Source organism: Oncorhynchus keta, unplaced genomic scaffold (genome assembly GCF_023373465.1).
Source record: "Oncorhynchus keta strain PuntledgeMale-10-30-2019 unplaced genomic scaffold, Oket_V2 Un_contig_7802_pilon_pilon, whole genome shotgun sequence".
NCBI classification, from domain to species: domain Eukaryota; kingdom Metazoa; phylum Chordata; class Actinopteri; order Salmoniformes; family Salmonidae; genus Oncorhynchus; species Oncorhynchus keta.
Window position 1 is genome coordinate 89808 of NW_026289685.1, and position 72089 is coordinate 161896.

At 50.8% G+C, this 72089-nt stretch overlaps 4 long non-coding RNA genes and 2 pseudogenes across 5 annotated transcripts; 1 reads left to right on the forward strand and 5 right to left on the reverse strand.

Annotated features, from left to right (window-relative positions):
- LOC118382550 (slit homolog 2 protein-like) overlaps window positions 1-13833 on the forward strand; it is a 103632-nt pseudogene extending 89799 nt beyond the window's left edge.
- A 2334-nt stretch (window positions 13834-16167) lies between these two features.
- Window positions 16168-19335, reverse strand: LOC127926558 (uncharacterized). The gene is made up of 11 exons (XR_008124453.1): window positions 18885-19335; window positions 18617-18847; window positions 18344-18503; window positions 18190-18306; window positions 18036-18112; window positions 17882-17918; window positions 17454-17844; window positions 17020-17213; window positions 16755-16942; window positions 16370-16677; window positions 16168-16252 (listed from the first exon to the last, which is right to left on the reverse strand). It is a non-coding gene; the product is annotated as an uncharacterized LOC127926558 (long non-coding RNA).
- Window positions 19336-24040: 4705 nt separating this feature from the next.
- Window positions 24041-54656, reverse strand: LOC127926559 (histone PARylation factor 1-like; annotated as a pseudogene).
- On the reverse strand, window positions 28279-28716 carry LOC127926560 (uncharacterized). The gene is made up of 3 exons (XR_008124454.1): window positions 28571-28716; window positions 28436-28528; window positions 28279-28380 (listed from the first exon to the last, which is right to left on the reverse strand). It is a non-coding gene; the product is annotated as an uncharacterized LOC127926560 (long non-coding RNA).
- On the reverse strand, window positions 41903-43883 carry LOC127926561 (uncharacterized). 2 transcript variants are annotated; one of them, XR_008124455.1, is made up of 3 exons: window positions 43687-43883; window positions 42635-43252; window positions 41903-41967 (listed from the first exon to the last, which is right to left on the reverse strand). It is a non-coding gene; the product is annotated as an uncharacterized LOC127926561 (long non-coding RNA). The 2 variants fall into 2 exon arrangements; XR_008124456.1 differs by lacking the exon at window positions 41903-41967 and adding an exon at window positions 42320-42402.
- Window positions 44002-46791, reverse strand: LOC127926562 (uncharacterized). The gene is made up of 3 exons (XR_008124457.1): window positions 46564-46791; window positions 45724-45845; window positions 44002-44444 (listed from the first exon to the last, which is right to left on the reverse strand). It is a non-coding gene; the product is annotated as an uncharacterized LOC127926562 (long non-coding RNA).
- Window positions 54657-72089: the final 17433 nt, after the last annotated feature.

A 72089-nucleotide genomic window follows, 5' to 3' on the forward strand; every position in this document is an offset into this window, starting at 1 on the left:
AGGACCTGGGGGTCAGGCTGGAGCAGGGACAGGTACAGGACCTGGGGTCGGGCTGGAGCAGGGACAGGTACAGGACCTGGGGGTCGGACTGGAGCAGGGACAGGTACGGGACCTGGGGTTCGGGCTGGAGCAGGGACAGGACCTGGGGTCGGACTGGAGCAGGGACAGGTACAGGACCTGGGGTCAGACTGGAGCAGGGACCCAGGGGTCAGACTGGAGCAGGGACAGGACCTGGGGGTCAGACTGGAGCAGGGACAGGTACAGGACCTGGGGTCAGACTGGAGCAGGGACAGGTAAAGGACCTGGGGGTCGGGCTGGAGCAGGGACAGGTACAGGACCTGGGGGTCGGGCTGGAGCAGGGACAGGACCTGGGGGTCGGACTGGAGCAGGGACAGGTACAGGACCTGGGGGTCAGACTGGAGCAGGGACAGGTACAGGACCTGGGGGTCGGGCTGGAGCAGGGACAGGTACAGGACCTGGGGGTCGGGCTGGAGCAGGGACAGGTACAGGACCTGGGGGTCGGGCTGGAGCAGGGACAGGTAAAGGACCTGGGGGTCGGGCTGAAGCAGGGACAGGTACAGGACCAGGGGGTCAGACTGGAGCAGGGACAGGTACAGAACCTGGGGGTCAGACTGGAGCAGGTACAGGACCTGGGGGTCAGAGCTGGAGCAGGGACAGGTACAGGACCTGGGGGTCAGACTGGAGCAGGTACAGGACCTGGGGGTCAGGCTGGAGCAGGGACAGGTACAGGACCTGGGGGTCGGGCTGGAGCAGGGACAGGTACAGGACCTGGGGGTCGGACTGGAGCAGGGACAGGTACAGGACCTGGGGGTCGGACTGGAGCAGGGACAGGTAAAGGACCTGGGGGTCGGGCTGGAGCAGGGACAGGACAGGACCAGGGGTCAGACTGGAGCAGGGACAGGTACAGGACCTGGGGGTCAGACTGGAGCAGGTACAGGACCTGGGGGTCAGGCTGGAGCAGGGACAGGACAGGACCTGGGGTCGGGCTGGAGCAGGGACAGGTACAGGACCTGGGGTCGGACTGGAGCAGGGACAGGTACAGGACCTGGGGGTCGGACTGGAGCAGGGACAGAACCTGGGGGTCAGGCTGGAGCAGGGACAGGTACAGGACCTGGGGTCGGACTGGAGCAGGGACAGGTGCAGGACCTGGGGGTCAGACTGGAGCAGGGACAGGTACAGGACCTGGGGGTCGGGCTGGAGCAGGGACAGGTACAGGACCTAGGGGTCGGACTGGAGCAGGGACAGGACCTGGGGTCAGACTGGAGCAGGTACAGGACCTGGGGTCAGGCTGGAGCAGGGACAGGACCTGGGGTCAGACTGGAGCAGGGACAGGACCTGGGGTCAGACTGGAGCAGGGACAGGTACAGGACCTGGGGTCAGACTGGAGCAGGGACAGGTACAGGACCTGGGGGTCGGACTGGAGCAGGGACAGGTACAGGACCTGGGGGTCGGACTGGAGCAGGGACAGGTACAGGACCTGGGGGTCAGACTGGAGCAGGGACAGGTACAGGACCTGGGGGTCAGACTGGAGCAGGGACAGGACCTGGGGGTCAGACTGGAGCAGGGACAGGACCTGGGGGTCAGACTGGAGCAGGGACAGGACCTGGGGTCAGACTGGAGCAGGGACAGGACCTGGGGGTCAGACTGGAGCAGGTACAGGACCTGGGGTCGGACTGGAGCAGGGACAGGTACAGGACCTGGGGTCGGGCTGGAGCAGGGACAGGTACAGGACCTGGGGGGTCGGACTGGAGCAGGGACAGGTACAGGACCCGGGGTCGGACTGGAGCAGGGACAGGTACTGGACCTGGGGGTCGGACTGGAGCAGGGACAGGTACAGGACCTGGGGGTCGGGCTGGAGCAGGGACAGGACCTGGGGGTCAGACTGGAGCAGGGACAGGTACAGGACCTGGGGGTCGGACTGGGCAGGGACAGGACCTGGGGGTCGGGCTGGAGCAGGGACAGGTACAGGACCTGGGGGTCGGGCTGGAGCAGGGACAGGTACAGGACCTGGGGGTCGGGCTGGAGCAGGGACAGGACCTGGGGTCAGGCTGGAGCAGGGACAGGTACAGGACCTGGGGGTCAGACAGGAGCAGGGACAGGTACAGGACCTGGGGGTCAGACTGGAGCAGGGACAGGTACAGGACCTGGGGGTCAGACAGGAGCAGGGACAGGTACAGGACCTGGGGGTCAGACTGGAGCAGGGACAGGTACGGGACCTGGGGTTCGGGCTGGAGCAGGGACAGGACCTGGGGTCGGACTGGAGCAGGGACAGGTACAGGACCTGGGGTCAGACTGGAGCAGGGACCTGGGGTCAGACTGGAGCAGGGACAGGACCTGGGGGTCAGACTGGAGCAGGGACAGGTACAGGACCTGGGGGTCAGACTGGAGCAGGGACAGGTAAAGGACCTGGGGGTCGGGCTGGAGCAGGGACAGGTACAGGACCTGGGGGTCGGGCTAGAGCAGGGACAGGACCTGGGGGTCGGACTGGAGCAGGGACAGGTACAGGACCTGGGGGTCAGACTGGAGCAGGGACAGGTACAGGACCTGGGGGTCGGGCTGGAGCAGGGACAGGTACAGGACCTGGGGGTCGGGCTGGAGCAGGGACAGGTACAGGACCTGGGGGTCGGGCTGGAGCAGGGACAGGTAAAGGACCTGGGGGTCGGGCTGAAGCAGGGACAGGTACAGGACCAGGGGGTCAGACTGGAGCAGGGACAGGTACAGAACCTGGGGGTCAGACTGGAGCAGGTACAGGACCTGGGGGTCAAGCTGGAGCAGGGAGAGGTACAGGACCTGGGGGTCAGACTGGAGCAGGTACAGGACCTGGGGGTCAGGCTGGAGCAGGGACAGGTACAGGACCTGGGGGTCGGGCTGGAGCAGGGACAGGTACAGGACCTGGGGGTCGGACTGGAGCAGGGACAGGTACAGGACCTGGGGGTCGGACTGGAGCAGGGACAGGTAAGGACCTGGGGTCGGGCTGAAGCAGGGACAGGTACAGGACCAGGGGTCAGACTGGAGCAGGGACAGGTACAGGACCTGGGGGTCAGACTGGAGCAGGTACAGGACCTGGGGGTCAAGCTGGAGCAGGGACAGGTACAGGACCTGGGGGTCAGACTGGAGCAGGTACAGGACCTGGGGGTCAGGCTGGAGCAGGGACAGGTACAGGACCTGGGGGTCGGGCTGGAGCAGGGACAGGTACAGGACCTGGGGGTCGGACTGGAGCAGGGACAGGTACTGGACCTGGGGGTCGGACTGGAGCAGGGACAGGTACAGGACCTGGGGGTCGGGCTGGAGCAGGGACAGGACCTGGGGTCAGACTGGAGCAGGGACAGGTACAGGACCTGGGGTCAGACTGGAGCAGGTACAGGACCTGGGGGTCGGGCTGGAGCAGGGACAGGTACAGGACCTGGGGTCGGGCTGGAGCAGGGACAGGTACAGGACCTGGGGGTCGGGCTGGAGCAGAGACAGGACCTGGGGGTCAGGCTGGAGCAGGGACAGGTACAGGACCTGGGGGTCAGACAGGAGCAGGGACAGGTACAGGACCTGGGGTCAGACTGGAGCAGGGACAGGTACAGGACCTGGGGTCAGACAGGAGCAGGGACAGGTACAGGACCTGGGGGTCAGACTGGAGCAGGGACAGGTACGGGACCTGGGGTTCGGGCTGGAGCAGGGACAGGACCTGGGGGTCGGACTGGAGCAGGGACAGGTACAGGACCTGGGGGTCAGACTGGAGCAGGGACCTGGGGGTCAGACTGGAGCAGGGACAGGACCTGGGGGTCAGACTGGAGCAGGGACAGGTACAGGACCTGGGGGTCAGACTGGAGCAGGGACAGGTACAGGACCTGGGGGTCAGACTGGAGCAGGTACAGGTACTGGACCTGGGGGTCGGACTGGAGCAGGGACAGGTACAGGACCTGGGGGTCGGGCTGGAGCAGGGACAGGTACAGGACCTGGGGGTCGGGCTGGAGCAGGGACAGGACCTGGGGGTCAGACTGGAGCAGGGACAGGTACAGGACCTGGGGGTCAGACTGGAGCAGGTACAGGACCTGGGGTCGGGCTGGAGCAGGGACAGGTACAGGACCTGGGGTCGGGCTGGAGCAGGGACAGGTACAGGACCTGGGGGTCGGGCTGGAGCAGAGACAGGACCTGGGGGTCAGGCTGGAGCAGGGACAGGTACAGGACCTGGGGTCAGACAGGAGCAGGGACAGGTACAGGACCTGGGGGTCAGACTGGAGCAGGGACAGGTACAGGACCTGGGGGTCAGACAGGAGCAGGGACAGGTACAGGACCTGGGGGTCAGACTGGAGCAGGGACAGGGACGGGACCTGGGGTTCGGGCTGGAGCAGGGACAGGACCTGGGGGTCGGACTGGAGCAGGGACAGGTACAGGACCTGGGGGTCAGACTGGAGCAGGGACCTGGGGTCAGACTGGAGCAGGGACAGGACCTGGGGGTCAGACTGGAGCAGGGACAGGTACAGGACCTGGGGGTCAGACTGGAGCAGGGACAGGTAAAGGACCTGGGGGTCGGGCTGGAGCAGGGACAGGTACAGGACCTGGGGGTCGGGCTGGAGCAGGGACAGGACCTGGGGGTCGGACTGGAGCAGGGACAGGTACAGGACCTGGGGGTCAGACTGGAGCAGGGACAGGTACAGGACCTGGGGGTCGGGCTGGAGCAGGGACAGGTACAGGACCTGGGGGTCGGGCTGGAGCAGGGACAGGTACAGGACCTGGGGGTCGGGCTGGAGCAGGGACAGGTAAAGGACCTGGGGGTCGGGCTGAAGCAGGGACAGGTACAGGACCAGGGGGTCAGACTGGAGCAGGGACAGGTACAGGGGGTCAGACTGGAGCAGGGACAGGACCTGGGGGTCAAGCTGGAGCAGGGACAGGTACAGGACCTGGGGGAGCAGGTACAGGACCTGGGGGTCAGGCTGGAGCAGGGACAGGTACAGGACCTGGGGGTCGGGCTGGAGCAGGGACAGGTACAGGACCTGGGGGTCGGACTGGAGCAGGGACAGGTACAGGACCTGGGGTCGGACTGGAGCAGGGACAGGTAAGGACCTGGGGGTCGGGCTGAAGCAGGGACAGGTACAGGACCTGGGGTCAGACTGGAGCAGGGACAGGTACAGGACCTGGGGGTCAGACTGGAGCAGGGACAGGACCTGGGGGTCAAGCTGGAGCAGGGACAGGTACAGGACCTGGGGTCAGACTGGAGCAGGTACAGGACCTGGGGTCAGGCTGGAGCAGGGACAGGTACAGGACCTGGGGGTCGGGCTGGAGCAGGGACAGGTACAGGACCTGGGGGTCGGACTGGAGCAGGGACAGGTACAGGACCTGGGGGTCGGACTGGAGCAGGGACAGAACCTGGGGGTCAGGCTGGAGCAGGGACAGGTACAGGACCTGGGGGTCGGACTGGAGCAGGGACAGGTGCAGGACCTGGGGGTCAGACTGGAGCAGGGACAGGTACAGGACCTGGGGGTCGGGCTGGAGCAGGGACAGGTACAGGACCTGGGGGTCGGACTGGAGCAGGGACAGGACCTGGGGGTCAGACTGGAGCAGGTACAGGACCTGGGGGTCAGGCTGGAGCAGGGACAGGACCTGGGGGTCAGACTGGAGCAGGGACAGGACCTGGGGGTCAGACTGGAGCAGGGACAGGTACAGGACCTGGGGGTCAGACTGGAGCAGGGACAGGACCTGGGGGTCAGGCTGGAGCAGGGACAGGTACAGGACCTGGGGGTCGGACTGGAGCAGGGACAGGACCTGGGGGTCAGACTGGAGCAGGAACAGGTACAGGACCTGGGGGTCAGGCTGGAGCAGGGACAGGTACAGGACCTGGGGGTCAGACTGGAGCAGGGACAGGTACAGGACCTGGGGGTCAGGCTGGAGCAGGGACAGGTACAGGACCTGGGGGTCAGACTGGAGCAGGGACAGGTACAGGACCTGGGGGTCGGACTGGAGCAGGGACAGGTACAGGACCTGGGGGTCGGACTGGAGCAGGGACAGGACCTGGGGGTCAGACTGGAGCAGGGACAGGTGCAGGACCTGGGGGTCGGCTGGAGCAGGGACAGGACCTGGGGGTCAGACTGGAGCAGGGACAGGACCTGGAGGTCAGACTAGAGCAGGGACAGGTGCAGGACCTGGGGGTCGGCTGGAGCAGGGACAGGTACAGGACCTGGGGGTCAGACAGGAGCAGGGACAGGTACAGGTCCTGGGGGTCAGACTGGAGCAGGGACAGGTACAGGACCTGGGGGTCAGACAGGAGCAGGGACAGGTACAGGACCTGGGGGTCAGACTGGAGCAGGGACAGGTACGGGACCTGGGGTTCGGGCTGGAGCAGGGACAGGACCTGGGGGTCGGACTGGAGCAGGGACAGGTACAGGACCTGGGGGTCAGACTGGAGCAGGGACAGGACCTGGGGGTCAGACTGGAGCAGGGACAGGACCTGGGGGTCAGACTGGAGCAGGGACAGGTACAGGACCTGGGGGTCAGACTGGAGCAGGGACAGGTACAGGACCTGGTGGTCGGGCTGGAGCAGGGACAGGTACAGGACCTGGGGGTCGGGCTGGAGCAGGGACAGGACCTGGGGGTCGGACTGGAGCAGGGACAGGTACAGGACCTGGGGGTCAGACTGGAGCAGGGACAGGTACAGGACCTGGGGGTCGGGCTGGAGCAGGGACAGGTACAGGACCTGGGGGTCGGGCTGGAGCAGGGACAGGTACAGGACCTGGGGGTCGGGCTGGAGCAGGGACAGGTAAAGGACCTGGGGGTCGGGCTGAAGCAGGGACAGGTACAGGACCTGTGGGTCGGGCTGGAGCAGGGACAGGTAAAGGACCTGGGGGTCGGGCTGAAGCAGGGACAGGTACAGGACCAGGGGGTCAGACTGGAGCAGGGACAGGTACAGGACCTGGGCAGGTACAGGACCTGGGGCTGGAGCAGGGACAGGTACAGGACCTGGGGGTCAGACTGGAGCAGGTACAGGACCTGGGGGTCAGGCTGGAGCAGGGACAGGTACAGGACCTGGGGGTCGGGCTGGAGCAGGGACAGGTACAGGACCTGGGGGTCGGACTGGAGCAGGGACAGGTACAGGACCTGGGGGTCGGACTGGAGCAGGGACAGGACCTGGGGGTCAGGCTGGAGCAGGGACAGGTACAGGACCTGGGGGTCGGACTGGAGCAGGGACAGGTACAGGACCTGGGGGTCAGACTGGAGCAGGGACAGGTACAGGACCTGGGGGTCGGGCTGGAGCAGGGACAGGTACAGGACCTAGGGGTCGGACTGGAGCAGGGACAGGACCTGGGGGTCAGACTGGAGCAGGTACAGGACCTGGGGGTCAGGCTGGAGCAGGGACAGGACCTGGGGGTCAGACTGGAGCAGGGACAGGACCTGGGGGTCAGGCTGGAGCAGGGACAGGTACAGGACCTGGGGGTCGGACTGGAGCAGGGACCTGGGGGTCAGACTGGAGCAGGAACAGGTACAGGACCTGGGGGTCAGGCTGGAGCAGGGACAGGACAGGACCTGGGGGTCAGACTGGCAGGGACAGGTACAGGACCTGGGGGTCAGACTGAGCAGGGACAGGGACAGGACCTGGGGGTCAGACTGGAGCAGGGACAGGACCTGGGGGTCAGACTGGAGCAGGGACAGGTACAGGACCTGGGGGTCGGACTGGAGCAGGGACAGGACCTGGGGTCAGACTGGAGCAGGGAGGTGCAGGACCTGGGGGTCAGGCTGGAGCAGGGACAGGACCTGGGGGTCAGACTGGAGCAGGGGCAGGACCTGGGGGTCAGACTGGAGCAGGGACAGGTGCAGGACCTGGGGTCGGGCTGGAGCAGGGACAGGACCTGGGGGTCAGACTGGAGCAGGGACAGGACCTGGGGTCAGACTGGAGCAGGGACAGGACCTGGGGGTCAGACAGATCCAGGGACTGCAGGACCTGGGGGTCAGCTGGAGCAGGACAGGACCTGGGGGTCAGACTGGAGCAGGGACAGGACCTGGGGGTCAGACTGGAGCAGAGACAGGACCTGGGGTCAGACTGGAGCAGGGACACAGGACCTGGGGGTTGGCTGGAGCAGGGACAGGACCTGGGGGTCAGACTGGAGCAGGGACAGGACCTGGGGGTCAGACTGGAGCAGGGACAGGACCTGGGGTCAGACTGGAGCAGGGACAGGTGCAGGACCTGGGGTCGGCTGGAGCAGGGACAGGACCTGGGGGGACTGGAGCAGGGACAGGACCTGGGGGTCAGACTGGAGCAGGGACAGGACCTGGGGGTCGGCTGGAGCAGGGACAGGACCTGGGGGTCAGACTGGAGCAGGGACAGGACCTGGGGGTCAGACTGGAGCAGGGACAGGACCTGGGGGTCAGACTGGAGCAGGGACAGGTGCAGGACCTGGGGGGCTGGAGCAGGGACAGGACCTGGGGGTCAGACTGGAGCAGGGACAGGACCTGGGGGTCAGACTGGAGCAGGGACAGGACCTGGGGGTCAGACTGGAGCAGGGACAGGTGCAGGACCTGGGGTCGGCTGGAGCAGGGACAGGACCTGGGGTCAGACTGGAGCAGGGACAGGACCTGGGGTCAGACTGGAGCAGGACAGGACCTGGGGGTCAGACTGGAGCAGGGACAGGTGCAGGACCTGGGGGTCGGCTGGAGCAGGGACAGGACCTGGGGGTCAGACTGGAGCAGGGACAGGACCTGGGGGTCAGACTGGAGCAGGGACAGGACCTGGGGGTCAGACTGGAGCAGGGACAGGTGCAGGACCTGGGGGTCGGCTGGAGCAGGGACAGGACCTGGGGGTCAGACTGGAGCAGGGACAGGACCTGGGGGTCAGACTGGAGCAGGGACAGGACCTGGGGGTCAGACTGGAGCAGGGACAGGTGCAGGACCTGGGGGTCGGCTGGAGCAGGGACAGGACCTGGGGGTCAAACTGGAGCAGGGACAGGTACAGGACCTGGGGGTCAGACTGGAGCAGGGACAGGACCTGGGGGTCAGACTGGAGCAGGGACAGGACCTGGGGGTCAGACTGGAGCAGGACCCGGGGGTCAGACTGGAGCAGGGACCCGGGGGTCAGACTGGAGCAGGACCCGGGGGTCAGACTGGAGCAGGGACCTGGGGGTCAGACTGGAGCAGGGACCCGGGGGTCAGACTGGAGCAGGACCTGGGGGTCAGACTGGAGCAGGACCTGGGGGTCAGACTGGAGCAGGACCTGGGGGTCAGACTGGAGCAGGACCTGGGGGTCAGACTGGAGCAGGACCTGGGGGTCAGACTGGAGCAGGACCTGGGGGTCAGACTGGAGCAGGACCTGGGGGTCAGACTGGAGCAGGGACAGGTACAGGACCTGTGGGTCGGGCTGGAGCAGGGACAGGTACAGGACCTGTGGGTCGGGCTGGAGCAGGGACAGGTACAGGACCTGGGGGTCAGACTGGAGCAGGGACAGGTACAGGACCTGTGGGTCGGACTGGAGCAGGGACAGGTACAGGACCTGGGGGTCAGACTGAAGCAGGGACCTGGGGGTCAGACTGGAGCAGGGACAGGTACAGGACCTGGGGGTCGGACTGGAGCAGGGACCTGGGGGTCAGACTGGAGCAGGGACCTGGGGGTCAGACTGGAGCAGGGACAGGTACAGGACCTGGGGGTCAGTTGTATTGGGTCAGCTGTGTTGAAACACTCAGACACGCTGTTCCACCTCTAAACTGAACCCTGTTGTGTTTTCCAGACTGGGGTTGAAGCTGGATGCCAGCCATGCCAGGCAGGGGTGTGTGGCCAGGGTGAGTGCCACCCAACCGGTCAGAGAGGCTTCTCCTGTACCTGCCACCCTGGGTGGACCGGAGACCGTTGTCAGGACCAGGTCAACAACCCCTGTGATGGGAACAAGTCAGTGGACTGGGGATGGGGTGAGGGGTGAGGGTGAGGTGGAGGATGAAGAATGGAGAGGGATGGGGGAGGATGGAGAGGATGGGGGTGAGGGGTGAGGTGGAGGATGAAGAATGGAGAGGGATGGGGGGAGGATGGAGAGGGATGGGGATGAGGGGTGAGGTGGAGGATGAAGAATGGAGGGGGGGGGTAGGATGGAGAGGGATGGGGGTGAGGGTGAGGGGTGAGGTGGAGGATGAAGAATGGAGAGGGATGGGGGTAGGATGGAGAGGGATGGGGGTGAGGGGTGAGGGGTGAGGGGAGGATGAAGAATGGAGAGGGATGGGGGAGGATGGAGAGGGATGGGGGTGAGGGGTGAGGTGGAGGATGAAGAATGGAGAGGGATGGGGGGGATGGAGAGGGATGGGGATGGGGGTGAGGGGTGAGGGAGGATGAAGAATGGAGAGGGATGGGGGAGGATGGAGAGGGATGGGGGTGAGGGGTGAGGGGAGGATGAAGAATGGAGAGGGATGGGGGGAGGATGGAGAGGGATGGGGGTGAGGGGATGAGGAGAGGATGAAGGATGAAGAATGGAGGATGGGGGGAGGATGAAGAGGGAGGGGATGGGGGTGAGGGGTGAGGGGAGGATGAAGAATGGAGAGGGATGGGGGAGGATGGAGAGGGATGGGGGTGAGGGGTGAGGGGAGGATGAAGAATGGAGAGGGATGACCATTTAAATTGTATTTCTCCCCCCTCCCCTCTCTCTCTCCTCCTCTCCCTCCTCCCCCATCTCTCTCTCTCTCTCTCCTCCTCTCCCCCCCTCTCTCCTCCCCCTTCTGTCTCTCTCCTCCTCTCCCTCCCCCTCCCTCTCTCTCTCTCTCTCCCCGTCCTCTCCCTCTCCCTCTCTCTCCTCTCTCTTTGTCCTCTCCCTCCCCCTCCTCCTCCCCCTCCTCTCCTCTCTCTCCCTCCCCTTCTCTCTCTCCCTCCCCTCTCCTCTCTCTCCCTCCCCTTCTCTCTCTCCCTCCCCTCCCTCCTCCTCTCTCCCTCCCCCATCTCTCCTCCTCTCCTCCCCCATCTCTCTCTCTCTCCGTCCTCTCCCTCCCCCCTCCTCTCTCCCCCTCTCTCCCTCCTCTCTCTCTCCCCCTCCCTCTCTCCCTCCACCCCTCTCTCTCTCTCTCTCCGTCCTCTCCCTCCCCTCCTCCTCTCTCTCTCTCTCTCTCTCTCCGTCCTCTCCCTCCCCCCTCTCTCTCTCCCTCCCCCTCCTCTCTCTCCCTCCCCATCTCTCTCTCTCTCTGTCCTCTCCCCCCCCCATCTCTCTCTCTCTCCGTCCTCTCCCTCCCCCATCTCTCTCTCTCTCTGTCCTCTCCCTCCCCCCATCTCTCTCTCTCTCCGTCCTCTCCCTCCCCCTCCTCTCCCTCCCCCATCTCTCCCTCCTCTCTCTCTCTCCCTCCCCCTCCTCTCTCCCTCCACCCCATCTCTCTCTCTCTCCGTCCTCTCCCTCCCCCTCCCTCTCTCTCTCTCTCTCTCCTCCTCTCCCTCCCCCTCCTCTCTCTCCCTCCCCTCCTCTCTCTCCCTCCCCCATCTCTCTCTCTCTCTGTCCTCTCCCTCCCCATCTCTCTCTCTCCGTCCTCTCCCTCCCCATCCTCATCTCTCTCTCTGTCCTCTCCCTCCCCCATCTCTCTCTCTCTCCGTCCTCTCCCCTCCCTCCTCTCCCTCCCCCCCATCTCTCCCTCCTCTCCTCTCTCTCCCTCCCCTCCTCTCTCCCTCCCCTCCTCTCTCTCTCTCTCTCCTCCCTCTCTCCTCTCCCCCTCCCCCCTCTCTCTCTCCGTCCTCTCCCTCCCCTCCCTCTCCCTCTCCCCCCCCATCTCTCCCTCCTACTCCTCTCTCTCCCTCCCCCTCCCCCTCTCTGCCTCCCCCATCTCTCTCTCCTCCTCCTCTCCCTCCCCCTCCTCTCTCTCTCTCTCTCTCCCTCTCTCTCCCCTCCTCTCTCTCCCTCCCCCAGGTGTCTCCATGTCCTCTCCATGTCTCTCTCTCCCTCCCCATCTCCTACTCTCTCTCTGTCTCCGTCCTCTCCCTCCACCTCCTCTTCCTCTCTCTGCTGTCCTCTCCCTCCAGACCTCTCTCTCTGTCCTCCCCTCCCTGTCAGCTCTCCCCCATCTCTCTCTCAGGGTCCTCTCCCTCTCCCTGTCAATGTAACCCTCCTTCCTGCAGGTGTATCCATGGTTCATGTCTTCCTATCAATTCCTACTCCTACTCCTGTCAGAGCTGAGGGAGGGAGGGAGTGCTGTGTGGGAGGCAGACCAGGAAGTGCTGGACCCCTGTCAGCTGACCAGGTGTAAACAGGGAAATGTAGGCTGTCTGGCCTGGGCAGGGCCTACTGTCAATGTAACCCAGGGGAGAGGGGACGGGAGGGACAGAGGGGAGGGAGGGGGAGGCAGGGAGAGAGGGGGAGGGGAGGCAGGGGAGGAGAGGGGGAGGGAGGGAGGGGGGGGGAGGAGGGAGGGAGGGAGGGAGGGAGGAGGGAGGGGGGGGGAGGGAGGCAGGGAGAGGGGGGGGGAGGGGGAGGGGGAGGCAGGGAGAGGGGGAGGGGGGGGAGGGAGGGGAGGGAGGCAGGGAGAGAGGGGGAGGGTCTCCACATCGGTCTCACTGTCTGTCTGTTCATTTGTCTGTCTGCTCTAACTCTCTGCTGTCTGTCTGTTCGTGTTTTAACCCTGTCTGTCTGCTCTAACTTTATGCTGTCTGTCTGCTCTAACTCTCTGCTGTCTGTCTGTTAGTGTTTTAACTGTCTGTCTGCTCTAACTTTATGCTGTCTGTCTGCCCCAGCCTCCTCTGATCCACCGCCCCCCGGCAGAGGGGTCACCCAGGTGAGATTCTCAGGGTCAGAGGTCAGAGGTCAGCCCTCTCTGCCCCGCCACCCCCTCTCCTTAACCCATCCTCCTCCACAGCCAATCACATTGGAGACCTTCCGTTCCACATGAGCTTGTTTCAACCTCAGCCACCCCTCTGCTCTCTCCTTTCACACTCTTCCTTCCTTGTTCCTTCGTTATCTCCCTCCCTCCTTCCTTCCTTCCTTCCTTCCTTCCTCCATCACTCCACACCTCTCATCCCTCTCTCTCTCTCCCTCCCTCCCTCCTCCCTCCATCCTCCCATCCTCTCATCCCCTCTCTCTCTCTCTCTCCTCTCTCTCTCCTCCATCCATCCGTCCATCCATCCCACTGTCTCTCTCTCTCTCTCTCTCTCTTAGCCCTCCTCTCTCTCTCTCTCTCTCTCTCTCTAGCCCTTCTCTCTCTCTCTCTCAGCCCTTCCTCTCTCTCTCTCTCTCTCTCTCTCTCTTTCTCCTCCTCTCTCTCTCTCTCTTCCTCTCTCCTTCCTCTCTCTCTCTCTCTCTCTCCTCTCTCTCTCTCTCTCTCTCTCTCTCTCTCTCTCTCTTCTCTCTCCCTGTCTCTCTCTCTCTCTCTCTCTCTCTCCCTCTAAACCCTTCTTCTCTCTCTTCCCCTGTAGAGGTGGTCTGTCGAGGGGAACGGCTCCGAGCTGTCTACCAGCTCCAGAGGGGCTATTCGGCGTGTGAAACCCAGGAGAAGGTCTCCCGTCTAGAGTGCCGTGGCTCCTGTCTGGAGGGGGCTGAAGGGGGGGGCGGGAGCGACTGCTGCTCCCCTTTACGTTCCAAACGCAGGAAATACACCTTCCACTGCACCGACGGCTCCTCCTTCGTACAGGAAGTGGAGAAGGTGGTGAAGTGCGGTTGTACAAAGTGTCCTCCCTCGTAAAACGTCACCTCCTTTACCCTGGGATGAAAGGTTCCGCTTCCTGTTCCTGCTCCTGTCTCTCTCTGGAAGGAAACCCATCCCTCTCTCCTCCTCTGACCTCATCCCTCTCTCCTGCTCTGACCTCATCCCCTTCTTCTCTTCCAACCTCATCCCCCTCTCCTCCTCCGACCTCATCCCCCTCTCCTCCTCCGACCTCATCCCCCCCTCCTCCTCCCCCTCCTCCTCCTCATCCCCCTCTCCTCCTCCGACCTCATCCCCCTCAACCTCCTCCTCCGACCTCATCCCCACCCTCCTCCTCCGACCTCATCCCCCTCTCCTCCTCCAACCATCATCCTCCTCACCTCCCCTCTCCTCCTCCGACCTCATCCCCCAACCTCGACCCATCCCCCCTCTCTTCTCCTCCGACCTCTCTCCCCTCCCCTTCTCCTTATCCAACCTCATCCCCTTTCTCCTCCTCCTCATGACCTCATCTCCCCTCTCCCCCTCTCCTCCCTCCTCCTGACCTCATCCCCCTCTCCTCCTCCCACCTCATCCCATTTTCAACCTCCCACCTCATCCCCCTCTCCTCCTCTGACCTCATCCCCCTCCCCTCCTCCTCCGACCTCATCCCCCTCTCCTCCTCCAACCTCCTCCCCTCCTCCTCTCCCCTCCTCCGACCTCATCCCCCTCTCCTCCTCTGACCTCATCCCCCTCACCTCCTTCAACCTCATCCCCTCTCCTCCTCCGACCTTATCCACCTCTCCTTTTCTGACCTCATCCCCTCTCATCCTCTGACCTCATCCCCCTCTCCTCCTCCGACCTTATCCCCCTTCCCCCTCTCCTCCTCTGACCTCATCCCCCTCCTCCTCCGACCTCATCCCCCTCTCTCTCAACCTCTGACCCTCTCCTCCGACCTCATCCCCCCTCCTCCAACCTCTCCTCTGACCTCATCCCCCTCTCCTCCTTCTGACCTCATCCCCCTCTCCTCCTCCGACCTTATCCCCCTTCCCTCCTCTGACCTCATCCCCCTCTCTCCTCCTCTTTTCTGACCTCATCCCCCCCTCTCCTCCTCCGACCTCCTCCAACCTCATCCCCCTGACCTCTTCTCCTCCTCTGACCTCATCCCCCTCTCCTCCTCTGACCTATCCCCCTCTCCTCCTCTGACCTCATCCCCTCTCCTCCTCCGACCTTATCCCCCTCCCCTCTCCCCTCCGACCTTATCCCTTATCCCCCTCCCCCTCTCCTCCTCCGACCTTATCCCCCTCCCCTCTCCTCCTCCGACCTCATCCCCCTCTCTTCTCCTCCTCCGACCTCATCCCTCTTCTTTTTGTAAACCCCCCCCCAAAAGTCAAGACGAAACAAAGAAAAACTCCAACCAGCGCTGGACTGTGGGCTCACTGCCTCAGAGGAGATGTTGAATTATATTGTAAAAATACAACAACAAAAAGGGACTTATTTTTATTATCAAGCGGAGAAAAAAAGACTTAAAAACTCAACAAGACTTCTGTTCCTTCTTTTCCGTTTTGGCACGATGACTCATGATGACGAGCGGTGTTTCCCACTGACGGACGACCACTTCCTGTTGTGTACTTCCTGTTTTCCCATGTTTCGTATGAGTCCCTCTATTAACCGTAGTACGACACACTCACCACTAGGTGGAGGTGTTCTGGTCTCAGGTCAGGGGGGAGACGGAGGGAACCCTTTCATCCACACAGCACACACACACACACACACACACACACGTAGATGGTATAGTTTAGTTAAGGTAGTAATTAGGTTAAACCCCTCAGTGCCTCCTCTCCTGTGACAACCTCCACCCAAAACACAGACACACAGACACACACACACACACACACACGTAGATGGTATAGTTTAGTTAAGGTAGTAATTAGGTTAAACCCCTCAGTGCCTCCTCTCCTCTCCTGTGACAACCTGTCTGACCCAAAACACACACACACACACACACACACACACACACACACACGTAGATGGTATAGTTTAGTTAAGGTAGTAATTAGGTTAAACCCCTCAGTGCCTCCTCTCCTGTGACAACCTGTCTGACCCATGTACCTGTCTGACCCTTTTAATATATATTAATTTATATTTCACTCTCTTATTTTTGTCTTAAAAGGCAGTGAATGATTGACGAGATTGACTAACAACATATCGTGTCCTAATTTTTGTTTTGTTTTGGGGGGTTGGAGAAGTCTTTGATGTTGTTTTGACCACTGGGTAAAACTATCGTGTTTTAATTAATTGTTTTGTTTGGCCAGAAGACTTAGTTACAATCTTCAAAACAAATGTGACATTGTGATTGAGGACATTGTTGTGTATTTCTGTGGCCATGTTTTCTCAGACTTTGTATTGTGCCATGATGATGATGATGATGATGAAGAGTAATAAGAAGTGTATAGTTCCTTTATCTGACGTTCATTAGATAGTAGATTACATCATCACCTGATCCTAGACATGTTGATGGTGTAGATTACATCACCACCTGATCCTAGACATGTTGATAGTGTAGATTACATCACCACCTGATCCTAGACATGTTGATGGTGTAGATTACATCACCTGATCCTAGACATGTTGATAGTGTAGATTACAACACCTGATCCTAGACATGTTGATGGTGTAGATTACACCACCTGATCCTAGACATGTTGACAGTGTAGATTACAACACCACCTGATCCTAGACATGTTGATGGTGTAGATTACATCACCACCTGATCCTAGACATGTTGATAGTGTAGATTACACCACCTGATCCTAGACATGTTGATGGTGTAGATTACAACACCACCTGATCCTAGACATGTTGATAGTGTAGATTACATCACCACCTGATCCTAGACATGTTGATAGTGTAGATTACATCACCTGATCCTAGACATGTTGATGGTGTAGATTACACCACCTGATCCTAGACATGTTGATAGTGTAGATTACAACACCACCTGATCCTAGACATGTTGATGGTGTAGATTACATCACCTGATCCTAGACATGTTGATAGTGTAGATTACAACACCTGATCCTAGACATGTTGATAGTGTAGATTACATCACCACCTGATCCTAGACATGTTGATGGTGTAGATTACAACACCTGATCCTAGACATGTTGATGGTGTAGATTACATCACCACCTGATCCTAGACATGTTGATAGTGTAGATTACATCACCTGATCCTAGACATGTTGATGGTGTAGATTACACCACCTGATCCTAGACATGTTGATAGTGTAGATTACAACACCACCTGATCCTAGACATGTTGATGGTGTAGATTACATCACCTGATCCTAGACATGTTGATAGTGTAGATTACAACACCTGATCCTAGACATGTTGATAGTGTAGATTACATCACCACCTGATCCTAGACATGTTGATGGTGTAGATTACAACACCTGATCCTAGACATGTTGATGGTGTAGATTACACCACCTGATCCTAGACATGTTGATGGTGTAGATTACAACACCACCTGATCCTAGACATGTTGATGGTGTAGATTACATCACCACCTGATCCTAGACATGTTGATAGTGTAGATTACTACACCACCTGATCCTAGACATGTTGATAGTGTAGATTACAACACCTGATCCTAGACATGTTGATAGTGTAGATTACTACACCACCTGATCCTAGACATGTTGATAGTGTAGATTACAACACCACCTGATCCTAGACATGTTGATGGTGTAGATTACATCACCACCTGATCCTAGACATGTTGATAGTGTAGATTACACCACCACCTGATCCTAGACATGTTGATAGTGTAGATTACACCACCACCTGATCCTAGACATGTTGATAGTGTAGATTACATCACCACCTGATCCTAGACATGTTGATAGTGTAGATTACATCACCACCTGATCCTAGACATGTTGATAGTGTAGATTACAACACCACCTGATCCTAGACATGTTGATAGTGTAGATTACACCACCTGATCCTAGACATGTTGATAGTGTAGATTACACCACCTGATCCTAGACATGTTGATAGTGTAGATTACACCACCACCTGATCCTAGACATGTTGATAGTGTAGATTACACCACCACCTGATCCTAGACATGTTGATAGTGTAGATTACATCACCACCTGATCCTAGACATGTTGATAGTGTAGATTACACCACCACCTGATCCTAGACATGTTGATAGTGTAGATTACATCACCACCTGATCCTAGACATGTTGATAGTGTAGATTACACCACCTGATCCTAGACATGTTGATGGTTTAGATTACATCACCTGATCCTAGACATGTTGATGGTGTAGATTACACCACCTGATCCTAGACATGTTGATGGTTTAGATTACAACACCTGATCCTAGACATGTTGATAGTGTAGATTACATCACCACCTGATCCTAGACATGTTGATAGTGTAGATTACACCACCACCTGATCCTAGACATGTTGATGGTGTAGATTACATCACCACCTGATCCTAGACATGTTGATAGTGTAGATTACATCACCTGATCCTAGACATGTTGATAGTGTAGATTACACCACCACCTGATCCTAGACATGTTGATGGTTTAGATTACATCACCACCTGATCCTAGACATGTTGATAGTGTAGATTACACCACCTGATCCTAGACATGTTGATGGTTTAGATTACACCACCTGATCCTAGACATGTTGATGGTTTAGATTACACCACCACCTGATCCTAGACATGTTGATAGTGTAGATTACACCACCTGATCCTAGACATGTTGATGGTTTAGATTACACCACCACCTGATCCTAGACATGTTGATGGTTTAGATTACATCACCACCTGATCCTAGACATGTTGATAGTGTAGATTACATCACCACCTGATCCTAGACATGTTGATAGTGTAGATTACATCACCACCTGATCCTAGACATGTTGATAGTTAGATTACACCACCTGATCCTAGACATGTTGATGGTGTAGATTACATCACCACCTGATCCTAGACATGTTGATGATGTAGATTACACCACCTGATCCTAGACATGTTGATAGTGTAGATTACACCACCTGATCCTAGACATGTTGATAGTGTAGATTACATCACCACCTGATCCTAGACATGTTGATAGTGTAGATTACATCACCACCTGATCCTAGACATGTTGATAGTGTAGATTACACCACCTGATCCTAGACATGTTGATGGTTTAGATTACACCACCTGATCCTAGACATGTTGATAGTGTAGATTACATCACCACCTGATCCTAGACATGTTGATGGTGTAGATTACAACACCTGATCCTAGACATGTTGATAGTGTAGATTACACCACCACCTGATCCTAGACATGTTGATAGTGTAGATTACATCACCACCTGATCCTAGACATGTTGATGGTGTAGATTACAACACCTGATCCTAGACATGTTGATAGTGTAGATTACACCACCTGATCCTAGAACCGTTTATAACTTTTTAACCAATTTCTGCTTAAAAATAAAACTGTGACTTTTTCTAAATGAAACTACTTTGTTAGCCACCCGATGTTACTATGACGATGTTTAACGTGTTGCTGCTAAGGTTTTGTACCGTAGACTTGGATCCTGATCTGGATGGATCGTAGTACTTCCTGTCCCTCAGTAGGGACTTCCTCCTTGTGTAGCAGATAAATATGTCCCCCCTCTTCCTCTGTGCGTTGTGCTTTATCCCCCCTCCCCCGAGACTGTTTATTAAACAACAATATTTACCTCCAGACTCAGCATGTTACTTTCTTTACCAAATGTTTACCTGGACTACACTAGACTACACGAGACTATTGGGACTCAACCCTAGACTACACTAGAAACTATTGGGACTCAACCTTAGACTACACTAGAGACTATTGGGACTCACTCCTAGACTACACTAGACTATTGGGACTCAACCCTAGACTACACTAGACTATTGAGACTCACCCCTAGACTCCACTAGAAACTATTGAGACTCACCCCTAGACTACACTAGAAACTATTGGGACTCAACCCTAGACTACACTAGAAACTATTGGGACTCAACCCTAGACTACACTAGAGACTATTGGGACTCAACCCTAGACTACACTAGAGACTATTGGGACTCACCCCTAGACTACACTAGAGACTACTGCGACTCAACCCTAGACTACACTAGAAACTATTGGGACTCAACCCTAGACTACACTAGAAACTATTGGGACTCAATCCTAGACTACACTAGAGACTATTGGGACTCAACCCTAGACTACACTAGACTATTGGGACTTACCCCTAGACTACACTAGAAACTATTGGGACTCACCCCTAGACTACACTAGAGACTATTGGGACTCAACCCTAGACTACACTAGACTATTGGGACTCAACCCTAGACTACAAGACTATTGGGACTCACCCCTAGACTACACTAGAAACTATTGGGACTAACCCCTAGACTATACTAGACTATTGAGACTCACCTCTAGACTACACTAGAGACTATTGAGACTCAACCCTGGACTACACAAGAGACTAATGAGACTCACCTCTAGACTACACAAGAGACTAATGAGACTCACACCTAGACTACACTAGAGACTAATGAGACTCACCTCTAGACTACACTAGAAACTATTGGGACTCACACCTAGACTACACTAGAAACTATTGGGACTCACCCCTAGACTATACTAGACTATTGAGACTCACCCTTAGACTACACTAGAGACTATTGAGACTCACCCCTAGACTAGACTATTGAGACTCACCCCTAGACTACACTAGACTAATGAGACTCACCCCTAGACTACACTAGACTATTGAGACTCACCCCTAGACTACACTAGACTATTGAGACTCACCCCTAGACTACACTAGACTATTGAGACTCACCCCTAGACTACACTAGACTATTGAGACTCACCCCTAGACTACACTAGACTAATGAGACTCACCCCTAGACTACACTAGACTAATAGACTACACTAGACTAGACTACACTAGACTAATGAGACTCACCCCTAGACTACACTAGACTAATGAGACTCACCCCTAGACTACACTAGACTAATGAGACTCACCCCTAGACTACACTAGACTATTGAGACTCACCCTAGACTACACTAGACTAATGAGACTCACCCCTAGACTACACTAGACTATTGAGACTCACCCCTAGACTACACTAGACTAATGAGACTCACCCCTAGACTACACTAGACTATTGAGACTCACCCCTAGACTACACTAGACTAATGAGACTCACCCTAGACTACACTAGACTATTGAGACTCACCCCTAGACTACACTAGACTATTGAGACTCTAGACTATTGAGACTCACCCCTAGACTACACTAGACTATTGAGACTCACCCCTAGACTACACTAGACTAATGAGACTCACCCCTAGACTACACTAGACTGAGACTCAGACCCTAGACTCTCACCCCTAGACTAGACTATTGAGACTCACCCCACTAGACTATTGAGACTCACCCCTAGACTACACTAGACTAATGAGACTCACCCCTAGACTACACTAGACTATTGAGACTCACCCCTAGACTACACTAGACTATTGAGACTCACCCCTAGACTACACTAGACTATTGAGACTCTAGACCACTAGACTATTGAGACTCACACTAGACTACACTAGACTAATGAGACTCACCCCTAGACTACACTAGACTATTGAGACTCACCCCTAGACTGAGACACTAGACTACATAGACTATTGGACTCACCCCTAGACTAGACCACTAGACTATTGAGACTCACCCCTAGACTACACTAGACTATTGAGACTCACCCCTAGACTACACTAGACTAATGAGACTCACCCTAGACTACACTAGACTATTGAGACTCACCCCTAGACTACACTAGACTAATGAGACTAGACTATTGAGACTCACCCCAGACTACACTAGACTATTGAGACTCACCCCTAGACTACACTAGACTATTGAGACTCACCCCTAGACTACACTAGACTATTGAGACTCACCCCTAGACTACACTAGACTATTGAGACTCACCCCTAGACTACACTAGACTATTGAGACTCACTAATGAGACCCTAGACTACACTAGACTATTGAGACTCACCACTAGACTACACTGAGACTATTGAGACTCACCCCTAGACTACACTAGACTATTGAGACTCACCCCTAGACTACACTAGACTAATGAGACTCACCCCTAGACTACACTAGACTATTGAGACTCACCCCTAGACTACACTAGACTAATGAGACTCACCCCTAGACTACACTAGACTAATGAGACTCACCCCTAGACTACACTAGACTAATGAGACTCACCCCTAGACTACACTAGACTAATGAGACTCACCCCTAGACTACACTAGACTATTGAGACTCACCCCTAGACTACACTAGACTGAGACTCACCCCTAGACTACACTAGACTATTGAGACTCACCCCTAGACTACACTAGACTATTGAGACTCACCCCTAGACTACACTAGACTATTGAGACTCACCCCTAGACTACACTAGACATGAGACTCACCCCTAGACTACACAGACTATTGAGACTCACCCTAGACTAGACTAGACTATTGAGACTCACCCCTAGACTACACTAGACTAATGAGACTCACCCCTAGACTACACTAGACTGAGACTCACCCCTAGACTACACTAGACTATTGAGACTCACCCCTAGACACTAGACTAGAGACTCACAGACTACACTAGACTATTGAGACTCACCCCTAGACTACACTAGACTATTGAGACTCACCCTAGACTACACTAGACTAGACTACACTAGACTTGAGACTCACCCCTAGACTACACTAGACTATTGGGACTCACCCCTAGACTCCACTAGACTATTGAGACTCACCCCTAGACTAGACTATTGAGACTCACCCCTAGACTACACTAGACTAATGAGACTCAACCCTAGACTACACTAGACTATTGAGACTCACCCCTAGACTACACTAGACTATTGAGACTCACCCCTAGACTACACTAGACTATTGAGACTCACCCCTAGACTACACTAGACTATTGGGACTCACCCCTAGACCACACTAGACTATTGGGACTCAACCCTAGACAGACAGGACCTAGTAACAGACAGACAGACAGGACCTAGTAACAGACAGACAGGACAGACAGGACCTAGTAACAGACAGACAGACAGGACCTAATAACAAACAGACAGACAGACAGGACCTAGTAACAGACAGACAGGACCTAATAACAGACAGACAGACAGGACCTAATAACAAACAGACAGACAGACAGGACCTAGTAACAAACAGACAGACAGACAGGACCTAGTAACAGACAGACAGGACCTAGTAACAGACAGACAGGACCTAGTAACAGACAGACAGGACCTAGTAACAGACAGACAGACAGGACCTAATAACAGACAGACAGACAGGACCTAGTAACAGACAGACAGACAGGACCTAATTACAGACAGACAGGACCTAGTAACAGACAGACAGGACCTAGTAACAGACAGACAGGGCCTAGTAACAGACAGACAGGACCTAGTAACAGACAGACAGACAACAGGACCTAATTACAGACAGACAGGACTAGTAGTAACAGACAGACAGGACCTAGTAACAGACAGACAGGAGCTAGTAACAGACAGACAGACAGGACCTAATTACAGACAGACAGACAGGACAGACAGGACCTAATAACAGACAGACAGACAGACAGACAGGACAGACAGGACCTAATAACAGACAGACAGGACCTAATTACAGACAGACAGGACAGACAGGACCTAATTACAGACAGACAGGACAGACAGGACCTAATAACAGACAGACAGACAGGACAGGACCTAATTACAGACAGTACCTAGTAACAGAGTCAGTACCTAGTAACAGACAGACATAGTCAGTACCTAGTAACAGACAGACATAGTCAGTACCTAGTAACAGACAGACATAGTCAGTACCTAGTAACAGACAGACATAGTCAGTACCTAGTAACAGACAGACATAGTCAGTACCTAGTAACAGACAGACATAGTCAGTACCTAGTAACAGACAGACATAGTCAGTACCTAGTAACAGACAGACATAGTCAGTACCTAGTAACAGACAGACATAGTCAGTACCTAGTAACAGACAGACATAGTCAGTACCTAGTAACAGACAGACATAGTCAGTACCTAGTAACAGACAGACATAGTCAGTACCTAGTAACAGACAGACATAGTCAGTACCTAGTAACAGACAGACATAGTCAGTACCTAGTAACAGACAGACATAGTCAGTACCTAGTAACAGACAGACATAGTCAGTACCTAGTAACAGACAGACATAGTCAGTACCTAGTAACAGACAGACATAGTCAGTACCTAGTAACAGACAGACATAGTCAGTACCTAGTAACAGACAGACAGTACCTAGTAACAGACAGACAGCAGGACGTGGTAAAAGACAATCTCTTAGAAATATAATCCTTTATTCAACATATGCACACAGAGAGAGACGCCACTGGTACCATTCAAACGACAGCAGCACAAGACTCATAAACACACAGTGGTCAGAGCTGACAACAATCCATCCCTCTTCCTCTCTCTCTCTCGTCTTCCTCTCCCGTGGTATTCTTCAGGCTGAGGTGAGTTGGTCCAGGTTGTCGTGGGAACGGCTGGAGAGGTGAGCCTCCAGGATCTCTCCAAACAGGCCCTCTTCAGCAGGCTGTAGGCCATGGGCAGCAGTTGTCTGATCACCTTATAGAAGTACTGGGCGACATAGGAAACTGAGTCAGACACACAGTGGAAGACAGGAAACTGAGTCAGAGACACACATGGAAGAAGACTACACTGAGATCTACACCACAGTGGAATGTGCTGTGTGTGTGTGTGTGTGTGTGTGTGTGTGTGTACCTGTGACCCGTAACAGAAGAGGTCTATGCCCAGCTCCAGCCCGTGTGTTGTGTGTGTGTGTGTGTGTGTGTGTGTGTGTACCTGTGACCCGTAACAGAAGAGGTCTATGCCCAGCTCCAGCCCCGTGTGTTGAGGTGTGTGTGTGTGTGTGTGTGTGTGTGTGTGTGTGTGTGTGTGTGTGTGTGTGTGTGTGTGTGTGTGTGTACCTGTGACCCGTAACAGAAGAGGTCTATGCCCAGCTCCAGCCCCGTGTGTTGAGTGTGTGTGTGTGTGTGTGTGTACCTGTGTAACAGAAGAGGTCTATGCCCAGCTCCAGCCCCGTGTGTTGAGTGTGTGTGTGTGTGTGTGTGTGTACCTGTGACCCGTAACAGAAGAGGTCTATGCCCAGCTCCAGCCCGTGTGTGAGGTGTGTGTGTGTGTGTGTGTGTGTGTGTGTGTACCTGTGACCCGTAACAGAAGAGGTCTATGCCCAGCTCCAGCCCCGTGTGTTGAGGTGTGTGTGTGTGTGTACCTGTGACCCGTAACAGAAGAGGTCTATGCCCAGCTCCAGCCCCGTGTGTTGAGGTGTGTGTGTGTACCTGTGATCCGTAACAGAAGAGGTCTATGCCCAGCTCCAGCCCCGTGTGTTGAGGTGTGTGTGTGTGTGTGTGTGTGTGTGTGTGTGTGTAACAGAAGAGGTGTGTGCCCAGCTCCAGTGTGTGTGTGTGTGTGTGTGTGTGTGTGTACCTGTGACCCGTAACAGAAGAGGTCTATGCCCAGCTCCAGCCCCGTGTGTTGAGTGTGTGTGTGTGTGTGTGTGTAACAGAAGAGGTCTATGTCAGCCCCGTGTGTTGTGTGTGTGTGTGTGTGTGTGTGTGTGTGTGTGTACCTGTGACCCGTAACAGAAGAGGTCTATGCCCAGCTCCAGCCCCATGCCGTAGTCACACTCGTCGTTAGCGAACTGGACAAAGGTGATCATCTCCTGCAGCGGACCGAAAGCCTTCATCCTGTCTTCATCACCCCTGGCCTCCGCTATAGCCTTACACAGCTTCTTCATACTCGCACACACACACACACACACACACACACACACACACACACACACACACACATGTAAATCGGGGGAGGGGAGGTTGGGGGGGAGATTTCATAGTGTGAATAACATCTATTTGAGTATTCTACAGTATTCTAGTGGTTCTTGAGTATTCTACACTGGTATGGAGTGGTATGGAGTATCTGAGTGGTTCTAGAGTATTCTACAGTGGTATGGAGTATTCTAGTGGTTCTAGAGTGTTCTACAGTGGTATGGAGTATCTGAGTGGTTCTAGAGTGTTCTACAGTGTTATGGAGTATTCTGAGTGGTTCTAGAGTATTCTACAGTGGTATGGAGTGGTTCTAGAGTGTTCTACAGTGGTATCTGAGTGGTTCTAGAGTATTCTACAGTGGTATGGAGTATCTGAGTGGTTCTAGAGTGTTCTGCAGTGGTATGGAGTATCTGAGTGGTTCTAGAGTGTTCTACAGTGGTATTGAGTATCTGAGTGGTTCTAGAGTGTTCTACAGTGGTATGGAGGAACTGAGTGGTTCTAGAGTGTTCTACAGTGGTATGGAGGAACTGAGTGGTTCTGGAGTGTTCTACAGTGGTATGGAGTATCTGAGTGGTTCTAGAGTGTTCTACAGTGGTATGGAGTATCTGAGTGGTTCTAGAGTGTTCTGCAGTGGTATGGAGTATCTGAGTGGTTCTAGAGTGTTCTACAGTGGTATTGAGTATCTGAGTGGTTCTAGAGTGTTCTACAGTGGTATGGAGGAACTGAGTGGTTCTAGAGTGTTCTACAGTGGTATGGAGTATCTGAGTGGTTCTAGAGTATTCTACAGTGGTATGGAGTATCTGAGTGGTTCTAGAGTGTTCTGCAGTGGTATGGAGTATCTGAGTGGTTCTAGAGTGTTCTACAGTGGTATGGAGGAACTGAGTGGTTCTAGAGTGTTCTACAGTGGTATAGAGTATCTGAGTGGTTCTAGAGTGTTCTACAGTGGTATGGAGTATCTGAGTGGTTCTAGAGTATTCTACAGTGGTATGGAGTATCTGAGTGGTACTAGAGTATTCTACAGTGGTATGGAGTATCTGAGTGGTTCTAGAGTATTCTACAGTGGTATGGAGTATCTGAGTGGTACTAGAGTATTCTACAGTGGTATGGAGTATCTGAGTGGTTCTAGAGTATTCTACAGTGTTCTGGAGTATTCTAGTGGTTCTAGAGTATTCTACAGTGTTCTGGAGTATTCTAGTGGTTCTAGAGTGTTCTACAGTGTTCTGGAGTATTCTAGTGGTTCTAGAGTATTCTACAGTGTTCTGGAGTATTCTAGTGGTTCTAGAGTATTCTACAGTGGTATGGAGTATTCTAGTGGTTCTAGAGTATTCTACAGTGTTCTGGAGTATTCTAGTGGTTCTAGAGTATTCTACAGTGTTCTGGAGTATTCTAGTGGTTCTAGAGTATTCTACAGTGTTCTGGAGTATTCTAGTGGTTCTAGAGTGTTCTACAGTGTTCTGGAGTATTCTAGTGGTTCTAGAGTGTTCTACAGTGTTCTGGAGTATTCTAGTGGTTCTAGAGTATTCTACAGTGTTCTGGAGTATTCTAGTGGTTCTAGAGTGTTCTACTTGTAGCCTTTGCATTGGGTTTATTTTATAAACTAATTATGTTCTGGCCCACTGAGATACCAAAAATATTGGCCCGAGACCAAACCTAGTTGCCACTGTTCTAGAGTGTTGCAGAGTCTTACCGTCTGTCTCCGGCAGCTCCCGGTAACCAACATCATTCTGATCAACAGGAACCACCAGGCCGGCTCCATGGAACGTCTTGGTGACAACCTGGACATGGACAGGGGGCGGTTAGACTGTCACCTTCTAGTACGGTCTCAGTACGGGGTGTTACCTTCTAGTACCGTCTCAGCACGGGGTGTTACAGTCTCAGTACGGGGTGTTACCTTCTAGTACCGTCTCAGTACGGGGTGTTACCTTCTAGTACCGTCTCAGTACGGGTGTTACCTTCTAGTACCGTCTCAGTACAGTACGGGGTGTTACCTTTTAGTACCGTCTCAGTACGGGGTGTTACCGTCTCAGTACGGGGTGTTACCTTCTAGTACCGTCTCAGTACGGGGTGTTACCTTCTAGTACCGTCTCAGTACGGGGTGTTACCTTCTAGTACCGTCTCAGTACGTCTCAGGGTGTTACCTTCTAGTACCGTCTCAGTACGGGGTGTTACCGTCTCAGTACGGGGTGTTACCTTCTAGTACCGTCTCAGTACGGGGTGTTACCTTCTAGTACCGTCTCAGTACGGGGTGTTACCTTCAGTACGGGGTACAGTCTCAGTACGGGGTGAGTACGGGGTGTTTCTAGTACCGTCTCAGTACGGGGTGTTACCTTCTAGTACCGTCTCAGTACGGGGTGTTACCTTCTAGTACCGTCTCAGTACGGGGTGTTACCTTCTAGTACCGTCTCAGTACGGGGTGTTACCGTCTCAGTACCGTGTGTTACCTTCTAGTACCGTCTCAGTACGGGGTGTTACCTTCTAGTACCGTCTCAGTACGGGGTGTTACCTTCTAGTACCGTGTGTTCTCAGTACGGGGTCTACCTTCTAGTACCGTCTCAGTACGGGGTGTTACCTTCTAGTACAGTCTCAGTACGGGGTGTTACCTTCTAGTACCGGGGTGTTACCTTCTAGTACCGTCTCAGTACGGGGTGTTACCTTCTAGTACCGTCTCAGTACGGGGTGTTACCTTCTAGTACCGTCTCAGTACGGGGTGTACCTTCTAGTACCGTCTCAGGTCTCAGTACGGGGTGTTACCTTCTAGTACCGTCTCAGTACGGGGTGTTACCTTCTAGTACCGTCTCAGTACGGGGTGTTACCGTCTCAGTACGGGTGTCACCTTCTAGTACCGTCTCTACGGGGGTGTTACCTTCTAGTACCGTACGGGGTGTTACCTTCTAGTACCGTCTCAGTACGGGGTGTTACCTTCTAGTACCGTCTCAGTACGGGGTGTTACCTTCTAGTACCGTCTCAGTACGGGGTGTTACCTTCTAGTACCGTCTCAGTACGGGGTCAGTACGGGGTGTTACCTTCTAGTACCGTCTCAGTACGGGGTGATACCTTCTAGTACCGTCTCAGTACGGGGTGTTACCTTCTCAGTACGGGGTGTTACCTTCTAGTACCGTCTCAGTACGGGGTGTTACCTTCTAGTACCGTCTCAGTACGGGGCGTTACCTTCTAGTACCGCCTCAGTACGGGGTGTTACCGTCTCAGTACGGGGTGTTACCTTCTTGTCTCTCTGCTTCATGCCTTTGGTCTTCTGCTCCAGGGAAAAGCCCAGAGACTCCGCCCTCTCTCTTAACTCCTCCTCCAGGTTATCCAGAGCCTTGCCCCCTTCCTTACGCCCGCCCCCTCTCCTTCCTCTTCCTCCCCAGAAATAGACTGAAGGAGAGAGAAGAGAGGAGGGAGAGATAGAGAAGGAGGGAGAGTTCGGGCAGAGATGGGGAGAGACGGGATGGGAGAGAGGGGGACGGGACAGTGAGGGAGGAGAGAGCAGGGGGGAGGGAGGACAGTGAGGGGGGGAGGGAGAGAGCAGGGGGGTGAGGGAGGGAGAGCAGGGGGGGTGAGGGAGGAGAGCAGGGGGTGAGGGGGGTGAGGGGGGAGGGAGGAGAGAGCAGGGGGTGAGGGAGGAGAGAGCAGGGGGGGTGAGGGAGGAGAGAGGCAGGGGGGTGAGGGAGGAGAGAGCAGGGGGTGAGGGGGAGAGAGCAGGGGGCAGTCAGGGGGGGTGAGGAGAGAGACCACACCATCCCTGTGACACACACCATCCCATGACCACACCATCTCTACCACATCCCATGACCACACCATCTCTGTACCACCATCCCATGACCACACCATCCTCTGACCCACCATCCCATGACCACACCATCCCATGACCACACCATCTCTGTCCCATCCCATGACCATCTCACCATCCCTGACCCCATCCCATGACCACACCATCTCTGTCCCATCCCATGACCACACCATCTCTGACCACATCATCCCATGACCACACCATCTCTACCACATCCCATGACCACACCATCTCTGTCCCATCCCATGACCACACCATCCCATCTCTGTCCCACCACACCATCTCTGTCCCATCCCATGACCACACCATCTCTGTCCCATCCCATGACCACATCTCTGCCCATCTCTGTCCCATCCCATGACCACACCATCTCTACCACATCCCATGACCACACCATCCCATGACCACACCATCTCTGTCCCATCCCATGACCATCTCTGACCACCCCATGACCACCATCTCTGTCCCATCCCATGACCACACCATCCATGACCACACCATCTCTGTCCCATCCCATGACCACACCATCTCTGTCACATCCCATGACCACACCATCCCATGACCACACCATCTCTGTCCCATCCCATGACCACACCATCTCTGTCCCATCCCATGACCACACCATCTCTGTCCCATCCCATGACCACACCATCCCTGTCCCATCCACCATCTCTGTCCATCCCATGACCACACCATCTCTGTCACCATCCCATGACCACACCATCTCTACCACATCCCATGACCACACCATCTCATGTCACCATCCCATGATGACACACCATCTCTGTCCCATCCCATGACCACACCATCTCTGTCCCATCCCATGACCACACCATCTCACACCATCCCACCACATCCTGTGACATCCCATGACCACACCATCTCTGTCCCATCCCATGACCACACCATCCCATGACCACACCATCTCTGTCACATCCCATGACCACACCATCTCTGTCCCATCCCATGACCACACCATCCCATGACCCACCATCCCATGACCACACCATCTCTGACCACACCATCCCATGACCACACCATCCCATGACCACACCATCTCTACCACATCCCATGACCACACCATCTCTACCACATCCCATGACCACACCATCCCATGACCACACCATCTCTGTCCCATCCCACCACACCACTCTACCCATCCCATGACCACACCATCTCTACCACATCCCATGACCACACCATCACCCATCCCATGACCACACCATCTCTGTCCCATCCATGACCATGACCATCACCATCCCATGACCACACCACATCCCATGACCACACCATCTCTGTCCCATCCCATGACCACACCATTACCATGACCACACCATTACCATGACCACACCATCCCATGACCACACCATCTCTGTCCCATCCCATGACCACACCATCTCTGTCCCATCCCATGACCACACCATCCCATGACCACACCATCTCTGACCACACCATCCCATGACCATCTCACCACATCCCATGACCACACCATCTCTGTCCCATCCCATGACCACACCACCACATCCCATGACCACACCATCCCATGACCACACCATCTCTGCCCATCCCATGACCACACCATCTCTGTCACATCCCATGACCACACCATCATCCCATGACCACACCATCTCTGTCACATCCCATGACCACACCATCCCATGACCACACCATCCCATGACCACCATCCACCACATCCCATGACCACACCATCTCTACCACATCCCATCCCATGACCACACCATCTCTGTCACATCCCATGACCCACCCCTGTCCCTCCCATGATGACCTCACCATCCCATGACCACACCATCCCATGACCACACCATCCCATGACCACACCATCTCTGTCCCATCCCATGACCACACCATCTCTGTCCCATCCCATGACCACACCATCTCTGTCACATCCCATGACCACACCATCTCACCACATCCCATGACCACACCATCTCTACCCATCCCATGACCACACCATCTCTGTCCCATCCCATGACCACACCATCTCTGTCCCATCCCATGACCACACCATCCCATGACCACACCATCTCTGTCCCATCCCATGACCACACCATCCCATGACCATGACCATCTCTGTCCCATGACCACACCATCTCACCATCCCATGACCACACCATCTCTGTCTCCATCCCATGACCACACCATCCCATGACCACACCATCTCTGACCCACCATCTCTCATCCCATGACCACACCATCTCACCCATCCCATGACCACACCATCTCTGTCATCCCATGTCCCATCCCATGACCACACCATCCCATGACCACACCATCTCTGTCACATCCCATGACCACACCATCCCATGACCACACCATCTCTGTCACATCCCATGACCACACCATCTCTACCACATCCCATGACCACACCATCTCTGTCCCATCCCATGACCACACCATCTCTACCACATCCCATGACCACACCATCTCTCACATCCCATGACCACACCATCTCTGTCCCATCCCATGACCACACCATCTCTGTCACATCCCATGACCACACCATCTCTGTCACATCCCATGACCACACCATCTCTGTCACATCCCATGACCACACCATCCCATGTCACCATCCCATGACCACACCATCCCATGACCACACCATCTCTGTCCCATCCCATGACCACACCATCTCTGTCCCATCCCATGACCACACCATCTCTGACCACACCATCCCATGACCACACCATCTCTGTCACATCCCATGACCACACCATCTCTGTCCCATCCCATGACCACACCATCTCTGTCCCATCCCATGACCACACCATCTCTGTCCCATCCCATGACCACACCATCTCTGACCACACCATCCCATGACCATCCCATGACCACACCTCTCTACCCATCCCATGACCACACCATCTCTGTCCCATCCCATGACCACACCATCTCTGTCCCATCCCATGACCACACCATCTCTGTCCCATCCCATGACCACACCATCCCATGACCACACCATCCCATGACCACACCATCTCTGTCCCATCCCATGACCACACCATCCCATGACCACACCATCCCATGACCACACCATCTCTGTCCCATCCCATGACCACACCATCTCTGCCCATCCCATGACCACACCATCCCATGACCACACCATCTCTACCACATCCCATGACCACACCATCTCTGTCCCATCCCATGACCACACCATCTCTACCACATCCCATGACCACACCATCTCTGTCCCATCCCATGACCACACCATCTCTACCACATCCCATGACCACACCATCTCTGTCCCATCCCATGACCACACCATCTCTGTCCCATCCCATGACCACACCATCTCTGTCCACATCCCATGACCACACCATCTCTGTCCCATCCCATGACCACACCATCTCTGTCCCATCCCATGACCACACCATCCCATGACCACACCATCTCACCATCCCATGACCACACCATCTCTGTCCCATCCCATCCCATGACCCACCATCTCTGTCCCATCCCATGACCACACCATCTCTACCACATCCCATGACCACACCATCTCTGTCCCATCCCATGACCACACCATCCCATGACCACACCATCTCTGTCCCATCCCATGACCACACCATCTCTGTCCCATCCCATGACCACACCATCTCTGTCCCATCCCATGACCACACCATCTCTGTCCCATCCCATGACCACACCATCTCTACCACATCCCATGACCACACCATCTCTGTCCCATCCCATGACCACACCATGACCACACCATCTCTCACATCCCATGACCACACCATCTCTCATCCCATGACCACACCATCTCTGTCCCATCCCATGACCACACCATCTCTGTCCCATCCCATGACCACACCATCTCTGTCCACATCCCATGACCACACCATCTCTGTCCCATCCCATGACCACACCATCTCTGTCACATCCCATGACCACACCATCTCTGTCACATCCCATGACCACACCATGATCCCCACACCACCATCCCATGACCACACCATCTCTGTCACATCCCATGACCACCACCATCCCATGACCACACCATCTCTGTCCCATCCCATGACCACACCATCTCTGTCACCATCCCATGACCACACCATCTCTGTCACATCCCATGACCACACCATCCCATGACCACACCATCCCATGACCACACCATCTCTACCACATCCCATGACCACACCATCTCTGTCACATCCCATGACCACACCATCTCTGTCACATCCCATGACCACACCATCTCTCCCATCCCATGACCACACCATCTCTGTCCCATCCCATGACCACACCATCTCTGTCACATCCCATGACCACACCATCTCTGTCACATCCCATGACCACACCATCTCTGTCACATCCCATGACCACACCATCTCTGTCCCATCCCATGACCACACCATCTCTACCACATCCCATGACCACACCATCTCTGTCCCATCCCATGACCACACCATCCCATGACCACACCATCTCTGTCACATCCCATGACCACACCATCTCTGTCACATCCCATGACCACACCATCTCTGTCACATCCCATGACCACACCATCTCTGTCACATCCCATGACCACACCATCCCATGACCACACCATCCCATGACCACACCATCTCTGACCACACCATCCCATGACCACACCATCTCTGTCCACATCCCATGACCACACCATCTCTGTCACATCCCATGACCACACCATCTCTACCCCATCCCATGACCACACCATCTCTGACCACACCATCCCATGACCACATCCCATGACCACACCATCCCATGACCACACCATCTCTACCACATCCCATGACCACACCATCTCTGTCACATCCCATGACCACACCATCTCTACCACATCCCATGACCACACCATCCCATGACCACACCATCTCTGTCCATCCCATGACCACATCCCATGACCACACCATCCCATGACCACACCATCTCTGTCCACATCCCATGACCACACCATCTCTACCACATCCCATGACCACACCATCTCTGTCCCATCCCATGACCACACCATCTCTGTCCCATCCCATGACCACACCATCTCTGTCATCCCATGACCCATGACCACACCATCCCATGTCCCATCCCATGACCCACCACCATCCCATGACCACACCATCTCTACCACATCCCATGACCACACCATCTCTGTCCCATCCCATGACCACACCATCATGACCACACCATCTCTGTCCCATCCCATGACCACACCATCCTGTCACCATCCCATGACCACACCATCTCTGTCACATCCCATGACCACACCATCTCTACCATCCCATGACCACACCATCTCTGTCACATCCCATGACCACACCATCTCTGACCACACATCCCATGACCACACCATCCCATGACCACACCATCTTTGTCCCATCCCATGACCACACCATCTCTGCCACATCCCATGACCACACCATCTCTGACCACACCATCCCATGACCACCACCATCACCATCTCTGTCACATCCCATGACCACACCATCTCCATCCCATGACCACACCATCCCTGACCACACCATCACCATCTCTGTCACCATCCCATGACCACACCATCTCTGTCACATCCCATGACCACACCATCTCTGTCACATCCCATGACCACACCATCCCATGACACACCATCTCTGCCCATCCCATGACCACACCATCTCTGTCCCATCCCATGACCCACCATCTCTGTCCCATCCCATGACCACACCATCTCTGTCCCATCCCATGACCACACCATCTCTGTCCCATCCCATGACCACACCATCTCTGTCCCATCCCATGACCACACCATCTCTGTCCCATCCCATGACCACACCATCTCCACATCCCATGACCACCATCCCATGACCACACCATCTCTGTCCCATCCCATGACCACCACTGACCACACCATCCCATGACCACACCATCTCTGTCCCATCCCATGACCACACCATCTCTGTCACATCCCATGACCACATCCCATGACCACACCATCTCTGTCACATCCCATGACCACACCATCTCTACCACATCCCATGACCACACCATCATCATCTGACCCACCATCCCATGACCACACCATCTCTGTCACATCCCATGACCACACCATCGCTGTCCCATCCCATGACCACACCATCTCTGTCCCATCCCATGACCACACCATCTCTGTCACATCCCATGACCACACCATCTCTGTCCCATCCCATGACCACACCATCTCTGTCCCATCCCATGACCACCATCCCATGACCACACCATCTCTACCACATCCCATGACCACACCATCTCTGTCCCATCCCATGACCACACCATCTCTGTCCCATCCCATGACCACACCATCTCTGTCCCATCCCATGACCACACCATCTCTGTCACATCCCATGACCACACCATCCCATGACCACACCATCCCATGACCACACCATCTCTACCACATCCCATGACCACACCATCTCTGTCCCATCCCATGACCACACCATCTCTGACCACATCCCATGACCACACCATCCCATGACCACACCATCTCTGTCACATCCCATGACCACACCATCTCTGTCCCATCCCATGACCACACCATCTCTACCACATCCCATGACCACACCATCTCTGTCCCATCCCATGACCACACCATCTCTCATCCCATGACCACACCATCTCTGTCCCATCCCATGACCACACCATCTCTGCCACATCCCATGACCACACCATCTCTCTGTGTTAGTTAGTGGAGGACACTCACTGGACAGCAGCAAACATGTTGTCCCCCATCTGCGTAATGGTACAGCCCTTCTTGGCTTCATTCTCCCCAAGGAACACAGGCAGGGAGTCCGGACTATCTCTGAAAAACAGGTGGAGATTAATATGACCATGTTGTAACGGGATGCTGGTCCTCTCTCTAAAGGGATGCGGGTCCTCTCTCTAAAGGGATGCTGGTCCTCTCTCTAAAGGGATGCTGGTCCTCTCTCTAAAGGGATGCTGGTCCTCTCTCTAAAGGGATGCTGGTCCTCTCTCTAAAGGGATGCTGTTCCTCTCTAGTCTAAAGGGATGCGGGTCCTCTCTCTAAAGGGATGCTGGTCCTCTCTCTAAAGGGATGCTGGTCCTCTCTCTAAAGGGATGCTGGTCCTCTCTCTAAAGGGATGCTGGTCCTCTCTCTAAAGGGATGCTGGTCCTCTCTCTAAAGGGATGCTGGTCCTCTCTCTAAAGGGATGCTGGTCCTCTCTCTAAAGGGATGCTGGTCCTCTCTCTAAAGGGATGCTGGTCCTCTCTCTAAAGGGATGCTGGTCCTCTCTCTAAAGGGATGCTGGTCCTCTCTGTAACAGGATGCTGTTCCTCTCTCTAAAGGGATGCTGTTCCTCTCTCTAAAGGGATGCTGTTCCTCTCTCTGTAGTAACGCCTTCCTGTAGTAACACCTTCCTGTCGTAACACCTTCCTGTCGTAACCCCTTCCTGTAGTAACCCCTTCCTGTAGTAACCCCTTCCTGTAGTAACCCCTTCCTGTAGTAACCCCTTCCTGTCGTAACACCTTCCTGTCGTAACACCTTCCTGTCGTAACACCTTCCTGTCGTAACCCCTTCCTGTAGTAACACCTTCCTGTAGTAACCCCTTCCTGTAGTAACCCCTTCCTGTAGTAACACCTTCCTGTAGTAACCCCTTCCTGTAGTAACACCTTCCTGTAGTAACACCTTCCTGTAGCACCTTCCTGTAGTAACCCCTTCCTGTAGTAACACCTTCCTGTAGTAACCTTCCTGTAGTAACCCCTTCCTGTAGTAACCCCTTCCTGTAGTAATCCCTTCCTTCCTGTAGTAACCCCTTCCTGTAGTAACACCTTCCTGTAGTAACACCTTCCTGTAGTAACCCCTTCCTGTAGTAACCCCTTCCTGTAGTAACCCTTCCTGTAGTAACCCCTTCCTGTAGTAACACCTTCCTGTAGTAACACCTTCCTGTAGTAACACCTTCCTGTAGTAATCCCTTCCTGTAGTAACACCTTCCTGTAGTAACCCCTTCCTGTAGTAACCCTACCTGTAGTAACCCCTTCCTGTAGTAACCCCTTCCTGTAGTAACCCCTTCCTGTAGTAATCCCTACCTGTAGTAACCTGTAGTAATGCCTTCCTGTAGTAACCTGTAGTAACCCCTACCTGTAGTAACCCTTCCTGTAGTAACCTGTAGTAACCTACCTGTAGTAACCCTTCCTGTAGTAACCTGTAGTAACCCCTACCTGTAGTAACCCCTTCCTGTAGTAACCTATAGTAACCCCTACCTGTAGTAACCCCTTCCTGTAGTAACCTGTAGTAACCCCTACCTGTAGTAACCCCTTCCTGTAGTAACCTGTAGTAACCCCTACCTGTAGTAACCCCTTCCTGTAGTAACCTGTAGTAACCCCTACCTGTAGTAACCCCTTCCTGTAGTAACCCCTTCCTGTAGTAACCCTTCCTTTAGTAACCACTTCCTGTAGTAACCCCTTCCTGTAGTAAAGTAACCCCTACCTGTAGTAACCCCTTCCTGTAGTAACCCCTTCCTGTAGTAACCCCTTCCTTTAGTAACACCTTCCTGTAGTAACCCCTTCCTTTAGTAACACCTTCCTGTAGTAACACCTTCCTGTAGTAACCTGTAGCAACCCCTTCCTGTAGTAACCTGTAGCTGTAGTAACCCCTTCCTGTAACCTTCCTGTAGTAATCTGTAGCTGTAGTAACGCCTTCCTGTAGTAACGCCTTCCTGTAGTAACCTAGCTGTAGTAACGCCTTCCTGTAGTAACCTGTAGCTGTAGTAACCTGTAGCTGTAGTAACGCCTTCCTGTAGTAACCTGTAGCTGTAATAACCTGTAGCTGTAGTAACGCCTTCCTGTAGTAACGTAACCCTTCCTGTAGTAACCCCTTCCTGTAGTAACCCCTTCCTGTAGTAAGCCCCTTCCTGTAGTACCTGTAGCTGTAGTAACGCCTTCCTGTAGTAACCCCTACCTGTAGTAACCTGTAGCTGTAGTAACCCCTTCCTGTAGTAACCCCTTCCTGTAGTAACCTGTAGCTGTAGTAACGCCTTCCTGTAGTAACCCCTTCCTGTAGTAACCTGTAGCTGTAGTAACGCCTTCCTGTAGTAACGCCTTCCTGTAGTAACCTGTAGCTGTAGTAACGCCTTCCTGTAGTAACCTGTAGCTGTAGTAACCTGTAGCTGTAGTAACGCCTTCCTGTAGTAACCCCTTCCTGTAGTAACCTGTAGTAACCCCTACCTGTAGTAACCCCTACCTGTAGTAACCCCTTCCTGTAGTAACCCCTTCCTGTAGCAACCTGTAGTAACCCCTTCCTGTAGTAACCTGTAGCTGTAGTAACGCCTTCCTGTAGTAACCCCTTCCTGTAGTAACCTGTAGCTGTAGTAACGCCTTCCTGTAGTAACGCCTTCCTGTAGTAACCTGTAGCTGTAGTAACGCCTTCCTGTAGTAACCTGTAGCTGTAGTAACCTGTAGCTGTAGTAACGCCTTCCTGTAGTAACCCCTTCCTGTAGTAACCTGTAGTAACCCCTACCTGTAGTAACCCCTTCCTGTAGTAACCCCTTCCTGTAGCAACCTGTAGTAATGCCTTCCTGTAGTAACCCCTTCCTGTAGTAACCCCTTCCTGTAGTAACCACTTCCTGTAGTAACCCCTTCCTGCAGTACCCTGTAGCTGTAGTAAACCTGTAGTAACCCTTCCTGTAGTAACCACTTCCTGTAGTAACCCCTTCCTGTAGTAACCACTTCCTTTAGTAACCACTTCCTGTAGTAACCCCTTCCTGTAGTAACCCTTCCTGTAGTAACCCTTCCTGTAGTAACCCCTTCCTGTAGTAACCTGTAGTAACGCCTTCCTGTAGTAACCTTAGCTGTAGTAACCCCTTCCTGTAGTAACCTTCCTGTAGTAACGCCTTCCTGTAGTAACCCTTCCTGTAGTAACCCTTCCTGTAGTAACGCCTTCCTGTAGTAACCCCTTCCTGTAGTAACACCTTCCTGTAGTAACCCCTTCCTGTAGTAACCCCTTCCTGTAGTAACACCTTCCTGTCGTAACACCTTCCTGTAGTAACCCTTCCTGTAGTAACACCTTCCTGTAGTAACCCCTTCCTGTAGTAACCCCTTCCTGTAGTAATCCCTTCCTGTAGTAACCCCTTCCTGTAGTAACACCTTCCTGTAGCAACCTGTAGTAACCCCTACCTGTAGTAACCCCTTCCTGTAGTAACCCCTTCCTGTAGTAACCTGTAGCTGTAGTAACCCCTTCCTGTAGTAACCCCTTCCTGTAGTAACCCCTTCCTGTAGTAAACCTTCCTGTAGTCACCTTCCTGTAGTAACACCTTCCTGTCGTAACACCTTCCTGTAGTAACCCCTTCCTGTAGTAACCTTCCTTCCTGTAGTAACCCCTTCCTGTAGTAACCCCTTCCTGTAGTAAGTAGCCCCTTCCTGTAGTAACCCCTTCCTGTAGTAACCCCTTCCTGTAGTAACCCTTCCTGTAGTAAACCTTCCTGTAGTAATCCCTACCTGTAGTAACCCCTACCTGTAGTAACCCCTTCCTGTAGTAACCCCTTCCTGTAGTAACCCCTACCTGTAGTAACCTGTAGTAATGCCTTCCTGTAGTAACCTGTAGTAACCCCTACCTGTAGTAACCCCTTCCTGTAGTAACCTGTAGTAACCCCTACCTGTAGTAACCCCTTCCTGTAGTAACCTGTAGTAACCCCTACCTGTAGTAACCCCTTCCTGTAGTAACCTATAGTAACCCCTTCCTGTAGTAACCCCTTCCTGTAGTAACCCCTTCCTGTAGTAACCCCTTCCTGTAGTAACCCCTTCCTGTAGTAACCCCTTCCTTTAGTAACCACTTCCTGTAGTAACCCTTCCTGTAGTAACCTGTAGTAACCCCTACCTGTAGTAACCCCTTCCTGTAGTAACCCCTTCCTGTAGTAACCCCTTCCTGTAGTAACCCTTCCTGTAGTAACCCCTTCCTTTAGTAACACCTTCCTGTAGTAACCCCTTCCCTGTAGTAACACCTTCCTGTAGTAACCCTTCCTGTAGTAACCTGTAGCTGTAGTAACCCCTTCCTGTAGTAACCTGTAGCTGTAGTAACCCTTCCTGTAGTAACCCCTTCCTGTAGTAACCTGTAGCTGTAGTAACGCCTTCCTGTAGTAACGCCTTCCTGTAGTAACCTGTAGCTGTAGTAACGCCTTCCTGTAGTAACCTGTAGCTGTAGTAACCTGTAGCTGTAGTAACGCCCTTCCTGTAGTAACCCTGTAGTAACCTGTAGCTGTAGTAACGCCTTCCTGTAGTAACGCCTTCCTGTAGTAACCCCTTCCTGTAGTAACCCCTTCCTGTAGTAACCCCTTCCTGTAGTAACCTGTAGCTGTAGTAACGCCTTCCTGTAGTAACCCCTACCTGTAGTAACCTGTAGCTGTAGTAACCCCTTCCTGTAGTAACCCCTTCCTGTAGTAACCTGTAGCTGTAGTAACGCCTTCCTGTAGTAACCCCTTCCTGTAGTAACCTGTAGCTGTAGTAACGCCTTCCTGTAGTAACGCCTTCCTGTAGTAACCTGTAGCTGTAGTAACGCCTTCCTGTAGTAACCTGTAGCTGTAGTAACCTGTAGCTGTAGTAACGCCTTCCTGTAGTAACCCCTTCCTGTAGTAACCTGTAGTAACCCCTACCTGTAGTAACCCCTTCCTGTAGTAACCCCTTCCTGTAGCAACCTGTAGTAACCCCTTCCTGTAGTAACCTGTAGCTGTAGTAACGCCTTCCTGTAGTAACCCCTTCCTGTAGTAACCTGTAGCTGTAGTAACGCCTTCCTGTAGTAACGCCTTCCTGTAGTAACCTGTAGCTGTAGTAACGCCTTCCTGTAGTAACCTGTAGCTGTAGTAACCTGTAGCTGTAGTAACGCCTTCCTGTAGTAACCCCTTCCTGTAGTAACCTGTAACCCTACCTGTAGTAACCCCTTCCTGTAGTAACCCCTTCCTGTAGCAACCTGTAGTAATGCCTTCCTGTAGTAACCCCTTCCTGTAGTAACCCCTTCCTGTAGTAACCCCTTCCTGTAGTAACCCCTTCCTGCAGTACCCTGTAGCTGTAGTAACCCCTTCCTGTAGTAACCCTTCCTGTACCTGTAGTAACCACTTCCTTAGTAACCACTTCCTGTAGTAACCCTTCCTGTAGTAACCACTTCCTTAGTAACCACTTCCTGTAGTAACCCCTTCCTGCAGTACCCTGTAGCTGTAGTAACCCCTTCCTGTAGTAACCCCTTCCTGTAGTAACCTGTAGCTGTAGTAACGCCTTCCTGTAGTAACCTGTAGCTGTAGTAACCCCTTCCTGTAGTAACCTTCCTGTAGTAACCCCTTCCTGTAGTAACGCCTTCCTGTAGTAACGCCTTCCTGTAGTAACCCCTTCCTGTAGTAACCCCTTCCTGTAGTAACGCCTTCCTGTAGTAACCCCTTCCTGTAGTAACCTGTAGCTGTAGTAACCTGTAGCTGTAGTAACCTGTAGCTGTAGTAACCTTAGCTGTAGTAACCTGTCCTGTAGTAACGCTTCCTGCCTTCCTGTAGTAACGCCTTCCTGTAGTAACCTTCCTGTAGTAACGCCTTCCTGTAGTAACGCCTTCCTGTAGTAACCCCTTCCTGTAGTAACCCCTTCCTGTAGTAACGCCTTCCTGTAGTAACGCCTTCCTGTAGTAACGCCTTCCTGTAGTAACGCCTTCCTGTAGTAACCTGTAGCTGTAGTAACCCTTCCTGTAGTAACCCCTTCCTGTAGTAACCTGTAGCTGTAGTAACCCCTTCCTGTAGTAACCCCTTCCTGTAGTAACCCCTTCCTGTAGTAACCTGTAGCTGTAGTAACGCCTTCCTGTAGTAACCCCTTCCTGTAGTAACGCCTTCCTGTAGTAACACCTTCCTGTAGTAACCTGTAGCTGTAGTAACCCCTTCCTGTAGTAACCCCTTCCTGTAGTAACGCCTTCCTGTAGTAACGCCTTCCTGTAGTAACCTGTAGTAACCCCTTCCTGTAGTAACCCCTTCCTGTAGTAACGCCTTCCTGTAGTAACCTGTAGTAACGCCTTCCTGTAGTAACCTGTAGCTGTAGTAACGCATTCCTGTAGTAACGCCTTCCTGTAGTAACGCCTTCCTGTAGTAACACCTTCCTGTAGTAACCCCTTCCTGTAGTAACGCCTTCCTGTAGTAACGCCTTCCTGTAGTAACCCCTTCCTGTAGTAACCCCTTCCTGTAGTAACCTGTAGTAACGCCTTCCTGTAGTAACCCCTTCCTGTAGTAACCCCTTCCTGTAGTAACGCCTTCCTGTAGTAACCCCTTCCTGTAGTAACGCCTTCCTGTAGTAACGCCTTCCTGTAGTAACGCCTTCCTGTAGTAACCTTCCTGTAGTAACCCCTTCCTGTAGTAACCTGTAGTAACGCCTTCCTGTAGTAACGCCTTCCTGTGGTAACCTGTAGTAACCCCTTCCTGTAGTAACCTGTAGTAACGCCTTCCTGTAGTAACCTGTAGCTGTAGTAACGCCTTCCTGTAGTAACGCCTTCCTGTAGTAACGCCTTCCTGTAGTAACGCCTTCCTGTAGTAACCCCTTCCTGTAGTAACCTGTAGTAACGCCTTCCTGTAGTAACGCCTTCCTGTGGTAACCTGTAGTAACCCCTTCCTGTAGTAACGCCTTCCTGTAGTAACCTGTAGCTGTAGTAACCCCTTCCTGTAGTAACCCCTTCCTGTAGTAACCCCTTCCTGTAGTAACGCCTTCCTGTAGTAACCCCTTCCTGTAGTAACCCCTTCCTGTAGTAACCCCTTCCTGTAGTAACGCCTTCCTGTGGTAACCTGTAGTAACCCCTTCCTGTAGTAACCCTTTCCTGTAGTAACGCCTTCCTGTAGTAACGCCTTCCTGTAGTAACGCCTTCCTGTAGTAACGCCTTCCTGTAGTAACCTGAAGCTGTAGTAACCCCTTCCTGTAGTAACGCCTTCCTGTAGTAACCCCTTCCTGTAGTAACCTGTAGCTGTAGTAGTAACCCCTTCCTGTAGTAATGCCTTCCTGTAGTAACGCCTTCCTGTAGTAACGCCTTCCTGTAGTAACCTTCCTGTAGTAACCCCTTCCTGTAGTAACCCCTTCCTTCCTGTCCTGTAGTACGCCTTCCTGTAGTAACCCCTTCCTGTAGTAACCTGTAGCTGTAGTAACGCCTTCCTGTAGTAACCTGTAGCTGTAGTAACCCTTCCTGTAGTAACCTTCCTGTAGTAACGCCTTCCTGTAGTAACGCCTTCCTGTGGTAACCTGTAGTAACCCCTTCCTGTAGTAACCCTTTCCTGTAGTAACCCTGAACCCCTTCCTGTAGTAACCTGTAGTAACCCCCTTCCTGTAGTAACGCCTTCCTGTAGTAACCTGTAGCTGTAGTAACCCCTTCCTGTAGTAACCCCTTCCTGTAGTAACCTGTAGCTGTAGTAACGCCTTCCTGTAGTAACGCCTTCCTGTAGTAACGCCTTCCTGTAGTAACGCCTTCCTGTGGTAACCTGTAGTAACCCCTTCCTGTAGTAACCCTTTCCTGTAGTAACCTGAAGCTGTAGTAACCCCTTCCTGTAGTAACCTGTAGCTGTAGCAACGCCTTCCTGTAGTAACCTGTAGCTGTAGCAACGCCTTCCTGTAGTAACCCTTCCTGTAGTAACCCTTTCCTGTAGTAACCCTTTCCTGTAGTAACCCCTCCTGTAGTAACCCCTTCCTGTAGTAACCCCTTCCTGTAACGCCTTCCTGTAGTAACCTGTAGCTGTAGTAACGCCTTCCTATAGTAACCTGTAGCTGTAGTAACCTGTAGCTGTAGCAACGCCTTCCTGCTTCCTGTAGTAACCCCTTACTGTAGTAACCCCTACCTATAGTGACCCCTACCTGAAGTAACCTGTAGTAACCCCTACCTGTAGTAACCTGTAGTAACCCCTACCTGTAATAACCTGTAGTAACCCCTACCTGTAGTAACCTGTAGTAACCCCTACCTGTAGTAACCCCTACCTGTAGTAACCTGTAGTAACCCCTACCTGTAGTAACCCCTACCTGTAGTAACCTGTAGTAACCCCTACCTGTAGTAACCCCTACCTGTAGTAACCTGTAGTAACCCCTACATGTAGTTACCCCTACCTGTAGTAACCTGTAGTAACCCCTACCTGTAGTAACCTGTAGTAACCCCTACCTGTAGTAACCTGTAGAAACCCCTACTTGTAGTAACCCATGTGTAGGAGGGTCATTACCTGTAGTAACCCCTACCTGTAGTAACCTGTAGAAACCCCTACCTGTAGTAACCCATGTGTAGGAGGGTCATTACCTGTAGTAACCCCTACCTGTAGTAACCCATGTGTAGGAGGGTCATTACCTGTAGTAACCTGTAGTAACCCCTACCTGTAATAACCTGTAGTAACCCCTACCTGTAGTAACCTGTAGAAACCCCTACCTGTAGTAACCCCTACCTGTAGTAACCTGTAGAAACCCCTACCTGTAGTAACCCCTACCTGTAGTAACCTGTAGTAACCCCTACCTGTAGTAACCTGTAGTAACCCCTACCTGTAGTAACCCCTACCTGTAGTAACCCAGGTGTAGGAGGGTCATTACCTGTAGTAACCCCTACCTGTAGTAACCTGTAGTAACCCCTACCTGTAGTACCCCATGTGTAGGAGGGTCATTACCTGTAGTAACCCCTACCTGTAGTAACCCATGTGTAGGAGGGTCATTACCTGTAGTAACCTGTAGTAACCCCTACCTGTAATAACCTGTAGTAACCCCTACCTGTAGTAACCTGTAGAAACCCCTACCTGTAGTAACCCCTACCTGTAGTAACCTGTAGTAAACCTGTAGTAACCCCTACCTGTAGTAACCTGTAGTAACCCCTACCTGTAGTAACCCATGTAGTAACCATTACCTGTAGTAACCCAGGTGTAGGAGGGTCATTACCTGTAGTAACCCCTACCTGTAGTAACCTGTAGTAACCCCTACCTGTAGTAACCCATGTGTAGGAGGGTCATTACCTGTAGTAAACCTGTAGTAACCCATGTGTAGGAGGGTCATTACCTGTAGTAACCCACCTGTAGGAGGGTAACCCCTACCTGTAGTAACCTGTAGTAACCCCTACCTGTAGTAACCCATGTGTAGGAGGGTCATTACCTGTAGTAACCCCTACCTGTAGTAACCATGTGTAGGAGTAACCTGTAGTAACCCCAGGTGTAGGAGGGTCATTACCTGTAGTAACCCCTACCTGTAGTAACCTGTAGTAACCCCTACCTGTAGTAACCCTACCTGTAGTAAGTGAGGAGGTCATTACCTGTAGTAACCCATGTGTAGGAGGGTCATTACCTGTAGTAACCCCTACCTGTAGTAACCCATGTGCAGGAGGGTCATTACCTGTAGTAACCCCAGGTGTAGGAGGGTCATTACCTGTAGTAACCCCTACCTGTAAGTAACCTGTAGTAACCCCTACCTGTAGTAAACCTGTAGTAACCCCTACCTGTAGTAACCCATGTGTAGGAGGGTCATTACCTGTAGTAACCCAGGTGTAGGAGGGTCATTACCTGTAGTAACCCCTACCTGTAGTAACCTGTAGTAACCCCTACCTGTAGTAACCCATGTGTAGGAGGGTCATTACCTGTAGTAACCCATGTGTAGGAGGGTCCTGTAGTAACCTGTAGTAACCCCTACCTGTAGTAACCCCCTACCTGTAGTAACCCATGTGCAGGAGGGTCATTGCCTGTAGTAACCCATGTGTAGGAGGGTCATTACCTGTAGTAACCCCTACCTGTAGTAACCCTGTAGTAGGAGGGTCATTACCTGTAGTAACCCATGTGCAGGAGGGTCATTACCTGTAGTAACCTGTAGTATTGCCTGTAGTAACCCAGGTGTAGGAGGGTCATTACCTGCAGTAACCCCTACCTGTAGTAACCTGTAGTAACCCCTACCTGTAGTAACCCATGTGTAGGAGGGTCATTACCTGTAGTAACCTGTAGTAACCCATGTGTAGGAGGGTCATTACCTGTAGTAACCCCTACCTGTAGTAACCCATGTGTAGGAGGGTCATTACCTATAGTAACCCAGGTGTAGGAGGGTCATTACCTGTAGTAACCTGTAGTAACCCCTACCTGTAGTAACCCATGTGTAGGAGGGTCATTACCTGTAGTAACCCATGTGTAGGAGGGTCATTACCTGTAGTAACCCCTACCTGTAGTAACCCATGTGTAGGAGGGTCATTACCTGTAGTAACCTGTAGTAACCCCTACCTGTAGTAACCTGTAGTAACCCCTACCTGTAGTAACCCAGGTGTAGGAGGGTCATTACCTGTAGTACCCCATGTGTAGGAGGGTCATTACCTGTAGTAACCCCTACCTGTAGTAACCCAGGTCTAGGAGGGTCATTACCTGTAGTAACCCCTACCTGTAGTAACCCCTACCTGTAGTAACCCATGTCTAGGAGGGTCATTACCTGTAGTAACCCCTACCTGTAGTAACCTGTAGTAACCCCTACCTGTAGTAACCCCTACCTGTAGTAACCCCTACCTGTAGTAACCCCTACCTGTAGTAACCCAGGTGTAGGAGGGTCATTACCTGTAGTAACCCCTACCTGTAGTAACCCAGGTGTAGCAGGTTGTCTCCATTCCCTTGCAGTACGGTCTGGTACTCCGGAGGGTCGTAGAAGTGCCTCCAGTGTAGGTGGTAGTTGGGCTGGGGTTGGCTGAGCTACGGTGGGCCTCCGCCAGAATGTCAAACGGGCCAACCAACCTCAAACCCAGGGTTTCCTTCAGCGTCTAGAGAGGGGAATGATATGTGGTCAATATGATCCTAAAAATAGCGTGTTTCAGGCTGTTGAATGCTAATAGGATAGTGTTTCAGGCTGTTGAATGCTAATAGGATAGTGTTTCAGGCTGTTGAATGCTAATAGGATAGTGTTTCAGGCTGTTGAATGCTAATAAGACAGTGTTTCAGGCTGTTGAATGCTAATAAGACAGTGTTTCAGGCTGTTGAATGCTAATAGGATAGTGTTTCAGGCTGTTGAATGCTAATAAGATAGTGTTTCAGGCTGTTGAATGTTAATAGGATAGTGTTTCAGGCTGTTGAATGCTAATAGGATAGTGTTTCAGGCTGTTGAATGTTAATAGGATAGTGTTTCAGGCTGTTGAATGCTAATAAGATAGTGTTTCAGGCTGTTGAATGCTAATAGGATAGTGTTTCAGGCTGTTGAATGCTAATAGGATAGTGTTTCAAGCTGTTGAATGCTAATAGGATAGTGTTTCAGGCTGTTGAATGGTAATAGGATAGTGTTTCAGGCTGTTGAATGCTAATAGGATAGTGTTTCAGGCTGTTGAATGCTAATAAGATAGTGTTTCAGGCTGTTGAATGCTAATAAGATAGTGTTTCAGGCTGTTGAATGCTAATAAGATAGTGTTTCAGGCTGTTGAATGCTAATAGGATAGTGTTTCAGGCTGTTGAATGCTAATAGGATAGTGTTTCAGGCTGTTGAATGCTAATAGGATAGTGTTTCAGGCTGTTGAATGCTAATAGGATAGTGTTTCAGGCTGTTGAATGCTAATAGGATAGTGTTTCAGGCTGTTGAATGCTAATAGGATAGCGTGTTTCAGGCTGTTGAATGCTAATAGGATAGCGTGTTTCAGGCTGTTGAATGCTAATAGGATAGCGTGTTTCAGGCTGTTGAATGCTAATAGGATAGCGTGTTTCAGGCTGTTGAATGCTAATAAGATAGCGTGTTTCAGGCTGTTGAATGCTAATAAGATAGCGTGTTTCAGGCTGTTGAATGCTAATAAGATAGCGTGTTTCAGGCTGTTGAATGCTAATAGGATAGCGTGTTTCAGGCTGTTGAATGCTAATAAGATAGCGTGTTTCAGGCTGTTGAATGCTAATAAGATAGCGTGTTTCAGGCTGTTGAATGCTAATAGGATAGCGTGTTTCAGGCTGTTGAATGCTAATAAGATAGCGTGTTTCAGGCTGTTGAATGCTAATAAGATAGCGTGTTTCAGGCTGTTGAATGCTAATAAGATAGCGTGTTTCAGGCTGTTGAATGCTAATAGGATAGCGTGTTTCAGGCTGTTGAATGCTAATAAGATAGCGTGTTTCAGGCTGTTGAATGCTAATAAGATAGTGTTTCAGGCTGTTGAATGCTAATAGGATAGCGTGTTTCAGGCTGTTGAATGCTAATAGGATAGCGTGTTTCAGGCTGTTGAATGCTAATAGGATAGTGTTTCAGGCTGTTGAATGCTAATAAGATAGTGTTTCAGGCTGTTGAATGCTAATAGATAGTGTTTCAGGCTGTTGAATGCTAATAGGATAGTGTTTCAGGCTGTTGAATGCTAATAGGATAGTGTTTCAGGCTGTTGAATGCTAATAGGATAGCGTGTTTCAGGCTGTTGAATGCTAATAGGATAGCGTGTTTCAGGCTGTTGAATGCTAATAGGATAGCGTGTTTCAGGCTGTTGAATGCTAATAGGATAGTGTTTCAGGCTGTTGAATGCTAATAGGATAGCGTGTTTCAGGCTGTTGAATGCTAATAGGATAGCGTGTTTCAGGCTGTTGAATGCTAATAGGATAGCGTGTTTCAGGCTGTTGAATGCTAATAGGATAGTGTTTCAGGCTGTTGAATGCTAATAGGATAGTGTTTCAGGCTGTTGAATGCTAATAGGATAGCGTGTTTCAGGCTGTTGAATGCTAATAGGATAGCGTGTTTCAGGCTGTTGAATGCTAATAGGATAGCGTGTTTCAGGCTGTTGAATGCTAATAGGATAGCGTGTTTCAGGCTGTTGAATGCTAATAGGATAGTGTTTCAGGCTGTTGAATGCTAATAGATAGTGTTTCAGGCTGTTGAATGCTAATAGGATAGTGTTTCAGGCTGTTGAATGCTAATAGGATAGTGATAGCGTGTTTCAGGCTGTGGGTAACCTGTTGAATGCTAAGGGCTGGGTGAATGCTGGGTAATGCTGAATGGTAATAGTTTAGGCCTAGCAGTGTTTCAGGCTGTTGAATGCTAAGTGGGCTAGGATCAGGGTTAACCTACCCCGTGTTTCAGGCTGTTGAATGCTAATAGGATAGTGGGGTTATAGCTGTGAGTGGAATGCTAATAGGATAGGGGTTTCAGGGTTGGGTGAGCTAATAGGATAGCTGGGTGTGGCTGTTGAACCTAATAGGATAGGTGTTTCAGGGCTGGGTGAGTGGGTAATGTTATCATAGTGGGATAGCGTGTTATCAGGCTGTTGAATGCTAATAGGCTGTTGAATGCTAATAAGATGGGTGTTTCAGGCTTTTGGCTAATGGCGTGTTTCAGGGTTGAACCTAATAAGGGGTTATCAGGGGCTTGTGGGTTGAATGCTACCCCAGGGGTTATCAGGGCTGGGTGAGTGGGTAACCTACCCCAGGGGTTATCAGGCTGGGTGAGTGGGTAACCTACCCCAGGGGTTATCAGGGCTGGGTGAGTGGGTAACCTAATAGGGGGTTTGGGCTGGGTGAGTGGGTAACCTAATAGGGGTTTCTGGGTTGAATGTGGATAAGTGTTACTGTTGAACCCAGGGGTGTTAAGTACCCCGGTTTCAGGCTGGGAATGCTAATAGGGTAACCTACCCCCAGGGGTTACCGGGGCTGTGGTCAGGGTTGAACCTAATAGGGGCTGTTTCAGTGGGTAACCTACCCCAGGGGTTATCAGGGCTGGGTGTGTTTGGGTTGAAACCTACCCCAGGGGTTATCAGGGTGGGCTGTTGGCTATCAGGCTGGGTGAGTGGGTAACCTACCCCAGGGGTTATCAGGGCTGGGTGAGTGGGTAACCTACCCCAGGGGTTATCAGGGCTGGGTGAGTGGGTAACCTACCCCAGGGGTTATCAGGGCTGGGTGAGTGGGTAACCTACCCAGGGCTGGGTGATTGGGTTATCAGGGCTGGGTGTTTGAGGATAGTGTCAGGGTAACCTAATGCTAATAGGGGTTATCAGGGCTGGGTGAGTGGGTAACCTACCCCAGGGGTTATCAGGGCTGGGTGAGTGGGTAACCTACCCCAGGAGGTTATCAGGGCTGGGTGAGTGGGTAACCTACCCCAGGGGTTATCAGGGCTGGGTGAGTGGGTAACCTACCCCGGGGTTATCAGGGCTGGGTGAGTGGGTAACCCACCCCGGGGTTATCAGGGCTGGGTGAGTGGGTAACCCACCCTAATAGGGGGTTATCAGGGCTGGGTGAGTGGGTAACCCACTGAAGCTAATAGGGGGTTTCAGGCTGGGTGAGTGGGTAACCTACCCCGGGGTTATCAGGGCTGGGTGAGTGGGTAACCTATCCCGGGGTTATCAGGGCTGGGTGAGTGGGTAACCTACCCCGGGGGTTATCAGGACTGGGTGAGTGGGTAACCTACCCCGGGGGTTATCAGGGCTGGGTGAGTGGGTAACCAGCGTGTTCCGGGGGCTGGGTGAGTGGGTAACCTACCCCAGGGGTTATCAGGGCTGGGTGAGTGGGTAACCTACCCCAGGGGTTATCAGGGCTGGGTGAGTGGGTAACCTACCCCAGGGGTTATCAGGGCTGGGTGAGTGGGTAACCTACCCCAGGGGTTATCAGGGCTGGGTGAGTGGGTAACCTACCCCGGGGGTTATCAGGGCTGGGTGAGTGGGTAACCTACCCCAGGGGTTATCAGGGCTGGGTGAGTGGGTAACCTACCCCAGGGGTTATCAGGGCTGGGTGAGTGGGTAACCTACCCCAGGGGTTATCAGGGCTGGGTGAGTGGGTAACCTACCCCAGGGGTTATCAGGGCTGGGTGAGTGGGTAACCTACCCCAGGGGCTTATCAGGGCTGGGTGAGTGGGTAACCTACCCCAGGGGTTATCAGGGCTGGGTGAGTGGGTAACCTACCCCAGGGGTTATCAGGGCTGGGTGAGTGGGTAACCTACCCCAGGGGTTATCAGGGCTGGGTGAGTGGGTAACCTACCCCAGGGGTTATCAGGGCTGGGTGAGTGGGTAACCTACCCGGGGTTATCAGGGCTGGGTGAGTGGGTAACCTACCCCAGGGGTTATCAGGGCTGGGTGAGTGGGTAACCTACCCCGGGGGCTGGGTGAGTGGGTAACCTACCCCGGGGGCTGGGTGAGTGGGTAACCTACCCCGGGGGCTGGGTGAGTGGGTAACCTACCCCGGGGGCTGGGTGAGTGGGTAACCTACCCCGGGGGCTGGGTGAGTGGGTAACCTACCCCAGGGGTTATCAGGGCTGGGTGAGTGGGTAACCTACCCCAGGGGTTATCAGGGCTGGGTGAGTGGGTAACCTACCCCAGGGGTTATCAGGGCTGGGTGAGTGGGTAACCTACCCCAGGGGTTATCAGGGCTGGGTGAGTGGGTAACCTACCCCAGGGGTTATCAGGGCTGGGTGAGTGGGTAACCTACCCCAGGGGTTATCAGGGCTGGGTGAGTGGGTAACCTACCCCAGGGGTTATCAGGGCTGGGTGAGTGGGTAACCTACCCCAGGGGTTATCAGGGCTGGGTGAGTGGGTAACCTACCCCAGGGGTTATCAGGGCTGGGTGAGTGGGTAACCTACCCCAGGGGTTATCAGGGCTGGGTGAGTGGGTAACCTACCCCAGGGGTTATCAGGGCTGGGTGAGTGTGTAACCTACCCCAGGGGTTATCAGGGCTGGGTGAGTGGGTAACCTACCCCAGGGGTTATCAGGGCTGGGTGAGTGGGTAACCTACCCCAGGGGTTATCAGGGCTGGGTGAGTGGGTAACCTACCCCGGGGGCTGGGTGAGTGGGTAACCTACCCCAGGGGTTATCAGGGCTGGGTGAGTGGGTAACCTACCCCGGGGGTTGTCAGGGCTGGGTGAGTGGGTAACCTACCCCGGGGTTATCAGGGCTGGGTGAGTGGGTAACCTACCCCGGGGGTTATCAGGGCTGGGTGAGTGGGTAACCTACCCCAGGGGTTATCAGGGCTGGGTGAGTGGGTAACCTACCCCAGGGGTTATCAGGGCTGGGTGAGTGGGTAACCTACCCCAGGGGTTATCAGGGCTGGGTGAGTGGGTAACCTACCCCAGGGGTTATCAGGGCTGGGTGAGTGGGTAACCTACCCCAGGGGTTATCAGGGCTGGGTGAGTGGGTAACCTACCCCAGGGGTTATCAGGGCTGGGTGAGTGGGTAACCTACCCCAGGGGTTATCAGGGCTGGGTGAGTGGGTAACCTACCCCAGGGGTTATCAGGGCTGGGTGAGTGGGTAACCTACCCCGGGGGTTATCAGGGCTGGGTGAGTGGGTAACCTACCCCGGGGGTTATCAGGGCTGGGTGAGTGGGTAACCTACCCCGGGGTTATCAGGGCTGGGTGAGTGGGTAACCTACCCCGGGGGTTATCAGGGCTGGGTGAGTGGGTAACCTACCCCAGGGGTTATCAGGGCTGGGTGAGTGGGTAACCTACCCCGGGGGCTGGGTGAGTGGGTAACCTACCCCAGGGGTTATCAGGGCTGGGTGAGTGGGTAACCTACCCCAGGGGTTATCAGGGCTGGGTGAGTGGGTAACCTACCCCGGGGGTTATCAGGGCTGGGTGAGTGGGTAACCTACCCCGGGGGTTATCAGGGCTGGGTGAGTGGGTAACCTACCCCGGGGGTTATCAGGGCTGGGTGAGTGGGTAACCTACCCCGGGGGCTATCAGGGCTGGGTGAGTGGGTAACCTACCCCGGGGGTTATCAGGGCTGGGTGAGTGGGTAACCTACCCCGGGGGTTATCAGGGCTGGGTGAGTGGGTAACCTACCCCAGGGGTTATCAGGGCTGGGTGAGTGGGTAACCTACCCCAGGGGTTATCAGGGCTGGGTGAGTGGGTAACCTACCCCGGGGCTATCAGGGCTGGGTGAGTGGGTAACCTACCCAGGGGTTATCAGGGCTGGGTGAGTGGGTAACCTACCCCGGGGCTATCAGGGCTGGGTGAGTGGGTAACCTACCCGGGGCTATCAGGGCTGGGTGAGTGGGTAACCTACCCCGGGGTTGTCAGGGCTGGGTGAGTGGGTAACCTACCCCGGGGGTTATCAGGGCTGGGTGAGTGGGTAACCTACCCCAGGGGTTATCAGGGCTGGGTGAGTGGGTAACCTACCCCGGGGGTTATCAGGGCTGGGTGAGTGGGTAACCTACCCCAGGGGTTATCAGGGCTGGGTGAGTGGGTAACCTACCCCAGGGGTTGGGGCTGGGTGAGTGGGTAACCTACCCCAGGGGTTATCAGGGCTGGGTGAGTGGGTAACCTACCCCAGGGGTTATCAGGGCTGGGTGAGTGGGTAACCTACCCCAGGGGTTATCAGGGCTGGGTGAGTGGGTAACCTACCCCAGGGGTTATCAGGGCTGGGTGAGTGGGTAACCTACCCCGGGGGCTATCAGGGCTGGGTGAGTGGGTAACCTACCCCGGGGGCTATCAGGGCTGGGTGAGTGGGTAACCTACCCCGGGGGTTGTCAGGGCTGAGCAGGGAGCAGAAGTCCCAGAAGAGGTAGAAGTCTTCAGGCATCCTCAGTTTATAGAGTCTCTCCACCTCCTCCCTCAGTCTGGTCGGCACCTCAGCAGTAGTCGGTCTCGCTGTCGGCTCCTCCGGGCGGCATTTCTTCTTCAACTGCCCGTCGGCAGAATCTGACTCCTAAAGAAGAACTGTTGGTGAAATTCAATTCACTAGCTCGTGTAAACAGATGTGTGGTTTGATAACTGGGTGTATTCATTAGAAACCAAACTGAATAAACAGACTGAGAAAGGGGAGGGGGGATGTTTAGGTGCAGATATAAAACGACCTTGAATAAAGAAGATGTGATTACTTATTCCTTCATGTCAGAGGCATGTTTGTTCTACGTTGCCTGTTTCTATCTGACTGTTCCAAAACGTTGAGTCCTGCTGAACGCGCCACTGGATTACAGAAAAAGAAACGCTGGTTTTCCCGTTGCAAATCGTTCTGCTTACGGTGTGCGCTAATGAACGTTACCCTGAGCAGCTCGCTCTGCAAAAAGCTCATGGTAATACTGTCAATGGACGGTAACTTGGTTATCAGCTTGTTAGCTAGTTTATACTAATATAATGATCTGGCTACACTATCTTGGGAAAACAGTAATATAACCGAAGCTAACTGCTAAAAAAAATTTAAAAAAATAAATGAAACTATTTGGAGACACGTTTAGTTTGTTAGCTCGTTAAGACATTCATGTGGATGCCATAGTGGCCCATCCGTGTTTTGTAACGCAAGACAAAAATTCCCCCTTGCTACATAACTCGCTGGCTAAAACCATCATATCATTGCTCCAATAAAAACATCTTTATGGGTCTGACAATACCTGAGGAGTAGATTTAGTTTTCGTTTCCCTGTCATATTTTTTCCTCCTCTCCGTTCGACAGCAAACAAGCACACAGCGGTGGAGCAAACGACAACACCTTAGGACTTCTGCCATTGGGAAGTAATGTACAGCGCCATCTAGGGGAGAGGAGTGCGCATTGCGCCCCAGAGATACATAGCAGAGCCAAGTGGTGAGAAAAATACCCAATAGTCATACATGAGTAAAAGTAAAGATACCTTAATAGAAAATGACTCAAGTCAACTACTTGAGTAAGTCTAAAAGTATTTGGTTTTAAATATACTTAAGTATCAAAAGTAAAAAAATATGAATAATGTAAAATGTCTTATATTAAGCAAACCAGATTGCACAATTTTCTTGTTTTGTTTTAATGCACGGATAGACAGGGTTTCAGTCTGTTTCAGTCGATCCGAGCTACCATTCCTAATGTCGTCCTGTTTCAGTCTGTTTCAGTCGATCCGAGCTACCATTCCTAATGTCGTCCTGTTTCAGTCTGTTTCAGTCGATCCTAGCTACCATTCCTAATGTCGTCCTGTTTCAGTCTGTTTCAGTCGATCCTAGCTACCATTCCTAATGTCGTCCTGTTTCAGTCTGTTTCAGTCGATCCTAGCTACCATTCCTAATGTCGTCCTGTTTCAGTCGATCCTAGCTACCATTCCTAATGTCGTCCTGTTTCAGTCGATCCTAGCTACCATTCCTAATGTCGTCCTGTTTCAGTCGATCCTAGCTACCATTCCTAATGTCGTCCTGTTTCAGTCTGTTTCAGTCGATCCTAGCTACCATTCCTAATGTCGTCCTGTTTCAGTCGATCCTAGCTACCATTCCTAATGTCGTCCTGTTTCAGTCGATCCTAGCTACCATTCCTAATGTCGTCCTGTTTCAGTCGATCCTAGCTACCATTCCTAATGTCGTCCTGTTTCAGTCGATCCAAGCTACCATTCCTAATGTCGTCCTGTTTCTGTTTCGATCCTAGCTACCATTCCTAATGTCGTCCTGTTTCAGTCGATCCTAGCTACCATTCCTAATGTCGTCCTGTTTCAGTCGATCCTAGCTACCATTCCTAATGTCGTCCTGTTTCAGTCGATCCTAGCTACCATTCCTAATGTCATCCTGTTTCAGTCGATCCTAGCTACCATTCCTAATGTCGTCCTGTTTCAGTCGATCCTAGCTACCATTCCTAATGTCGTCCTGTTTCAGTCGATCCTAGCTACCATTCCTAATGTCCACCTGTTTCAGTCGATCCTAGCTACCATTCCTAATGTCGTCCTGTCGATCCTGCTACCATTCAGTCCTGTTTCAGTCGATCCTAGCTACCATTCCTAATGTCCTGTTTCAGTCGATCCTAGCTACCATTCCTAATGTCGTCCTGTTTCAGTCGATCCTAGCTACCATTCCTAATGTCGTCCTGTTTCAGTCGATCCTAGCTACCATTCCTAATGTCGTCCTGTTTCAGTCGATCCTAGCTACCATTCCTAATGTCGTCCTGTTTCAGTCGATCCTAGCTACCATTCCTAATGTCCACCTGTTTCAGTCGATCCTAGCTACCATTCCTAATGTCGTCCTGTTTCAGTCGATCCTAGCTACCATTCCTAATGTCGTCCTGTTTCAGTCGATCCCAGCTACCATTCCTAATGTCGTCCTGTTTCAGTCGATCCAAGCTACCATTCCTAATGTCGTCCTGTTTCAGTCTGTTTCAGTCGATCCTAGCTACCATTCCTAATGTCGTCCTGTTTCAGTCGATCCAAGCTACCATTCCTAATGTCGTCTTGTTTCAGTCGATCCTAGCTACCATTCCTAATGTCGTCCTGTTTCAGTCGATCCTAGCTACCATTCCTAATGTCGTCCTGTTTCAGTCGATCCTAGCTACCATTCCTAATGTCGTCTTGTTTCAGTCGATCCTAGCTACCATTCCTAATGTCGTCCTGTTTCAGTCGATCCTAGCTACCATTCCTAATGTCGTCCTGTTTCAGTCGATCCTAGCTACCATTCCTAATGTCCACCTGTTTCAGTCGATCCTAGCTACCATTCCTAATGTCGTCCTGTTTCAGTCGATCCTAGTTACCATTCCTAATGTCGTCCTGTTTCAGTCGATCCTAGCTACCATTCCTAATGTCCACCTGTTACAGTCAATCCTAGCTACCATTCCTAATGTCGTCCTGTTTCAGTCGATCCTAGCTACCATTCCTAATGTCGTCCTGTTTCAGTCGATCCTAGCTACCATTCCTAATGTCGTCTTGTTTCAGTCGATCCTAGCTACCATTCCTAATGTCGTCCTGTTTCAGTCGATCCTAGCTACCATTCCTAATGTCGTCCTGTTTCAGTCGATCCTAGCTACCATTCCTAATGTCCACCTGTTTCAGTCGATCCTAGCTACCATTCCTAATGTCGTCCTGTTTCAGTCGATCCTAGTTACCATTCCTAATGTCGTCCTGTTTCAGTCGATCCTAGCTACCATTCCTAATGTCCACCTGTTTCAGTCGATCCTAGCTACCATTCCTAATGTCGTCCTGTTTCAGTCGATCCTAGCTACCATTCCTAATGTCGTCCTGTTTCAGTCGATCCTAGCTACCATTCCTAATGTCGTCCTGTTTCAGTCGATCCTAGCTACCATTCCTAATGTCGTCCTGTTTCAGTCGATCCTAGCTACCATTCCTAATGTCGTCTTATTTCAGTCGATCCAAGCTACCATTCCTAATGTCGTCCTGTTTTCAGTCTGTTTCACTTGATCCTAGCTACCATTCCTAATGTCGTCCTGTTTCAGTCGATCCGAGCTACCATTCCTAATGTCGTCCTGTTTCAGTCGATCCTAGCTACCATTCCTAATGTCGTCTTGTTTCAGTCGATCCTAGCTACCATTCCTAATGTCGTCCTGTTTCAGTCGATCCTAGCTACCATTCCTAATGTCGTCCTGTTTCAGTCGATCCTAGCTACCATTCCTAATGTCGTCTTGTTTCAGTCGATCCTAGCTACCATTCCTAATGTCGTCCTGTTTCAGTCGATCCTAGCTACCATTCCTAATGTCGTCCTGTTTCAGTCGATCCTAGCTACCATTCCTAATGTCCACCTGTTTCAGTCGATCCTAGCTACCATTCCTAATGTCGTCCTGTTTTAGTCGATCCTAGTTACCATTCCTAATGTCGTCCTGTTTCAGTCGATCCTAGCTACCATTCCTAATGTCCACCTGTTTCAGTCGATCCTAGCTACCATTCCTAATGTCGTCCTGTTTCAGTCGATCCTAGCTACCATTCCTAATGTCGTCCTGTTTCAGTCGATCCTAGCTACCATTCCTAATGTCGTCCTGTTTCAGTCGATCCTAGCTACCATTCTAATGTCGTCCTGTTTCAGTCGATCCTAGCTACCATTCCTAATGTCCACCTGTTTCAGTCGATCTAGCTACCATTCTAATGTCGTCCTGTTTCAGTCGATCCTAGCTACCATTCCTAATGTCGTCCTGTTTCAGTCGATCCTAGCTACCATTCCTAATGTCGTCCTGTTTCAGTCGATCTAGCTACCATTCCTAATGTCGTCCTGTTTCAGTCGATCAGCTACCATTCCTAATGTCGTCCTGTTTCAGTCGATCCAAGCTACCATTCCTAATGTCGTCCTGTTTCAGTCTGTTTCAGTCGATCCAAGCTACCATTCTAATGTCGTCCTGTTTCAGTCGATCCAAGCTACCATTCCTAATGTCGTCTTGTTTCAGTCGATCCTAGCTACCATTCCTAATGTCGTCCTGTTTCAGTCGATCCTAGCTACCATTCCTAATGTCGTCCTGTTTCAGTCGATCCTAGCTACCATTCCTAATGTCGTCTTGTTTCAGTCGATCCTAGCTACCATTCCTAATGTCGTCCTGTTTCAGTCGATCCTAGCTACCATTCCTAATGTCGTCCTGTTTCAGTCGATCTAGCTACCATTCTAATGTCCACCTGTTTCAGTCGATCTAGCTACCATTCCTAATGTCGTCCTGTTTCAGTCGATCCTAGCTACCATTCCTAATGTCGTCCTGTTTCAGTCGATCCTAGCTACCATACCTAATGTCCACCTGTTTCAGTCTGTTTCAGTCAATTCTAGCTACCATTCCTAATGTCGTCCTGTTTCAGTCGATCCTAGCTACCATTCCTAATGTCGTCCTGTTTCAGTCGATCCTAGCTACCATTCCTAATGTCGTCCTGTTTCAGTCGATCCTAGCTACCATTCCTAATGTCCACCTGTTTCAGTCGATCCTAGCTACCATTCCTAATGTCGTCCTGTTTCAGTCGATCCTAGCTACCATTCCTAATGTCGTCCTGTTTCAGTCGATCCTAGCTACCATTCCTAATGTCCACCTGTTTCAGTCGATCCTAGCTACCATTCCTAATGTCGTCCTGTTTCAGTCGATCAGCTACCATTCCTAATGTCGTCCTGTTTCAGTCGATCCTAGCTACCATTCCTAAATGTTTCGTCCTGTTTCAGTCTGTTTCAGTCGATCCTAGCTACCATTCCTAATGTCGTCCTGTTTCAGTCGATCCAAGCTACCATTCCTAATGTCGTCTTGTTTCAGTCTAGCTACCATTCCTAATTTCGTCTTGTTTCAGTCGATCCTAGCTACCATTCCTAATGTCGTCCTGTTTCAGTCGATCCTAGCTACCATTCCTAATGTCGTCTTGTTTCAGTCGATCCTAGCTACCATTCTAATGTCGTCCTGTTTCAGTCGATCCTAGCTACCATTCCTAATGTCGTCCTGTTTCAGTCGATCCTAGCTACCATTCCTAATGTCCACCTGTTTCAGTCGATCCTAGCTACCATTCCTAATGTCGTCCTGTTTCAGTCGATCCTAGCTACCATTCCTAATGTCGTCCTGTTTCAGTCGATCCTAGCTACCATACCTAATGTCCACCTGTTACAGTCAATCCTAGCTACCATTCCTAATGTCGTCCTGTTTCAGTCGATCCTAGCTACCATTCCTAATGTCGTCCTGTTTCAGTCGATCCTAGCTACCATTCCTAATGTCGTCCTGTTTCAGTCGATCCTAGCTACCATTCCTAATGTCCACCTGTTTCAGTCGATCTAGCTACCATTCCTAATGTCGTCCTGTTTCAGTCGATCTAGTTACCATTCTAATGTCGTCCTGTTTCAGTCGATCCTAGCTACCATTCCTAATGTCGTCCTGTTTCAGTCGATCCTAGCTACCATTCCTAATGTCGTCCTGTTTCAGTCGATCCTAGCTACCATTCCTAATGTCGTCCTGTTTCAGTCGATCCTAGCTACCATTCCTAATGTCGTCCTGTTTCAGTCGATCCTAGCTACCATTCTAATGTCCACCTGTTTCAGTCGATCTAGCTACCATTCTAATGTCGTCCTGTTTCAGTCGATCCTAGCTACCATTCCTAATGTCGTCCTGTTTCAGTCGATCTAGCTACCATTTCTAATGTCCACCTGTTTCAGTCGATCTAGCTACCATTCCTAATGTCGTCCTGTTTCAGTCGATCTAGCTACCATTCCTAATGTGTCCTGTTTCAGTCGATCCTAGCTACCATTCTAATGTCGTCTGTTTCAGTCGATCCTAGCTACCATTCCTAATGTCGTCCTGTTTCAGTCGATCCTAGCTACCATTCTAATGTCGTCTTATTTCAGTCGATCAAGCTACCATTCCTAATGTCGTCCTGTTTCAGTCTGTTTCACTTGATCCTAGCTACCATTCCTAATGTCGTCCTGTTTCAGTCGATCCAGCTACCATTCTAATGTCGTCCTGTTTCAGTCGATCCTAGCTACCATTCCTAATGTCGTCTTGTTTCAGTCGATCCTAGCTACCATTCCTAATGTCGTCCTGTTTCAGTCGATCCTAGCTACCATTCCTAATGTCGTCCTGTTTCAGTCGATCCTAGCTACCATTCCTAATGTCGTCTTGTTTCAGTCGATCCTAGCTACCATTCCTAATGTCGTCCTGTTTCAGTCGATCCTAGCTACCATTCCTAATGTCGTCCTGTTTCAGTCGATCTAGCTACCATTCTAATGTCCACCTGTTTCAGTCGATCCTAGCTACCATTCTAATGTCGTCCTGTTTTAGTCGATCCTAGTTACCATTCCTAATGTCGTCCTGTTTCAGTCGATCCTAGCTACCATTCCTAATGTCCACCTGTTTCAGTCGATCCTAGCTACCATTCTAATGTCGTCCTGTTTCAGTCGATCCTAGCTACCATTCCTAATGTCGTCCTGTTTCAGTCGATCCTAGCTACCATTCTAATGTCGTCCTGTTTCAGTCGATCCTAGCTACCATTCTAATGTCGTCCTGTTTCAGTCGATCCTAGCTACCATTCCTAATGTCCACCTGTTTCAGTCGATCCTAGCTACCATTCCTAATGTCGTCCTGTTTCAGTCGATCCTAGCTACCATTCTAATGTCGTCCTGTTTCAGTCGATCCTAGCTACCATTCCTAATGTCGTCCTGTTTCAGTCGATCCTAGCTACCATTCCTAATGTCGTCCTGTTTCAGTTCCCAGCTACCATTCTAATGTCGTCCTGTTTCAGTCGATCCAAGCTACCATTCCTAATGTCGTCCTGTTTCAGTCTGTTTCAGTCGATCAAGCTACCATTCCTAATGTCGTCCTGTTTCAGTCGATCAAGCTACCATTCCTAATGTCGTCTTGTTTCAGTCGATCCTAGCTACCATTCCTAATGTCGTCCTGTTTCAGTCGATCCTAGCTACCATTCTAATGTCGTCCTGTTTCAGTCGATCCTAGCTACCATTCTAATGTCGTCTTGTTTCAGTCGATCTAGCTACCATTCCTAATGTCGTCTGTTTCAGTCGATCTAGCTACCATTCCTAATGTCGTCCTGTTTCAGTCGATCCTAGCTACCATTCTAATGTCCACCTGTTTCATCGATCCTAGCTACCATTCCTAATGTCGTCCTGTTTCAGTCGATCCTAGCTACCATTCCTAATGTCGTCCTGTTTCAGTCGATCCTAGCTACCATACCTAATGTCCACCTGTTTCAGTCAATCCTAGCTACCATTCTAATGTCGTCCTGTTTCAGTCGATCCTAGCTACCATTCCTAATGTCGTCCTGTTTCAGTCGATCCTAGATACCATTCCTAATGTCGTCCTGTTTCAGTCGATCCTAGCTACCATTCCTAATGTCCACCTGTTTCAGTCGATCCTGCTACCATTCCTAATGTCGTCCTGTTTCAGTCGATCCTAGTTACCATTCTAATGTCGTCCTGTTTCAGTCGATCCTAGCTACCATTCCTAATGTCCACCTGTTTCAGTCGATCCTAGCTACCATTCCTAATGTCGTCCTGTTTCAGTCGATCCTAGCTACCATTCTAATGTCGTCCTGTTTCAGTCGATCCTAGCTACCATTCTAATGTCGTCCTGTTTCAGTCTGTTTCAGTCGATCAAGCTACCATTCCTAATGTCGTCCTGTTTCAGTCGATCCTAGCTACCATTCCTAATGTCGTCTTGTTTCAGTCGATCCCTAGCTACCATTCTAATTTCGTCTTGTTTCAGTCGATCCTAGCTACCATTCCTAATGTCGTCCTGTTTCAGTCGATCCTAGCTACCATTCCTAATGTCGTCTTGTTTCAGTCGATCCTAGCTACCATTCCTAATGTCGTCCTGTTTCAGTCGATCTAGCTACCATTCCTAATGTCGTCCTGTTTCAGTTCTAGCTACCATTCTAATGTCCACCTGTTTCAGTCGATCTAGCTACCATTCTAATGTCGTCCTGTTTCAGTCGATCTAGCTACCATTCCTAATGTCGTCCTGTTTCAGTCGATCTAGCTACCATACCTAATGTCACCTGTTACAGTCAATCCTAGCTACCATTCCTAATGTCGTCCTGTTTCAGTCGATCTAGCTACCATTCTAATGTCGTCCTGTTTCAGTCGATCCTAGCTACCATTCTAATGTCGTCCTGTTTCAGTCGATCCTAGCTACCATTCTAATGTCCACCTGTTTCAGTCGATCTAGCTACCATTCTAATGTCGTCCTGTTTCAGTCGATCCTAGTTACCATTCCTAATGTCGTCCTGTTTCAGTCGATCCTAGCTACCATTCTAATGTCCACCTGTTTCAGTCGATCCTAGCTACCATTCCTAATGTCGTCCTGTTTCAGTCGATCCTAGCTACCATTCCTAATGTCGTCCTGTTTCAGTCGATCCTAGCTACCATTCTAATGTCGTCCTGTTTCAGTCTGTTTCAGTCGATCCAAGCTAAATCAAATCAAATCAAATTTATTTATATAGCCCTTGTACATCAGCTGATATCTCAAAGTGCTGTACAGAAACCCAGCCTAAAACCCCAAACAGCAAACAATGCAGGTGTAAAAGCACGGTGGCTAGGAAAAACTCCTAGAAAGGCCAAAACCTAGGAAGAAACCTGTTTCAGAGGAACCGGGCTATGTGGGGTGGCCAGTCCCTCTTCTGGCTGTGCCGGGTAGACCATTATAACAGAACATGACCAAGATGTTCAAATGTTCATAAATGACCAGCATGGTGAATAATAATAAGGCAGAACAGTTGAAACTGGAGTCAGCACAGTCAGGTGGACTGGGGACAGCAAGGAGCCTTCATGTCAGGTAGTCTGGGGCACGGTCCTAGGGCTCAGGTCAGTTGAAACTGGAGCAGAGCATGGCCAGGTGGACTGGGGACAGCAAGGAGTCCTCATGTCAGGTAGTCCTGGGACATGGTCCTAGGGCTCAGGTCCTCCGAGAGAGAGAAAGAAAGAGAGAAGGAGAGAATTAAGAACTAGCACACTTAGATTCACACAGGACACCGAATAGGACAGGAGAAGTACTCCAGATATAACAAACTGACCCTAGCCCTGACATATAAAACTGCAGCATAAATACTGGAGGCTGAGACAGGAGGGGTCAGCTACCATTCTAATGTCGTCCTGTTTCAGTTCCAAGCTACCATTCCTAATGTCGTCCTGTTTCAGTCGATCCTAGCTACCATTCTAATTTCGTCTTGTTTCAGTCGATCCTAGCTACCATTCTAATGTCGTCCTGTTTCAGTCGATCCAAGCTACCATTCCTAATGTCGTCTTGTTTCAGTCGATCCTAGCTACCATTCCTAATGTCGTCCTGTTTCAGTCGATCCTAGCTACCATTCCTAATGTCGTCCTGTTTCAGTCGATCCTAGCTACCATTTCTAATGTCCACCTGTTTCAGTCGATCCTAGCTACCATTCCTAATGTCGTCCTGTTTCAGTCGATCCTAGTTACCATTCCTAATGTCGTCCTGTTTCAGTCGATCTAGCTACCATTCTAATGTCCACCTGTTTCAGTCGATCCTAGCTACCATTCCTAATGTCGTCCTGTTTCAGTCGATCCTAGCTACCATTCCTAATGTCGTCCTGTTTCAGTCGATCCTAGCTACCATTCCTAATGTCGTCCTGTTTCAGTCGATCCTAGCTACCATTCTAATGTCGTCCTGTTTCAGTCGATCCTAGCTACCATTCTAATGTCGTCCTGTTTCAGTCGATCCTAGCTACCATTCCTAATGTCATCCTGTTTCAGTCGATCCTAGCTACCATTCCTAATGTCGTCCTGTTTCAGTCGATCCAAGCTACCATTCCTAATGTCGTCCTGTTTCAGTCTGTTTCCAGTCGATCCAAGCTACCATTCCTAATGTCGTCCTGTTTCAGTCGATCCAAGCTACCATTCCTAATGTCGTCTTGTTTCAGTCGATCCTAGCTACCATTCCTAATGTCGTCTTGTTTCAGTCGATCCTAGCTACCATTCCTAATGTCGTCCTGTTTCAGTCGATCCAAGCTACCATTCCTAATGTCGTCCTGTTTCAGTCGATCCAAGCTACCATTCTAATGTCGTCTTGTTTCAGTCGATCCTAGCTACCATTCTAATGTTGTCTTGTTTCAGTCGATCCTAGCTACCATTCCTAATGTCGTCTTGTTTCAGTCGATCCTAGCTACCATTCCTAATGTCCACCTGTTTCAGTCGATCCTAGCTACCATTCCTAATGTCCACCTGTTTCAGTCGATCCTAGCTACCATTCCTAATGTCGTCCTGTTTCAGTCGATCCTAGCTACCATTCCTAATGTCGTCTTGTTTCAGTCGATCCAAGCTACCATTCTAATGTCCACCTGTTTCAGTCTGTTTCAGTCCATTCTAGCTACCATTCCTAATGTCGTCCTGTTTCAGTCGATCCTAGCTACCATTCCTAATGTCCACCTGTTTCAGTCGATCCTAGCTACCATTCTAATGTCGTCCTGTTTCAGTCGATCTAGCTACCATTCTAATGTCGTCCTGTTTCAGTCGATCCTAGCTACCATTCCTAATGTCCACCTGTTTCAGTCGATCCTAGCTACCATTCCTAATGTCGTCCTGTTTCAGTCGATCCTAGCTACCATTCCTAATGTCGTCCTGTTTCAGTCGATCCAGCTACCATTCCTAATGTCGTCCTGTTTCAGTCGTCAAGCTACCATTCCTAATGTCGTCCTGTTTCAGTCGATCCAGCTACCATTCCTAATGTCGTCCTGTTTCAGTCGATCCTAGCTACCATTCCTAATGTCGTCCTGTTTCAGTCGATCCTAGCTACCATTCCTAATGTCATCCTGTTTCAGTCGATCCTAGCTACCATTCCTAATGTCGTCCTGTTTCAGTCGATCCTAGCTACCATTCTAATGTCCACCTGTTTCAGTCCTAGCTACCATTCTAATGTCGTCCTGTTTCAGTCGATCCGAGCTATCATTCCTAATGTCGTCCTGTTTCAGTCGATCCTAGCTACCATTCTAATGTCGTCTTGTTTCAGTCGATCCTAGCTACCATTCTAATGTCGTCCTGTTTCAGTCGATCCTAGCTACCATTCCTAATGTCGTCCTGTTTCAGTCGATCCGAGCTACCATTCTAATGTCGTCCTGTTTCAGTCGATCCTAGCTACCATTCCTAATGTCGTCCTGTTTCAGTCGATCCTAGCTACTATTCCTAATGTCGTCCTGTTTCAGTCGATCCTAGCTACCATTCTAATGTCGTCCTGTTTCAGTCGATCCTAGCTACCATTCTAATGTCCACCTGTTTCAGTCGATTCTAGCTACCATTCCTAATGTCGTCCTGTTTCAGTCGATCCTAGCTACCATTCTAATGTCCACCTGTTTCAGTCGATCCTAGCTACCATTCTAATGTCGTCCTGTTTCAGTCGATCCTAGCTACCATTCTAATGTCGTCCTGTTTTAGTCGATCCAAGCTACCATTCCTACTGTCGTCCTGTTTCAGTCGATCTAGCTACCATTCTAATGTCGTCCTGTTTCAGTCGATCCTAGCTACCATTCCTAATGTCCACCTGTTTCAGTCGATCTAGCTACCATTCCTACTGTCGTCCTGTTTCAGTCGATCCGAGCTACCATTCCTAATGTCATCCTGTTTCAGTCGATCCTAGCTGCCATTCCTAATGTCGTCCTGTTTCAGTCTGTTTCAGTCGATCTAGCTACCATTCCTAATGTTGTCCTGTTTCAGTCGATCCTCAGCTACCATTCCTAATGTCGTCCTGTTTCCAGTCGATCCTAGCTACCATTCCTAATGTCGTCCTGTTTCAGTCGATCCTAGCTACCATTCCTAATGTCGTCCTGTTTCAGTCGATCCTAGCTACCATTCTAATGTCGTCTTGTTTCAGTCGATCCTAGCTACCATTCCTAATGTGTCCTGTTTCAGTCTGTTTCAGTCGTCCTGTTTTAGCTACCATTCCTAATGTCGTCCTGTTTCAGTCTGTTTCAGTCGATCCTAGCTACCATTCCTAATGTCGTCCTGTTTCAGTCGATCCTAGCTACCATTTCTAATGTCGTCCTGTTTCAGTCTGTTTCAGTCGATCCTAGCTACCATTCCTAATGTCGTCCTGTTTCAGTCGATCCTAGCTACCATTCCTAATGTCGTCCTGTTTCAGTCGATCCAAGCTACCATTCTAATGTCGTCCTGTTTCAGTCGATCCTAGCTACCATTCCTAATGTCGTCCTGTTTCAGTCGATCCTAGCTACCATTCCTAATGTCGTCCTGTTTCAGTCGATCCTAGCTACCATTCCTAATGTCGTCCTGTTTCAGTCGATCCAAGCTACCATTCTAATGTCGTCCTGTTTCAGTCTGTTTCAGTGATCCTAGCTACCATTCCTAATGTCGTCCTGTTTCAGTCGATCCTAGCTACCATTCCTAATGTCGTCCTGTTTCAGTCGATCCTAGCTACCATTCCTAATGTCGTCCTGTTTCAGTCGATCCTAGCTACCATTCTAATGTCGTCCTGTTTCAGTCGATCCTAGCTACCATTCTAATGTCGTCCTGTTTCAGTCGATCCTAGCTACCATTCCTAATGTCGTCCTGTTTCCAGTCGATCCTAGCTACCATTCCTAATGTCGTCCTGTTTCAGTCGATCCTAGCTACCATTCCTAATGTCGTCCTGTTTCAGTCGATCCTAGTTACCATTCTAATGTCGTCCTGTTTCAGTCGATCTAGCTACCATTCTAATGTCCACCTGTTTCAGTCGATCCTAGCTACCATTCCTAATGTCGTCCTGTTTCAGTCGATCCTAGCTACCATTCCTAATGTCGTCCTGTTTCAGTCGATCCTAGCTACCATTCTAATGTCGTCCTGTTTCTAAGTCGATCCTAGCTACCATTCTAATGTCGTCCTGTTTCAGTCGATCTAGCTACCATTCTAATGTCCACCTGTTTCAGTCGATCCTAGCTACCATTCCTAATGTCGTCCTGTTTCAGTCGATCCCAGCTACCATTCCTAATGTCGTCCTGTTTCAGTCGTCGTCCTGTTTCCCCTAGCTACCATTCCTAATGTCGTCCTGTTTCAGTCGATCCAAGCTACCATTCCTAATGTCGTCCTGTTTCAGTCTGTTTCAGTCGATCCAAGCTACCATTCCTAATGTCGTCCTGTTTCAGTCGATCCTAGCTACCATTCCTAATGTCGTCTTGTTTCAGTCGATCCTAGCTACCATTCCTAATGTCGTCCTGTTTCAGTCGATCTAGCTACCATTCCTAATGTCGTCCTGTTTCAGTCGATCCTAGCTACCATTCCTAATGTCGTCCTGTTTCAGTCGATCCTAGCTACCATTCCTAATGTCGTCCTGTTTCAGTCGATCCTAGCTACCATTCCTAATGTCGTCCTGTTTCAGTCGATCTAGCTACCATTCCTAATGTCCTGTTTCAGTCGATCTAGCTACCATTCCTAATGTCGTCCTGTTTCAGTCGATCCTAGCTACCATTCCTAATGTCGTCCTGTTTCAGTCGATCCTAGCTACCATTCCTAATGTCCACCTGTTTCAGTCGTCTAGCTACCATTCTAATGTCGTCCTGTTTCAGTTCTAGCTACCATTCCTAATGTCGTCCTGTTTCAGTCGATCCTAGCTACCATTCCTAATGTCGTCCTGTTTCAGTCGATCCTAGCTACCATTCCTAATGTCGTCTTGTTTCAGTCGATCCTAGCTACCATTCCTAATGTCGTCCTGTTTCAGTCGATCCTAGCTACCATTCCTAATGTCCACCTGTTTCAGTCGATCCTAGCTACCATTCCTAATGTCCACCTGTTTCAGTCGATCCTAGCTACCATTCCTAATGTCGTCCTGTTTCAGTCGATCCTAGCTACCATTCCTAATGTCGTCCTGTTTCAGTCGATCCAAGCTACCATTCCTAATGTCCACCTGTTTCAGTCGATCCCAGCTACCATTCCTAATGTCGTCCTGTTTCAGTCGATCTAGCTACCATTCCTAATGTCGTCCTGTTTCAGTCGATCCTAGCTACCATTCCTAATGTCGTCCTGTTTCAGTCGATCCTAGCTACCATTCCTAATGTCTGTTTCAGTCGATCCTAGCTACCCTAATGTCGTCCTGTTTCAGTCGATCCTAGCTACCATTCCTAATGTCGTCCTGTTTCAGTCGATCCTAGCTACCATTCCTAATGTCGTCTTGTTTCAGTCGATCCTAGCTACCATTCCTAATGTCGTCCTGTTTCAGTCGATCCTAGCTACCATTCCTAATGTCGTCCTGTTTCAGTCGATCCTAGCTACCATTCCTAATGTCGTCCTGTTTCAGTCGATCCTAGCTACCATTCCTAATGTCGTCCTGTTTCAGTCGATCCTAGCTACCATTCCTAATGTCGTCCTGTTTCAGTCGATCCTAGCTACCATTCCTAATGTCGTCCTGTTTCAGTGATCCTAGCTACCATTCCTAATGTCGTCCTGTTTCAGTCGATCCTATTCATTCCTAATGTCGTCCTGTTTCAGTCGATCTAGCTACCATTCCTAATGTCCACCTGTCCAGTCGACCTATACCATTCCTAATGTCGTCCTGTTTCAGTCGATCCTAGCTACCATTCCTAATGTCGTCCTGTTTCAGTCGATCTATTCTATGTCTACCTGTTTCAGTTCCTAATGTCGTCCTGTTTCAGTCGATCTAGCTACCATTCCTAATGTCGTCCTGTTTCAGTCGATCCTAGCTACCATTCCTAATGTCGTCCTGTTTCAGTCGATCCTAGCTACCATTCCTAATGTCGTCCTGTTTCAGTCGATCCAAGCTACCATTCCTAATGTCGTCCTGTTTCAGTCGATCCTAGCTACCATTCCTAATGTCGTCCTGTTTCAGTCGATCCTAGCTACCATTCCTAATGTCGTCCTGTTTCAGTCGATCCCAAGCTACCATTCCTAATGTCGTCCTGTTTCAGTCGATCTAGCTACCATTCCTAATGTCGTCCTGTTTCAGTCGATCTAGCTACCATTCCTAATGTCGTCCTGTTTCAGTCTGTTTCAGTCGATCCTAGCTACCATTCTAATGTCGTCCTGTTTCAGTCGATCCTAGCTACCATTCCTAATGTCGTCCTGTTTCAGTCGATCCTAGCTACCATTCCTAATGTCACCTGTTTCAGTCGATCCTAGCTACCATTTTCTAATGTCCACCTGGGTCGATCCTAGCTACCATTCCTAATGAGGTCCTGTTTCAGTCGATCCTGGCTACCATTCCTAATGAGGGCTGTTTCAGTCGATCCGGGCTACCATTCCTACTGTCACCAAGGATCTAGCTACCATTCCTAATGTCGCATTCCCTGTCGTTCAGTCGATCCTGGCTTGCCATTCCTAATGTCGTCCTGTTTCAGTCTGTTTGTCGATCCAGGGCTTACCATCACCAATGTTGGAGGATCCTCACTACCATTCCCTAATGTCGTCCTGTTTCATCCCTAGCTACCACTCACTAATGAGGGTCCTTATTGCCGATCCAGGGCTTCCCATCACCAAGGAGGGCCCCTATTGCCGATCTGGGCTTCCCATCACCAAGGAGGGCCCTTATTGCCGATCCAGGGCTTCCCATCACCAAGGAGGGCCCTTATTGCCCCGATCCGGCTTCCCATCAACAAGGAGGGCCCTTATTGCCAAAGCCTGTTGCTTCCCATCATAAGGAGGGCCCTTATTGCCGGCGAAAGTTCCCATCACCAAGGCTGGTATTGCAGATTCAAGGGCTTCCCAAGACATCCAGAAGCATCCTTGTAACTCAATCTTCCAGGTAAGAAATAACCCTTGTAAATAACATAATACCAAAGTTGGTATCCGAGCTTAGAAATCACCCTGTTGTAACCTGGGTTGAAATGTAAAGCCTGTTGTATGAACACACTCATACAAACACAAGAGCCACGTAATCCCTAAAAACGTTTGGTTTACAGATTCAAGAATAAACATGTATTACAGTAATATAAGCACCTTATTACAGTAATCCATAAAAATAACACTTAAATAACATAATATGGTAGAGCATGGACTTGAAACTACCCGCCAGGGTTGAAAGGTATTAATGGAACCACTCATACAAATACGTAGAATGTATGCACACATGACTGTAAGTAATATAAACGTTTATTACAGTAATATGGCATATATTATTATGGTAGAGCATGGCGCTTATTATATTTATAATGTATGCACAAACGTTTATTACAGCATATATTATTATTTATTAATATAAACGTTTATTACAGTAATATGCAATATAAAGAAATGTTTATTACAGTAATATAAACATGTATTACAGTAATATAAACGTTTATTACAGTAATATAAAGAAACGTTTATTACAGTAATATAAACATGTATTACAGTAATATAAAAAGAAACGTTTATTACAGTAATATAAACATTTATTACAGTAATATAAAGAAACGTTTATTACAGTAATATATAGAAACGTTTATTACAGTAATATATAGAAACACTTATTACAGTAATATAAAGAAACATTTATTACAGTAATATAAAGAAACGTTTATTACAGTAATATAAAGAAACGTTTATTACAGTAATATAAAGAAACGTTTATTACAGTAATATAAAGAAACGTTTATTACAGTAATATAAACGTTTATTACAGTAATATAAACATTTATTACAGTAATATATAGAAACGTTTTATTACAGTAATATAAATGTTTATTACAGTAATATAAAGAAACGTTTATTACAGTAATATAGAAACGTTTATTACAGTAATATATAGAAACACTTATTAGAGTAATATAAATGTTTATTACAGTAATATAAAGAAACGTTTATTACAGTAATATAAAACGTTTATTACAGTAATATAAACGTTTATTACAGTAATATAAACATTTATTACAGTAATATATAGAAACGTTTATTACAGTAATATAAACGTTTATTACAGTAATATAAAGAACGTTTATTACAGTAATATATAGAAACGTTTATTACAGTAATATATAGAAACACTTATTAGAGTAATATAAACGTTTATTACAGTAATATATAGAAACGTTTATTACAGTAATATAAATGTTTATTACAGTAATATAAAGAAACGTTTATTACAGTAATATATAGAAACGTTTATTACAGTAATATATAGAAACATTTATAACTTACACATTATATTGATTCAAGCGGCATAGAGTCTTATTCTATTGATTCAGCAGTATAGAGTGTAATTATATTGATTCAGCAGTATAGAGTCTTATTCTGTTGATTCAGCAGTATAGAGTCTTATTCTGTTGATTCAAGCAGTATAGAGTCTTATTCTATTGATTCAGCAGTATAGAGTCTAATTATATTGATTCAGCAGTATAGAGTCTAATTATATTGATTCAGCGGTATAGGTCTTATTCTGTTGATTCAGCAGTATAGAGTCTTATCCTGTTGATCAGCAGTATGAGTCTTATTCTATTGATTCAGCAGTATAGAGTCTTATCCTGTTGATTCCAAGCAGTATAGAGTCTTATTCTGTTGATTCAAGCAGTATAGAGTCTTATCCTGTTGATTCAAGCAGTACAGAGTCTAATTATATTGATTCAGCAGTATAGAGTCTTATTCTGTTCAGTCAATCAGCGTGTTCTATCTCAGAACAAGGGGCACTTATTTGTTTTAAGGCCTCAGTGAAACCAGTCCTGGTCCTGTGGGTTCCGTGAGAGGTCCCAGACAGGTATCAGAGCAGGTAGAAATACAACACCCAGAGCAGTACTCTACATCTCTCCAGGAGCAGGTAGAAATACAACACCCAGAGCAGTACTCTACATCTCTCTAGGAGCAGGTAGAAATACAACACCCAGAGCAGTACTCTACATC